General features: G+C 43.3%; 3 protein-coding genes, 1 long non-coding RNA gene and 1 other non-coding gene across 6 annotated transcripts in view; 2 read left to right on the top strand and 3 right to left on the bottom strand.

Moving 5' to 3' along the window:
- Positions 1 to 1,052: 1,052 nt before the first annotated feature.
- TRIM4 (tripartite motif containing 4) lies at positions 1,053 to 30,043 on the bottom strand. Of its 2 annotated transcripts, XM_032756004.2 has the most exons (7): positions 29,478 to 30,043; positions 27,176 to 27,253; positions 19,721 to 19,816; positions 18,758 to 18,988; positions 13,865 to 13,887; positions 13,507 to 13,604; positions 1,053 to 2,926 (listed from the first exon to the last, which is right to left on the bottom strand). In XM_032756004.2, the coding sequence occupies exons 1-7, from the start codon at positions 29,868 to 29,870 to the stop codon at positions 2,343 to 2,345; spliced, it is 1,503 nt and encodes a 500-aa protein (XP_032611895.1). In that variant the 5' UTR covers positions 29,871 to 30,043; the 3' UTR covers positions 1,053 to 2,342. The 2 variants fall into 2 exon arrangements, with proteins under 2 accessions (XP_032611895.1, XP_032611893.1); XM_032756002.2 differs by lacking the exon at positions 27,176 to 27,253.
- A 117-nt stretch (positions 30,044 to 30,160) lies between these two features.
- LOC131381787 (uncharacterized) lies at positions 30,161 to 59,963 on the top strand. The gene is made up of 5 exons (XR_009210726.1): positions 30,161 to 30,296; positions 31,654 to 31,881; positions 47,804 to 47,918; positions 55,051 to 55,220; positions 59,799 to 59,963. It is a non-coding gene; the product is annotated as an uncharacterized LOC131381787 (long non-coding RNA).
- GJC3 (gap junction protein gamma 3) lies at positions 33,734 to 40,416 on the bottom strand. Its single transcript, XM_032753401.2, has 2 exons — positions 39,636 to 40,416; positions 33,734 to 34,072 (listed from the first exon to the last, which is right to left on the bottom strand). The coding sequence occupies exons 1-2, from the start codon at positions 40,414 to 40,416 to the stop codon at positions 34,014 to 34,016; spliced, it is 840 nt and encodes a 279-aa protein (XP_032609292.1). The 3' UTR covers positions 33,734 to 34,013.
- Positions 59,964 to 63,333: 3,370 nt separating the features above from the next.
- Positions 63,334 to 63,459, top strand: LOC116809924 (small nucleolar RNA SNORA40). Its single transcript, XR_004370088.1, has one exon. It is a non-coding gene; the product is annotated as a small nucleolar RNA SNORA40 (small nucleolar RNA).
- A 6,775-nt stretch (positions 63,460 to 70,234) lies between these two features.
- Positions 70,235 to 71,558, bottom strand: part of AZGP1 (alpha-2-glycoprotein 1, zinc-binding) — a 9,860-nt gene continuing 8,536 nt past the window's right edge. The window contains exon 4 of the mRNA XM_032756007.2: positions 70,235 to 70,791. Within this exon, the coding sequence (XP_032611898.1) occupies positions 70,508 to 70,791 (284 nt within the window). The 3' untranslated portion in view covers positions 70,235 to 70,507. The remainder of the gene's footprint in view (positions 70,792 to 71,558) is intronic.

The following is a 71,558-nucleotide window of genomic DNA, read 5'->3' on the forward strand; positions in this document are numbered from 1 at the left end:
GGGAAGGTTCTTCCTGGCCTCCCCCAGCTTCTGGTAGCCCCAGGTTTCTTGGCTTGTGACAGCATAACTCCAATCCAATCTCTGCCTCCATCTTCCAGAGGCTATTTCACGTTGTTTCCATCTGGCATTTTTCTGTGTATGTGTGGGCATGAGTGTGTGAACATATGCGTAAGTTTCCTTCTTTTTATAAGGACACCAATCATATTGGGTTAGAGCCCACCCAAATGACCTCATCTTGTTTACATCTGCAAATATCCTATTTCCAAATAAGGTCATATTCACAGGTAGCTTTTCAACATATGTTTTTGGGAACATAATTCAACCTATAACAGCAAATATCCTGGGAAGTTGAGAACTCAGTAGAAACTGTTGAATGAGGGGGCTGCTCAGGCTGAATAGGAAGACAAGCCAAGATGGCTGATGTATAAGAAGCGGAGGAGGGGAGGAGGAGTTAGGGAAGATGCTGTTAAGTTGTGTAAGAATCCTCACTACCACCATTCAACCCAGCAATCCCATTATTCAGTATATGCCCAATACTCAAAGACATCATTCAACCATAGAGACATATGCATGTATATATTCTTTGCAGCACTATTCACAATAGCAAAGACATGGAATCAACCTAAATGCCCATCAACAGTAGACTGGATAAAGAAAATGTAGTACATATACACCACAGAATACTATGCAGCCATAAAAAAAGAATAAGATCATGTCTTTGCAGCAACATGGATGGAGCTGGAGGCCGTTATCCTAAGCAAACTAACACATGAACAGAAAATCAAACATCACGTTCTCACTTATAAGGGGGAGCTAAACATCGAGTACCCAAGGACACAAAAAAGGGAACAACAGACACCAGGGACTACTTGAGGGTAGAGGGTGGAGGAGGGTGGGGTATCAAAAAAGTACCTATTGGGTACTATGCTTATTACCTGGGTAATGAAATAATATGTACACCAAACCCCTGTGACATGTAATTGATCTATAGAACAAACCTGCACGTGTTCCCCTTAAACTAAAATATAAGTTAAAATAAAATCCTCGTTAAATCACTGCCTGAAAGTCTTTATTGAAAATCTGGGAGAAAATATATTAAAATGTTAGTAGTGCATAACTTTAATTTTTATACTTTTTGCATCTTACAAACTTTCTACAATAAGTACACATGACTTATATAAACAGAGAAAAGCAATCATTATCTTAAAAATAACTATCCGGTAACTGCCACAATCTCCTGAGTCCAGACAGTCTAGAGCAGAAGGGTAGACTGAGGAAAATATACACAGTATAAAAAAAGTAACAAAATTAAAACCTGAAACAAAGATCAACATCCAATAAATGCTTCCAAATAAAGGGAGAGTAGATAAGAGCATGGGCTTTCATCTCAGACAAATCTGGATTTTAATCCCAACACTGCCATTTACCAGCTAGCCAATACTGAGCTAGTTATTCTAAAGAGCTCGGTTTTCTCATTTGTACAAATAGGATTTCACTTTCCATCTCACTGAGTTGTGATGAGAGTCATATGCAACAGCATATGAAGAGGCTAGCAAAAGGTATTTAACAAGCGTTCCAACATTCTCATGATGACATGAATAACCCTGTACATACAATATAGGAACTTGATAAATACACAGCACAGTTAATAGCTGAGGGCAGAATCATGGTTGGGAAGAGAGAGAGTGCAACATGGGCAGAGTGAGGGGGGATTCCCGCAATTTTCTAAGACAGAAAAGTGGGGGAATCAGTAGTTACTGGAAAGAATAGGCAATGCCTGACTGGATAGAAAAAGATTCTATGCCTTTGTCAAATTTCACAAAAGTGACATAAGCCTATGCTGTGGGATGCTCACACTACATCCCTTTAGTGCCAGTTAGGATACTTCAGGCTGCAAGTAACCAAATACAACTAAAATTGTCTTATACAATAAGGGCGTAATTATCTCATATAACAAGAAGCTTGGCATGAAGGAAATTTCAACAATTTCACAACGGCAACAAAAACTGTGTTTCTTCTACCTTTCCACCATTCCTGTGTTCTTAGTTCCAATATGGCTGCTAACATCCATATGTCTTCCCCGCACATCTCTTTAAAAGCTACAAAAAGATTTCCCAAAAGCACCTTGGAAAATTTCCTGTCCCATCTCCATTGGCCAGAACCACCTCCCATGGGACTGCCTCTTGTGAAGCATACAAAGGGCAGATACCAAACGGTTCCATTAGGGGGACCCAGAAGATGGACCATCCAGGATAGAGACATGAAGGGCAGAAGAGGGCCCAAGGATGTGTGTCCCTGAGCTGGACTACAGGGAAGGAGTTTTGATCAGGGGAAGAAAAGACTCATTTCCTATCAGTCACTGGTAGAATGACTAAAGATGCTAATGGACTCAACCAAAAAAATGGCCGGAGGCGTGAGACAGAAGAACAAGAAAAGGTGTGCAGGTGCACTCCATCCACGGCGCTGTAGAAGGAGACATTCTCAGTCCCACGATCCAGGTAAACCCCCACTCGGTGGAGAGCTGGCTCTTGCTGGGTGGGAGTTCCAGGGAAGCCTGTCAAGGGCCAATAGCCAGCAGCACTCCAATAAATCGCCCAGATGCCCACATCTGGGGACATTTTTGAACGATCAGTAATTCCCATGACGTCCTCCCGACACACCCCAACGGCAACCTCCAGACTATCTCTACTCTCAACTTCCCAGTAATGTTTCCCTGAGGTGAAAGCGTTTTTTCCCAGAACACAGGGTAAGTGCTGAAATCTCTCTGCATAAGCAGTCTTCTGAGGATTCCTCCATCCAGCAAAGTAGTTCCATGCTGAAGAAAACACTGGCCAAGAACTGGCTGATGCTGTATTTTTCACGTATCTCCCTTCCTGGGAGAAGACGAGTTTGGGATGAGCTGTGTCTTCAGCTAGGTTTACAGCCACTGTGGAGAAAATGAGAGCTGAGATAAGTAGTGGGGCAGTTTATCATCAACCCTTCCCCAGAAATGCCCATCTTTTCCAGCATCAGTTTCATCTTTCTCCTCCTAACAAACATTCATGACTCTATGCTGCCCAACTGATCTTCAGCCAGGCCTAGCAGGCCACAGCATGGCCTTTAGCAACCTGAAGTCCTCATTTCCCTTCTGCTCTAAAAGACTAAGCCCTAGACCAGGTGCAGTGACTCATGCCTGTAATCCCAGCACTTTGGGAGGCTGAGGCGCAGAGATCACTTGAGGTCACGAGAGAGAGACCAGCCTGGCCAACATGGTGAAACTCCATCTCTACTGAAAATACCAAAAAAAAAAAAAAAAAAAAAAAACTGGCCCGGCATGATGGTGGGCACCTGTAATCCCAGCTACTCGGGAGGCTGAGGCAGAAGAATCACTTGAACCCAGGAGGCGGAGGTTGCAGTGACCCAAGATCATGCCACTGCACTCCAGCCTGGGTGACAGAGCAAGATTCTATCTTAAAAAAAAAAAAAAAAAAAAGACTAACCTCTAGAAACTGGGGTCTAATTATTTCATGCCCCAAGTTTTCACGAAAATCAGCCTAAAATTTGGAGAGATATTAACAAATTCTCACATGTTGAATCAAAACTAGAACCAAGGCTGCCAACTAGCTGGTTCTTTGGCTAGATACACGCAGATGTCACATAGGACAGAATAATGAGGTCTCTTTTCACCGGTTCCGGTTGTTTATGGGGCATCTCCACAAATCTCCCCACAGATCATTCAAAACTGAACTAATTATCTTACTTACACCCCCTTCTATACTCTCGGGACTAATCCACTTCATATGCAGACATCTTGCCTTCTATGTCTCTAAGGTGTCAGAGTCACCTCCACCTGAACACTCATGCTCTGAAATCTTTATTTTCGACTCTTTTTCCTCTAACCTTCAATAGCTAGTCACCAAGTCCTACCAATTCTACCTCTGAAATTTGTCACTCAGGTTCTTTTCGTCCCCTCCACTCCCACTGCCACTGCCTTTACTCCAATCTCCAGCATTACTCAATGTGTTAATAATGTCCTCCCTGGCCTCCCTGACTCCAAATTCCCTTCCCTCTAACTCTCCATGTCTCTTGAGTTTGAGGACTTTTTTTAAAAAATCAGGAATGTATGCTAGAGTTTGACAAATGCTTTTCCTGCATCAATTGAGACAATCACATGGTTTTCCTTCTTTTTTTTTTTTTTTTACTTTAATGATATAAATTACATCGATTTTCAAATATTAAATCAACTATGCTCTTCTGGGATAAATCTCATATATTGTGATTATTATACATTATCCTTTTTGTATATCAAAGGATATACAAATTGTTATTACGTTATCCTTTTAATATATTGTTGGATTCAATTTGCCAAAGCTTTCTGAGAATTTAGGTATCTATGTTCATGAGAGACATTGATATATAATTCTTTTCTCTTGTGACGTCTTTGTCTGATTTTTGGTATCATGGTAATAAAGGCCTCACAGAAAGAATTGGGAAATATTCCCTCTTCATCAATTTTCAATATGAGTTCTTGAAGAATTGGCATTTATTTCTTAAATGTCTGGTGAAATGTTTCACCAAGAAAGTCATCTGGGGGCCAGGCACGGTGGCTCACACCTGTAATCCCAATGCTTTGGGAGGCCAAGGCAGTGGATTACAAGGTCAGGAGTTCAAGACCAGCCTGACCAACATGGTGAAACCCCATCTCTACTAAAAAAATATATAAAAATTAGCCAGGCATGGTGGCGCGTGCCTGCAGTCCCAGCTACTCGGGAGGCTGAGGCAGGAGAATCACTTGAACCTGGGAGGTGGAGGTTGCAGTAAGCTGAGATTGCACCACTGCACCCCAGCCTAGGCGACAGACCAAGACTCTGTCCCCCGCCAAAAAAAAAGAAAAGAAAAACAAAACGAAAGCCACTTGGAAGGTTTCTAATAGCAATTTCTTTCATAGAAATAAGATTATTCCAGTTATCTCTATCTTCATGAGTCAGCTTTTGTAATTTGTGTCTTTTAAGGACTTCATCCATTTCATCTATATTGTCAAGTTTATTGGCAAAAAGTTGCTCTTAATATTCTATTATGCTTTTAATATCTGTAGAATCTGTAATGATGTCACCTTTCTCATTTCTGACATTAGTAATGTGTGTTTTCTTTTTTTCTGATCATTTTGATTAAAGGTATGTCAATTTTACTGAAATTCTCGAAGGACCAGCTTTTGGTTTCATTGGTTTCTGTTGGCTTTCTGTATTTTATTGCAATGACTTCTGCTCTGCTTTTTATTATTTCCATTCTTCTGTTTACTTTGGGCTTTACTTGCTCCTCTTTCTCTAGTGTCTTAAGATGGAAGCTGAGGTCAGTGATTTAAGAAGTTTCTTCTTTCCAGTATAGCACTATACACTTTTCTTCACTTCAAGTACTGCTTTAGGTGCATCCCACAAATTCTGGTATGTTGTCTTTTCCTTTTCATTCCATTCAAACTACTTCCTAATTTGCCTTTTGATTTCTTCTTTAATTCAAGGGTTACTAAAAAGTCTATTATTTAGATTCCTGACATTTATGGGGCTTTCCAAGGATATTTTGATACTGATTTCTATCAATTCCATTGTGATCAGAGAACATACTCTGAATGATCTGAATCCTTTGAATTTGACACTTGCTTTACAGCCAGCTTAGTCTATCTTGGAAAATGTTTCACGTACACTGAAAAAAATATGTAGTATATAGCTGTTGGGTAGACTGTTCTATAAATAATGGGATCAAGTTGATTGATGTCATTCAAGTCTACTATATCCCTGCTGATTTATTGCCTAATTATCCTAAAAATTATTAAAAGAAGGTACTGAAAACCCCAAACGTAACTGTGAACTTGTCTATTTCTTCTTGCAGCTCTATTAGTTTTTCCTTAACACGTTTTAAGCACTGTTAAGTGCAGAAATGTTTAGAACTTACATTCTCTTGACGAACTAACCACTTTATCATTAGGATAACATTCTTTATCTCTGGTAATATCCTTTGCTCAGAAATCTACTTTGATACTAATATACCCACTCCAGATCTATTAACATATCTTTTTCCATTCTTTTGCTTTAAACATATATGGTTCTTCATATTTAATGTGCTTTTCCAGTAAAAAATCGGGTCTTGTTTTTTTTTTAGCCAATCCAACCAACTTCTGCCTTTTGATTAGCGCATTCAGACCATTTATAGTTAATGTGATTATTAGTATGATTAAATTTGTGTTTATTATTTTGCTGTTTTCTATTTGTCCTATGTTCTTTTTTCTGCCTTATTTTTTATTAATCTTTTTTTATAATTCCACTTTATTTCCTTTTTTTATTGATTAGCTACAACTCTTTTATTTTAGTGGTTTAAGGTTTATAGTATCGTATGGCAGATGCACCTGATAGCAATAACTCAAGCATACCCTAAGAATGACCCATGGTCCAAGTAGAATGTGTGTTCAGACTTCCAAGCTAAGAAATGTGGGAATGGCCAACCCAGAGATCTGCTCCTTATCTAGGAAGGACATCTGAACATCTGAACCTCTGGCCCATTCTTGGAATGCAGGCTGTATAGAGGATCAAGGCCCTTTGATTCAGGTTAAATGGAAGTTGTTAGGAGGATGCTAAGTGAAAATGCTATATAATCTGCATGCTTTTTACAAACAGTGGCAACTGGTTTTCGTGTCCAGCCCACTGCTCCTGGACCACCCAGCATGTAAGTCCTCAATAAACCCTATGTCTCATTCACTGGCTCCAGGTTTCTTCCACCTCTCACAGTGCCACCCATACTGAAATCAATCGGAGTCTAGCACAACAATTAGCCCAGCAGGAGGTTGGAGAAAATTCCGCAAGTGCCAAGACAATGAGATCAGGGGAGAATCCACGGGGGAAATCCTGGGCTGGCTGTCCACATGTATGTGGGGCCCGATAGCCACTATCCTTGATGGGTGGGGCCCACCAAAAGGTCTGGAAGAACTGCTGCAGGGGGTGGATCCAACTAAGGGAAAGTCAAATGCCCAAGCTGTGGCAGCTGCAGTTGGCTGGCCACTCCTGACTGTGCTTAGAGCAGCCCCCAAGGCTGAGCTTGTGGCACAGGCAAGGGTGTACCAGTTACAAGACGAGTTGCAACTAGGGAGATATTAGCTCAGGCTGAAGTGTTGGAGAACTTACTGTCCCACCTGTGGGAACAGGATGACAAAATGGAGACACTGGTTTGTTGAGTAGCCTGTTTGAAGGGTCACTGACTGCCACATGGAGTTAGGACTACCATGACTAAATTGTCCTGGAACCCTAAGTCCTGGGACCCCGTGAAGAGATCTAGTGGCGAGGAGGATGAGGACTGGGATGAGTCCACAGAGTTTCCCATCCTCCCAGCATGTCTGATGGTCACCACCAAGATAAAAGAAGACCAACCACACCCACAGAGGGTAGCCCTACAAGACTTGCCTTCACCTGAAAGCAGACAGACCACCACAATGCAGGATTATACCGCTGTGGAACTGGTGAAGCTGGGAAGTAAGTTCAGACAGAGTGGGAGAGAGTCGATCCCACCCTCCCTGGGATTTTACACTCTTCCAGGTAGTAGAAACGGATTTTGAATGTTCCCGACGACGATAATGATAAATGTTTGAGGTGATGAATATGCTAATTATCCTGATTTTATCATTACGCATTGTATACATGTATTGAAACATCACACTGTACCTCATAAATATGTACAATTATTATGTAGCAACTAAAAAAAAGAACAAAAGATTTCTCAAGTCGGTTCTTGCACTCCATGGGGGAAGGGCCTAGAAAAGAATATACAGGTCACACCTATTTTACATCCTACTCCCCAATCCCCTGTATTTCTAAAATAACGAATCCCAGCCTTCCTTGTGCAAGGGGACAATCATCCTCTTATAGAACATTATAATACCCCCCACTGTCTTACTCTGGCCACTTGCAAAGCATTGCAGAGGGCCCAATCCACTTTGTATTATAAACCAAGCACCAGGCCACTGCCAGGGGTGGTGCTCTCAGAATGACACAACTTCCTGTGTCTTACTAAATGGCTTCCCCTTTCTTGTACCCACTAAACATCTCACCTGTTGCCCACAGATGGGGTGCAGCAAACCGCTTCACCAACTGGGTGCACATGGTGACCTCTTTCCAGAACACAACAGACTATTGGGTCTGCAGAGAGTTGTCCCTCTCCTCCACAATGGGCCTGCCATGGGGCATCCACGCTGCTAACTTGAGTACCTGGAGCCATGTCTATACTTGGCATGATGAGCCTCACCCACTTCCCTTCAGCACCACCACCACATTATGCAGTGAGTTTCCTACCATCAGTGAGACAAGATGACATATTTTCCACCTAGTATGGGAGCAGATTAGTGCTACCCCAGCTGTAGGGTATTCTGTACACGATGGACAAGGGTGAGTGACAAGAGTGCAGATACAGGTAGTAAGTCATGCACCCTTATGTACTGAAAGGCATGATAATAGCATGTCACAAGCTAAACCCATAATATGGGGTGGCTACCCCCACAGCAATGCAACCAATCCCTTCAAATAGCCAATAATATGTGGCTAGGGTGGCACAGTGACTGTCTCCACGTGGGGGCCCATGCCCTCCCCTTGGGGATGGCTACAAGTAGACGGCAACCACAGCTGGCCTTACTTACCGTATAATTGGGCTGATAGATGCACCTGGGGTCGTCCTCACCTGCCAGACACATTCTGTCCCATTGAGACACCATTCCTACTAACTGGGAGAGTGTAAAAGCCAGGCACATCCAGAAGTGTGCATTCTGGTGGTTCTACCCCTTGGCCATTTTTGCCCCCAAGTGGCAACAATAGACACAGAGCTGCAAGTTGGAGACCTCGCTAAACATATGGCTGCAGCCTTCAAGGATACCTGTGCCATGCCATCACTCTTCTCACTGGGCAACTGTGTAAAATCGCATGGCCCTGGATATCTTAACTGCTGCCCTGGGTGGAAGTTGCACATTAATTAAAACCAAATGTTGTGTATATATCCCTATTACTCTCACATTATAACCAGGGCTATGTGAACCCTAGAAACCCATATTTCAGCTAAAAATTCTCTACCTTATCAACTTCCAAGTGCTTGGAAAAGCTTTCTGTAGAGTATGATTGCTACTATGCTTGTCATTGTCTTTTGTTGCTGTAGTTTCTAATGCTGCTGCAGCATCTGGCAGCAATGCTCCTGCACATACCTTGCCCCAGGGAAGTTGCAGAGAATGACGTGATAAGAATGTGGGGGCCATTCGAGGGTATGCTGGACTGCAGTGTACGGCAGACACTACTGACAGCAATAACTCCAGCACACCCTGAGAATAACCCTATGGTCTAAGAAGACTGTGTATTCAGAGTTCTGAGCTAAGGAATCCAGGAGTGGCCAACCCAAAAATGCACTCCTTACCTATAAAGGCCATGTGAACTCCTGGTCCATTCCTTGGAATGCAGGCAATACAGGGAATCGAGGCCCTTTCTTTTGGGTTAAATGGAAGGTCCCAGGTGGACATTGCTAAATGAAAATGCTGTATATAACCTGCATGCTTTTTACAAATAGCAGTGGTTTGTTTTCCTGTCCAGCCGGCCATTCCTGGACTGCCCAGCATGTAGGTCTTCAATAAACCCCAAGTCTCATTCACTATTCCAGATCTCCTCTTTGGCCTTTCAGACATGGTGCCATCCTTAATGAAGTCAGTAGGGGACTGGCACAAGTATACACCTTTTTATTAGTCTCCCTTCAAGTGATATTATACCACTTCACACATGAAAACTGTATCATAATATACTTTCATCTCTCCTCTCCCAATCTTCACACTACTGTCACGCATTTTACTTTTAAATATGTTACAAACTCCAAAATACACCATATTTTGTCTGTTGAAATAGTCAATTATTATTAGTCAGGGTTCTCCAAAGGAACAGAACCAAAAGGATATGTCTGTGTGTATCTGTGTATGGTGGGTGGGTGTGTGTGTGCACGTGTGCATGCGTGCACCTGTGAGTTTTCTGGGTTTTGAGATGAGGTCTCGCTGTTGCCCAGGCTGGAGTGCAGTGGTGCAATCACAGCTCACTGCGGCCTCAACCTCCTGGGCTTAAGCCATCCTCCCACTGTGGCCTCCCAAGTAACTGGGACTACAGGCACACACCAGCACACTATTTTTTGTAGAGACAGGGTCTCACTATGTTGCTCGGGCTGGCCTCGACCTCCTGGCCTCAAGCAATCCTCCTTAATCAGCCTCCCAAAGCACTGGGATTACAGATGTGAGCCACCGCACCCAGCCAGTGTATGAGATTTAATATAAGGAACTGGCTTGTGTGATTGTTGCTACTGACAAGTCCAAATCTGCTGTGTGAGTTGGCAGGCTCAAGACCCAGATAGAGCCAGTGTTCTAGTTTGAAGGCCATTAGGCAGGAAGAGCCAATGCTGCAGTGAAGGCCAAGGCAGTATGCTGTAGAAATCCATCAGAAAGCCCAAGCCTTTTTTTTTCTATTCAAGCCTTCAACTGATTAAATGAGGCCCACCCACATTATGAAGGCAGTCTACACAGGCCTACTGACTTAAATGTTAATCTTATCCAAAATCACCCTCACAAAAACACCCAAAATAATTTTTGACCAATATCTGGGCACTCTGTGGCCCAGTCAAGTTGATGTATAAACTTACCATTGCAATTCCTTTTTAAAGGAATAAATAATGACAATAATATATATTTATTCATGTCATTACCATTTCTGGTGCTCTTTTATTCCTTTGTGTAGAGAGATTTCCATTTGGCATTTTCCTTCTGTCTGAAGGACTTCCTTTAACATTTCTTGAAGTGTCAGTCTGCTGTAAACTCTTTCTTTTAAGCTTTAGTTTACCTCCAAACTTATTTATTTCACCTTTGTTTTTGAAGGATATTTTTTGCCAGTTCTAGAAATCTAGGTTAACAGTTTTTTTCTTTCAGGGCTTTAAAGAGTTTGCTCACTTGCATTGTTTCCAATGAGAAGTGTAATGTCAACTTTGTCTTTGTTCCACTGCAAGTAACTGTCCTCTCTCCTGGTTGCATTTAAGATTTTCTTTTTATCACTGGTTTCAAGCAAGTTATGATGAGCCTTGGCGTATTTTTCTTCATATTTCTCATACTTAGGGTTTGTTGAGCATCTTGGATCTGTGGACTTAGTTTTTATTATATTCAGAAAATCTTTGGCCATTATGTCTTCCAGTATTTTTCCTATTCCATCCCCATCCCCACTCCTCTCTTTCAGGGTCGCCAATCACCATAGAAAATAAGGCTGCATAAAGTTGTCCCACAGGTCACTGATGCTCTCTGTGTTTTTGTAAATTGTTTCATTCTGTGTATGTTTCATTTTTTTGTAGTTTCCATTGCTCTGTCTTCAAGTTCACCAATTTTTTCTTTTGTAATATTTAATCAACTATTAATCCCATCCAGTGCATCCTTCACCTTAATCACCACATTTTTCATCTTTAAAACTTTGATCTGGTCTCTATATACCTCTTTACAGAATACACTCATAATAAATGTTTTAAAGTCCTTCCATGCTTATTCTAACATCTGTGTCAATTCTAGGTCAGTTTCAGTTGATTATTTTCCTCCATTATGGGTCACTGCTTTCCTATCTTTTTGCATGCATGATATTTGACTGGATGCCAGACATTGTGAATTTATATTGTTAGGTGCTCTTTTTTTATTTCTTTTTTTTTTTTTATACTTTAGGTTTTAGGGTACATGTGCACAATATGCAGGTTTGTTACATACGTATCCATGTGCCGTGTTGGTTTGCTGCACCCATTAACTCCGATTTTCTAGGGCTTTATCCTGGGATGCAGTTAAGTTACCTCGAAAGAGTTTGACCCCTTTGGGTCTTGCTTTCATGATTTGTAAGGTGGGTGTGGAGCAGTACCCGGTCAAGGGCTAAATATTTTCTGCTAATGAGGCAAGATTTCCTGAGTACACTACTCAGTGCCCATGAACTACGAGTTTTCTGGTGTGGCTGATAGGAACTGGCACTGTTCTGGCCCTGTGTGAGCACCAGGAACCACTCCCTCTAATCGTTTTAGAAGCTTCTATCTCCAGCCTTGAGATTTTCACAGGCATGTGCTGATCAGAACTCTGCCAACTAGGAAGTTCCTCCATAGATGGCGAGGGTTCTCTCTCTGTCCGGCTCTCTCCCCTCCAGGACACTGCCCAGTACTTTGCAAACTCTCACTACTTTGTTCTCCATGAACTCCCAGCTCTATTCCTCAACTCAGCAAGTCTCCCTGGCTCTACCTCAGTTACCTCAGCCTTACATGGTCTGGAAACTCCCTCAGGCAGAGGGTAGGGCAATCACAGGTTGACCTCATTTGTTTCACATTTTTCAGGAATCACCATCCTTCACTGCCTGACATCTGGTGCTTTGAAAACTGTTGTTTCACATATTGTGCCTGTTTCGTTTTTGTATTTTTATTTTAGTTGCTGCAGACAAGAAAACAACTCCTATTTATTTACTCCATTTTGGCTAGAAGTGAACATCTACAACATGGTTCTTTTTTGTTTGTTTGTTTTTTAAGACAGAGTCTCACTCTATTGCCCAAGCTGGAGTGCAGTGGATACAATCTCAGCTCACTGCAACCTCCACCTCCCAGGTTCAAGCGATTCTCCTGCCTCAGCCTCCCGAGTAGCTGGGATTACAGGTGCACACCACCATGCTCAGCTAATTTTTGTATTTTAGTAGAGACAGGATTTCACCATGTTGGTCAGGCTGGTCTCGAACTCCTGACCTCAAATGATCCACCTGCCTCGACCTCCCAAAGTGCTGGGATTACAGACATGAGCCATCGTGCCCGGCCTACAACATGGTTCTTAATCAAACATGTGCACATGAGAATCGCCAGCACAGCATCTAGAGCACGTACATGCCTTGGTGCCTCCCTGGAGATCCAATGACTTTATTTTCAGTCTGTCCTACACTCTTCTTCTCAACCTCAACCTCTACCTTTCCTCAAAATACACCTTGTTCTTTAGCCTCTTTGGATACCCACCCCTCCATTTTCTCCCCTTAGCTCATGCTGCTGCCTCTGCTTGAAAAAGTCATCCCCATTTTCCACCTGCCAAACTCCTACTAATCCCTCAAATCTCAAAACTGTCACCTCTGCTGTGCAAACTTTCCCATCTCGCCCCCAACAGAGCCCTTCCTCTGGATTTCTGTAACATTTTATTCCTACCGCCAGCAAACACTGGCTCCTACTATATCACAGTGAGTGCTGTGTGTCTGTCTCTCCAATGTGCTTACGAACTCATGAAGAAGTGAACAGGTCCCTTTCTTTTTGTATCACTAGCACCTTGTAACAGTGTGTTAAATAAATGTTTCTTGAATGCAGTGTATACCCATTTACTAACCATCTTTCCTGACACTCTATTAGCTGCATGCTGTTTCCTCTTTCCTCTTCAGACTTCTCTCTTTATTCTCTTATTTGAAAGATTTCTAAGGAGCCCCAAGTCCTAGAAATTCTGCTCACCTTGGAATCGCTTTAGCATTTCCTTCATCAATGGTATCTGGCACACTGTCTTCACCTTTACAGCTTCAAGGGAATAGTTCATATCCTGGATCTCACTCCTAAGAAGGTAGAGAAGACTGCTCTTAGGGGACAGCTAGGGTAGCCAAGACCCCCACTCCCGGTCAAAGGTTCTTAGCCCAAAGTTCAGATGGCTTTTGTTCCCATTCCTCCTCACAGAAGCAATCAGGAGAATTTTTCCTCAGACCCCGCTTAGGGTGTGCCCAGACTGACCTATGGAGCCTAGGCCTTGTTTCCCCTCTGCTCAGCCTGTATCTTTACCATGCCACCCAGGTCCCCATAAGAGAACAGGAGCGCATACCTGGTCAACACTTCTTTTGGATTCTGTGAAAAGAAGGAAGACATAAGCAAGTTACGAACCTTCTCCTGGAGACCTGGAATACAACCGTGTGAGCAGGTATTTTGACGGTTGCTTTTGCTCATGTCACATATGATCTCCTGCTGCCAAAGCCAACAGATTGACAGAATCTGGTTCTTTCTTTCAAGTGGCCCCTCTGCACTATTCGACAATGCTGCCTGCGCCCCTACTCTTTCTCCTTTGACACCATGACATGAACTGGCTCCTGGCTTCCTGCCGGCCTCCCCAACTAGTCTCAATCACAGAGCCTGCTCCTTTGCGTGCCTTTTGGTGGGTCCTCAGCAGCTCCAGCTTTGAGCTTCCACTCTTCTCCTTCCTGTTGTTTTACAAGATTGCTTTTAAATTATAATCGCAAAGGGATATTTTATCATGCCCAAGTCCAAAGAGTTTTTTCTACAGGCGAATTTTACTAAACTTTATGGAACTGAAAATACCCTAAGTTATAATACAAAAGAGAAAAACAGAAATTTTCCCAACTGATTTTTCAGAGACTATTATAACCTTGTTCCTTAAGTCATGAAATGAAATAGTAGAAAAAAGTATAGACCCATTTTACTTAAAGACATAGATGTGAAAATCCTACGTAACATATCAGGTAACCAATGGCAATGTGTATTTAAAAAATACAGCTCCTCCAAAAACCTGTAACTCAAGAAAAAAACAGACAAATTCCAATCGGGGAGCATCCTACAAAATACCTGACCAGCACTCCTCAAAACTGTCAAGATCATCAAAAACCAGAAAAGTCTCAGAAAATGTCACAGCCAAGAGGCACCTAAGGAGAGGCAATGACAACCAAATGAAATCTGGTATCCTGGGTGCAGTTCTAGAAAATAAAATGGTAACACTAGGTAAAAACTGAGGAAATGGAAATAAACTACAAACTCTAGTTAGTAAACTGTATCACTGGTTCATTAATTGTAACAAAAGAACCATATTAACACTAGATGTTGACAATAGGGGAAACTGGGTGAAGGGGTATGTGGGAACTCTGTCCCATCTTCTCAACTTTCTGGTAAACCTAAATTGTTCATTTTTTTAAAAAAAAACTGGTTAATTACCACATGAAAAGTGCTCAATCTCACTAGTTATCAGGAAAATAGCTTTATCTGGATGGGTACAGTGGCTCATGCCTTTACGTAATCTCAGCACTTTGGGAGGCTTAGGTGGGTGGATCACTTGAGGTCAGGAGTTCAAGACCAGCCTGGCCAACATGATGAAACCCCATCTCTACTAAAACTACAAAAATTAGACAGTGGTGGGTGTCTGTAATCCCAGCTACTCGGGAGGCTGAGGAACGAGAAATGCTTGAACCTGGGGGGTGAAGTTGCAGTAAGCCAAGATGGTGCCACTGCACTCCAGCCTGGGTTACAGAGCGAGACTCTGTCTAAAAAATAAAAAATTAAAATTAAAAAAAAAAAAGAAAATAGCTTTATCAAGGAAAAGTGTATATATATATATATATATATCTCCATATACCTTTAGGAAGAGGGAAGGGGTGCTGACTGAGGGCAGGAGATGACATTTTGCACCTTTCAGGATGGCTAAAATTAAAGAACTGACAGATCTAAGTATTGGTGAGGATACAGAGCAACTGGAACTCTTAACTTTACACACTGGTAACAATAGTGTAAACCGCAACAATCACTTTGTACCAGTGTGAAAATGGTTTGGAATCATCTACTAAAGCTGAACACACATGTATGTCTTATGACCAATTGTTCTCACAGGTATACAACGGATAGAAATGTATATAAATGTGCACCCAAAAAGATATGTTCACACATATTCCTGTTTTTAATAACAATAGAAACAGAAATCATCCAAATTTCCCTCAAAAGAAAAATGAAGCAGGCATGTCCTGTGCATTACAGAATGTTGGCAGCATCCTACACACAAGAGATGCTGGTAGTAACCACCCTTCAGTTGTGACAACCAAAAATGTCTCTATATAATATCAGATTTTGCCCTCGGAGGGAGGAAAGTCACCCTGATTCAAAACACTGGTGTACAGCAATGAAAACAAATACCTACTGCAGGATTCATCTCACAAACGTAATGTGAGCAAAAGAAGCCAGTATAAAAGAGTGCATCCTGAAAGATACTCACTCAAAAATAAGCGCAACGAGTGCCGGGCGTGGTGGCTCACGCCTGTAATCGCAACACTTTGCGAAGCCAAGGCAGGCAGATCACTCGAGGTCAGGAGTTCGAGACCAGCCTGGCCAACATGGCAAAACCCCGTCTCTACCAAAAATACAAAAATTAGCCGGGTGTGGCGGCACACGCCTGTAATCCCAGCTACTTGGGAGGCTGAGCCCAGAGAATCGCTTGTACCCGGGAGGCAGAGCTTGCAGTGAGCTGAGATCACTCCACTGCACTCCAGCCTCAGCAACACAGCAAGACTCCATCTCAAAAAAAAAAAAACAGTAAAAAAAAATAAGAGTGTGGGAAGTCCAGAGGGAGGTTACCCTTTGAGGAGAAGGGAAGAGGTACTGATTGGTGACATGAGGAAGCTTCTAGGATGCTATGTTCTATTTTTTTGACTTGGATAGTAGTTACATGAATGGTCAGTTTGTGATAATCTGTCAAGCTTATGATTTATACATTTTTCTCCATGAGTGTCATACTTTTTTTTTTTAAATAGAGACAAGATCTTGCTAAGTTGCGCAGGCTAGCGCAAACTCCTGAGCTCAAGAGATCCTCCCATCTCAGTTTCCCAAAGTGCTGGAATTACAGGCGTGAGCCACTGTACCCGGCCTTAAAATGTGTTTTAATGTTTATTTTATTATGACAATAAATATAACAATTTGTCAAAATCTGTGGAATACAGAGCAATAAAGGTAAAAGTATAACTTAAATTTACCAGCAAACAAAAGGGTAAACATAAAGGAGCCAAGTATTCCAACTCAAGAAGTTGAGAAAAGAGTTAAAGAAGAAACCCAAGGACCAATTAAAAAAAAAACAGCTGGGGGGCAGTGGCTCACACCTGTAATCCCCCAACACTTTGGGAGATCAAGGCAGGAAAATTTCTTGAGCCCAGCAGCTTGAGGGTGCAGTGAGCTATGAGCACACCACTCCACTCCAGTCTGGGTGACAAAGCAAGACCCTGTCTCAAAACCTAAATAAAATAAAAATAAAGATAAACAATAAAGAGCAGATATTAATGGTTTCACTGCAGCATTATTTGTAGTGGTAATGGTGTTAGAGGCAACCTAGGTAGCCATTACTGGAAAAAGAAACAGGTAAAATGTGGAAGATGTACATTAGAAGTGGGTCATGGGGTAAAAGTAAAGGAAATCAATTTTTAAAATGGGTAGGTAGGTAGATAAGTACAGTAAGTTCTCTCAGGCTCTGAGATTCTATGTTCTAGTTTCATCTGTTTGTTTTGTTTTTTGGTATGGAGTCTCGCTCTGTCGTCAGGCTGGAGTGCAGTGGCACAATCTGGGCTCACTGCAATCTCTGTCTCCCAGGTTCAAGCGATTCTCCTGCCTCAGCCTCCCAAGTAGCTGAGATTACAGGCATGTGCCACCACCCCCAGCTAATTTTTAGTAGAGATGGGGTTTCGCCATGTTGGCCAGTCTGGTCTCAAACTCCTGACCTCAGGTGATCCGCCCACCTCAACCTCCCAAAGTGTTGGGATTACAGGCGTGAGCCACTGCACCCGGCCCCAGTTTCATCTTTTTTAATCGTTTCCCTAACTTTGCATTTCCGTTTGCTGATATAATTTTTTGCAAACATTCTGCTGGCTCACATGTATCTTAGAGGTTTCAGATTCTAATCAGATGTTAAGCCTGTATTTTAAATGTGTTATTTCAGAGATTCTTTTATGACACACATTTGGATATGTACTTGCAACTGCATTGCTTAAGCATGTTGTAAAACTTTTACATAATTCTTGAAAGTCATTACATTTAATTTAAATGTTAGGTTGTATCTATCATATAAAACCTAGCTAGCAATTTCTTATTGACAATAACTACCGGGTGGGTCCAGGTTTCTGACTTTCTTAAGAGTAGAACAGAATATTGTCTCTTGCTTATGAAAAAAAAATGGTAATGGTAGACAGAAAATGTTCTTGACAACACCTTTTAGAGATCCTTCCATCTTCATTTACGTGATATGGAGGAAAGAGAGGTTCTGAGGCATCCAAGACTCAACATGAATTATTTCAGCAAAAAGAAAAAACAAAGACAGTCACAAATGTGGGACCCTATCCAAAAACTAAAAGAAGCTATAAGGACACTTTACCTACAGAGGATATAAAGGTAAAGATTAACTCAAAGGAGGGGCTTTTGATAACAAACTGGCCTAAAGACCCAAACTTACGTGCTGAGTTAGAATTATAATCTTTTAAAGGTTGCTAGACATTGGAAATTATTTAAATGAAAGTACCACTCAAAATATGGGGATAAGAACAAAGTTTTATCAAGCTGTGATTGTAATGATTAAAAATAAGCGAGAAAGATAAGTGTCTCTTAATTGTTGATACAATTATGTACTTGGGAGTTTTATGCTTACTTTATTGTTTAATAATTATAAATGTACACATAAGATGAATGAAAAAAATCTTATATGTGCTAAGCCTCAGATCCTAGATGAACTATGAGACCATGTGAATCAACTTATCTCCTATGACCTGAGCTCAGCATACCTACATTTCACATTAATTTCCTTTGAATGGTGAATCTTTGGCTTTTTAGTTGTGTGACAGCACAGAACTAGCAAGAGATAAGACATGTCTATGAAACCCACTCACCAGGAAGGACATTCAGCTCTAAAGACAAGAGGGAGTTCAGTTAGTGAAGACGAGATCATCCCCGCCCGTAACTGTCTCACCTGAAGCAGCTCCAGGGTAGGGGCCTGGCTCTTCTCCCCCACCTCTAAGATGAGCCTCTTCAATGAAGCGATCGTTTGATTGAGTTTTAACGTGTTCTCATTCAGCTTCTTCTTTGTCTCTTCTTCTTCTTTGTTCAATCTCTGAAGAAACAGGTCCTCTTCTTCAACCAGGAAGTTGTGCAGCTTTGAAAACTCCGTGCTGATTCTCATTCGCTGACTCTTTATCTTATCCTAAGGCCACATGAGATTTGCTCACTCCTTTTTCTGCCTGACCCCAGCTACTAAATTCCTTACACAATTCCCCAGTAATCCACAGTCAATCCTAATCAAACCCTCTTGAAAAGCTCCTGCCCACCCCCGCTAAAATTTCCATTACTCCTTTATTTATACCTACTTGATAGCTCTGTACTAGTCATTATAGTATTCATTCATTCTTCCTAACATTTCAGTCTCTACTACTGACAAGTTTTAAACTAAAACAAACTTTCACATCTACTACTTAGTTTGTTCCTCAGAACACTTGTTTAGTTTTGCTAAATCTTTAGGAGTGTGAGTGTGTTTGTGTGTGCATCCATTCATCTGTTTCTTTCCACAATGCCATGGGCCCAAACCGACTCTAACCTAGGGAGTATATTTAGGAAAAAGTAGGAAGGAGAGGGGCTCTACCTTAAAGTAGAGACATGGGGATGAAGTATGTGGAACTCATTATCACCCAAAGCCACTAGCAGCAGGGACAGGTACTTCCTGTCCTATCCCTGTATCTACAAGGGGCCTGACAACTGAACTGACACCCAGAAAGCTCTTCTTTCAGTCACATGATATGGAGGAAACAGAGGTTCTGAGGCATCCAAGACTCTACGTGAACTGCAAAAACCCCACGACCAAAAGGACCTCAGAAGCAAGAAATGTCCCAGACCAAAAGGACCTCAGGAGCAAGAAATATCCAACCACTTCTGCTATTACCTTCCACTGTGTAGCGTTCTTCACTTCTACATCCTGTAAACGCATGACTTTCTTCATCTTGGCCACGAGATTACGCTGAGACTTAAGAAGTTTCTCCTGCCAGCAGAAACACACACAGCTAAGAAAACATATCTCCAACCATCATCATCTTCTTTTTTCTTTTTGTTTTTTGGTTGTTTTTTTTTTTGAGACAAAGTCTCACTTTGTCACCCAGGTTAGACTGCAGTGGCCTGATCATGGCTCACTGCAGCCTCAGCCTCCCAAGCTCAGGTTATCCTCCCACCTCAGCCTCCCAAGTACCTGGGACTACAGGCATGCTCCATCAGGCCCAACTAACTTTTTTATGTTTCGTAGAGACAAAGTCTCCCTATGTTGCCCAGGCTGGTCTTGAACTCCTGGGCTCCCAGATCCTCCCACCTCAGCCTCCCAAAGTGTTGGGATTACAGGCATGAGCCACCACACCTGGCAACTTCATTTTTTAAGAGCTAAAAGTCACCTAATCAAAACAGAGAATGAGATTGAGAAAATACTGAAGACGGTCACAGGCCTATGATAAGAACTATTCTGGTCTGAAATCATCACAACACTATACTGAGTTTTCCTGGTATGTTAGCAAAAACTAAAAACTGTTAGAAGATTAGCAAATATCTACTACTGGCAGGGAGAAGGCCACAGGAGATTAAAAAGGTGCCATTTTTTGATGGACAACTGGCAGGATTTAACAAAATTTTAAATGTGTATAATGCTACTTCTAATAATCTATGCAACAAAACACTAGCAAAAATAACCAATATGTAAAGAAATGGTCACTATAGCATTATTCATTATCCACTAATTAGGAATTATTAAATAAATTATGTTATATTGATACTTTGCATCAATTTCAGGTAGCTGTCTATGTATTGACATGAAATACACAGTAAGTTGAAAGCAAGCCATAAGACAATATGTATTGTATAATTCTGTTTTGAAAAGAATAAACGTGTCTATGCGCATACATGTTTATCTGTGTGTGTGTATTTGTATGTGAAGGCAAGGGAAATCTGGAAGGATGTATACCCAAGTATTAACACTGGTGACTTCCAAGGAAAAAGAATCGCTTACAAATTTGGAGGTGGGGTACTAGAAATTTTATGCCTTTTTGCTTTAATTTCTACAAGTGGCATATGCCATTTTTGTAATTTAAAAACCCAAGTAAGTTATTAAAAAATAAAGCAAGTCAATCAACATTAACAAATTGGGCTGAGGGGCAGCACCCGATAGTAGAATGTCAGCTGCGAGTGCAGAGATGGAAGCAGAAATGTTAGAGAAACACACAAGAGAAAAACCCACAGGAACTGGTGATCAAATGGCTGCAGGAGGAAAGGCTCCAGATTTAGCCCCCTCGGTTCTGGTTTAAGTAACTGGATGGACTGCAGGTTATTTATCAAATTAGAAAATATAGGAAGATGAGCAGTGTGTAAATGGGAGGAGGGAAAATAAATTTCACCTAAATAAATCGAGTCTGAGATGCCTGTGGGACATCCAAGTGGATATGTTAGCAGTTAGAGTTGGGAAGGAGATCTGTGCTGCAGAAGCAGATTTCGGGATTAAAGTGCAGGTGGCAGTTGGAGCCTTGGGTGTGCGTAAAATCACCCAGTAAGATTCTATAAAGTAAGAGGATCAAGGCTAGAACTGGCAACAACTACATTTAAGCAGTATGTAGAGAATCAAAATCCTGCAAAGAAGCTAAGGTGAGCAGTTGGTGAAAAACCAAGAGAGAACGGTTTCTCCTATGCCAAAGGAAGAGACCATTTAAATTACAAAACTAGTGAATAGTGTCAAATGCTGGAGGGTGGCCTGGGACAACTTTCTGTAAGTCTCACAATATGTCAAAATAAAAAAATTTTTTTAATTAAAAATAAATTTAAAAAACTAAAAGAAAAAAAAGAAATGATTAGAACTAAAAAATAATCTGTACAACTTTTTAAATTCTTCCCCAGAAAACTAACAATTACTAATAGGTATAACTTTTCATCCAATCATTTACAAGTGACAATGGTTAAAATCAAGTTAAATAACTGACAAGGCTGATAACATCAAAGTTGGCAAGGGTATGGAGCAACTGGAACTCTTACACAACATCAGCAGGCAAATGAAATGCTATCACCATTTTGGAAGAAGGTTTGGTGTAAAACTAAACATACAGTAATCCTAGGGTACAGCAATTCTACTCCTAGACCCAGGAAAAATGAAAACATGTACCCATAAATAGACCTGTACAAGAATATTCATCGCAGCTTTATTCACAATAGCTAGAAGCTGGAAACAGTCCAGGTATTCATTGATAGGAAGGTGGATAAATAATGGCAAAAACCACAATTACATTTGCACCAACCTATACAAAATGGATGAATCTGAAAATCAATATGCTGAGCAAAAGGATCTTACATAAGAATACAGACGGCCAGGCGCGGTGGCTCACGCCTGTAATCCCAGCACTTTGGGAGGCCGAGGCGGGTGGATCACAAGGTCAGGAGATCGAGACCATCCTGGCTAACACGGTGAAACCCCGTCTCTACTAAAAATACAAAAAATTAGCCGGGCGCAGTGGCGGGCGCCTGTAGTCCCAGCTACGTGGGAGGCTGAGGCAGGAGAATGGTGTGAACCCGGGAGGTGGAGCTTGCAGTGAGCCGAGATCATGCCACTGCACTCCAGCCTGGGCGACAGAGCTAGACCCCATCTCAAAAAAAAAAAAAAAAAAAAAGAATACAGACAATAGAATTCCATTTATATGAAGTTCTGGAACAGGCAAAACCAAATTTGTGTTTGAAGAAAAATCACAACGGTGGTTGCCCTGGTAGGGGAAGGGTGCAGAGAATAACTGGGAAAGGGCATGAAGGAATTCTCTGAATGGTAATATCCTTTATCTTGAGAAGGGCATTTGTCAAAGCTCAGCAAATGTACAACTAAGATTTGTGTTTTTTATTGTATTAAATTTTACCTCAAAAAATACCATACGCCAGGCACAGTGGCTCACACCTGTAACCCCAGCATTTTGGGAGGCTGAGGCAGGTGGATAGCTTGAGGCCAAGAGTTCAAGACCAGCCTGGCCAACATGGTGAAACACTGTCTCCACTAAAATACAAAAGAAATAGCCAGGTGTGGTGGCACAAGCCTGTAATCCAGCTACTTGGGAGGCTGAGGCATGAGAATCGCTTGAACCCAGAGGCAAAGGTTTCAGTGAGCCGAGATCACACCACTGCACTCCAGCCTGGGTAACAGAATGAGACTCTACATATTTAAAAAAAAAAAATACCATAAACAAATGTTAAATCTGGTTAATGATATACATGCTAAAGTATTTTGTTTGCAATTGAATTTTAAAAGCATCAAAAGGAAATAACAATTGATGTATTCAGAGAGATACAGACAAATGGACAGCTATGTGATAAAAGAGTCAAATGTTAATGGTAGAATCTACATGTGGGTACACTGGTGTTATTACAAAATTCTTCCAACTTTGATGTACGCTTGAAATTTTCATGGTAAAATGAAATAGGAAAACAAAATTAAATTATAAAAGGGATTCATACAGTTCTGTTAAATGGCACAATACCATCTGTGCTATTTTGTTACTACCATGATGTTTCCTAACATTATATCATCTATTTACTATCTCTAGTAGTTAACTTTAATAGGCATATAACCCTGCTACTCTCTCATGTAATTTCACTTCTTTATTCAATTATAACTGCCGCTCTGTGGTCACTGTCAAATTTGATGTATATGAGGTTTGTAATGAGATATATATTAGTTCCTTCAAATAGGACCAAGTTTTTTGAAAGTTTTCACTTTGCTTGATAATGAAAAAAACAATAATCTACTAAATAGAGATTTTCTATGTCTTAAAAAGCCTTAACAAGTCAGTATGCATGAATTCTCTCATATGGTTCTATTATTCAAGACTCTACCTAAGTCTTTTTCAATCTGGCCACAGTTGGAATCTAAACTGGGAGGTGAGTTAACTTGACAGCCTTGGGGAAAGTTAGAAAACACCTTCCCTGCAACAACAGAAACTGCCAGGAGGTGGCAGGAGCGCAACACCAAACATTTCAATCTGGGTTAGAAATACCAGAAATTTTAAAAATCACTCTCTCAGCTAGGCGCAGTACCTCACGCCTGTAATCCCAGCACTTTGGGAGGCCAAGAAGGGCAGATTACGAGGTCAGGAGTTCCAGAGCAGCCTGACTAACATGGTGAAACCCCGTCTCTACTAAAAATACAAAAAAAAATTAGCCGGGCATGGTGGCGCATGCCTGTAATCCCAGCTACTCAGGAAGCTGAGGCAGGAAAATCGCTTGAACCCGGGAGGGGGAGGTTGCAGTGAGCTGGGATCGCGCCACTGCACTCTAGCCTGGGCAACAGTGTGAGACTCCATCTCAAAAAAATAAATAAATAAATAAAAATAATAATTTTTTAAAAAATCACTTTCTCTTAATTTAGCACCAGAAAATTGTACGTATATGAAAACACAAGTATAATAAAAGAGCATACTTTTATAGAATGAAGACATTTACTGACTTGTGATCATGTAGCTCAAACAACACTAAACTTCCAAAGATCTTAGTTTCACTCTAGACCTTCAAACCAGCTGTGCATCTGTGAGCAAGTCAGCCTTGCTTATTTCCTGGATCAAAGCTTCCTTAACTATAAAATGAAGACAACTGGACTAAATGTCTCTTAAATACCATCCCAGCTCTTGAGTTCTATGAATTTCAGTCACTGTAACTTTTGCAATTGATCCAAGCTGGTAGGTGTACTTTGGAAATATACCTCAAATCTACCTACATGCCAACCCCACTGCCACCGCTAGTTGAAGCCACCATCATCTTTTGTCTGAACAACTACAATAACCTCCCGACTGCTCTCCCTACTTACAGTCATGTCCTTCTCTCATACAATATCCACAAGGCAGCCATAGTGGCACGATCATAGCTCACTGTAGCCTCGAACTCCCGAGTGCAAGCGATACTCTAGTCTCGGCCTCCCGAGTAGCTGGGACTACAGATGTGCATCACCACATCCAGCTAATTTTTGTATTTTTTGTAGAGATGGCATCTCACAGTTGCCTAGGCTGGTCTTGAACTCCTGGACTCAAGTGATCCTCCTGCCTCACCCTCCCAAAGTGCTGGGATTATAGGCATGAGCCACCACACCTGCCCTTGGAATAACTTTTCTAAAAACTAATCAGATATTGTCACTCTCCTGCTCAAGATTCTTCACTGGCTTTCCTCTTCACCAAGAAAATTCGAACACTTCATTGTAGCTCAACATAAGCTGACCACTGCCTACACCTCGTGTCACATCTCATGCCACCTTTCCCCTTGCTCTTGGTCCTCCAGGTGCAGAGACCTTCCTCCTACCCCATAAACATATCTAGCTCTCCCCAGCCTCAGGGCCTCTTCCCACAGTTCCTCAGATGGCAGACTCTGCATCCAGCAAGTTTCAGCTGCAATGTCACCTCCTAAGAGAAGACTGCTCACCCGATTGAAGCCCCTGCTCCTTCTCTGGCACAGCACTTTTTTTTTTTTTTTTTTTTTTTGAGATGGAGTCTTGCTCTGTCACCCAGGCTGAAGTGCAGTGACATGATCTCAGCTCACTGCAAACTCCACCTCCCGGATTCAAGCAATTCTCCTGCCTCTGCCTCCCAACTAGCTGAGATTACAGGTGTCCACTGCCGCACCTAGCTGATTTTTGTATTTTTAGTAAAAACAGGGTTTCACCATGTTGGCCAGGCTGGTCTCAAACTCCTGACCTCAAGTGATCCTCACACCTCAGCCTCCCAAAGTGCTGGGATTACAGGCATGAGCCACTGCGCCTGGCCTAGGATAGCACTTTCTTTTTCTTTCCCAGCATGCCATCACCATCTGTGATTATTGCATTTATTTGTCTGTCTGTCGTCTACCTCCTACCCTCAGCCCAACTGGACTGTGAGCTCCATGGAAAGCCTTTACCTGTCTTGCTCACCACTGGATTCCCAGTGCTGCATCTGGTGCCGTGCCACAGCATCTGACACAAAACCAGTGTTCAATAAACATCTTAAATTAATTAACAGAATGGAGGGATTAGCTCCTAGAGTCAGGCATGAAGGAAAAAAGAGCTGCGCTTGGAGGCCTTTTCCATGCAAACAATTTGCATCCGGAGATTTATGAAGCTATTTCTCTTTCTCTTTTCCTCCCCTCACCATAACAGGTATAGGATGGGGATATTTTCCATGGATTTAGGGAACTTCCAGCTGTCCAACTTTTAAAACATAGTCCATCCATCTGAGCATATGCTGAGAACGGGATGCTTGGAAACGGAGCAGCTTCACCCAGGGGCAGTTTATGTTTTTCTAACTAACTTGGGGTGGGGATGGAATGAAAGGTGGTTGAATAGGGCAGTGACTAAGCAGAGGAGGATGGAGAGATGGGCGGGTATCAGGGAATTCCACCCAGTGACCTGGCTCCTGAACACCTACGCAGTCAACCTTGTGACATTCAGCCCATCCCAGTGTAATCCTTACCCATCCACTCCTGTCCTGTTGGGCCATTGTGTTTAATCCTGAAATCCCACCTCTTCTAAGAAGTCTTCTCAGATTAGTTGTGGCAGAGTGAAAAGTGTAAAGGATTAGGGGTTAGAAGACCTCAGTTCAAGCATAGCCAGTTCTTAGCTCTGTGACCTTGGGGGCATGTAACCTCTCATCTCTGTGGCACGGCTGCCTCATCTTCAAAAAGGGAATAACAGAATCCACCTAATAGGATGTCTATGAGGATTAAAGAATTACAATATGAAAAATGCTTAGAACTGTGGGTGGTACATAAGAAGTAATGAACAATTGATAGCTATTATTGCTGAAGATGGAAGATTTAAGGGCTATGTTCCCCTTTCATACCCACCCACTTACATTTCCCTCGGCCCCCACCCACAAGTATATTTTCCCTTCCATTTATCTGATGGGTCCTCTCCATGTCTTTTGCTGGCTACCAACCATTGGTGTTTCCCAAGCTTCTCTTTGTGCCTTTTTTTACTCTTTATGTGGTCCCTCTAGGAGAATCTCATCTTCTTACTTCTTCCATGACTTCAAGAATAGACTGAGGATTCTAAAATATTATCTCTAGCCTCCATGGCACCCCACCTCCTGTCCCTCTTCCTTGAACTTCCTGTCACAATTACTTCACACTCAGTACATTCCACAACAAGCATGGGATCTTCTGTCCTAAGACTATGCTTCCTCCTGTGTACCTTACGTCAGTTAACCTGACAGTCATCTACCTGCCATCTGAAGCAGAAATCTGAACTACCATCCAAGATTCCTCTCTGTCTCTCACCCACCAAGTCTAATTGATCACCAAGTCATTCAACTCCAGCTCATTATCACTCCATCCCTCCCTCTCCATCATCCCTGCCCTGAACTAATTCAGGTCCTATTACCTCCTGCTTAAAATGGTAGAACAGCAGCCTAGTCAGTCTTCTCTTCCATTCATCCATGTGGATGTCAAAGTTACCTGTCTAAAACAAAAAAAACTGATCATATCATTCCCTGCCTTAAAACCCTTTAATAACTCCCCACTGCCTGAAAGAGAAAGTTCAATCTTTTTACTATGGCAAACAAGATCCTTCATGATAAGGCCCTGCCTTTTTCTTCAAGCTCATGGCCCACCATCCTCCTTCCCATGCTCCATGCTCCAGAAGTACCGAGCAACCTCCAGTCCTCTCGCACATCACATGCTATCCCACTCCACCACATTTAGAATATGCTGTTCCTTTGGCCTGAAATACCTTCTTTCCTACCTCTACTCACCCTTGAAGAGCTAACACATTTAACTCCTCAATGGATCACTTCTCCAGTGATCACTCTGACCTCAGACCTTCTGTACACTTGGTAAATACTTCAGCTACTCTCACACACACTAAAATTAATGTTCTACACGCTTAAGGTCCTTACAAGACAAAGCCCATGTCTTTCTCATCCACTTATGTCCAGATTCTAAAACAATGTTTGGCAAATAGTAAGCATCCATAAAGGTTACTGAGTGAAGGAATGAACGTACACTTCCTAGTCCACCTTTGCATCTGTTTCCTGTTCATAGTCAGCTGGTACAACTGTACAGTATTCTACAGTTTCCAAACATTTTCACTGTGTCGTTAAATTCATGTGTTTGGCCAGGAAAGGTTGCCCACGCCTGTAATCCCAGCACTTCAGGAGGCCAAGGTGCATGGATCACCTGAGGTCAGGAGTTCGAGACCAGTCTGACCAACATAGTGAAACCCTGTCTTCACTAAAAATACAAAATTAGCTGGGCATGCTGGCAGGTGCCTGTAATCCCAGCTACGCGGTAGGCTGAGGCAGGAGAATCACTTGAACCCGGGAGGTGGAGGTTGCAGTGAGTTGAGATCTCACCACTGCATTCCAGCCTGGGCAACAAGAACGAAACTCCGTCTCAAAAACGATAATAATAAAATAAATAAATAAATTCATGTGTTCATGTACTTACTGCATATCAATTCTGCTGGAGACCACTGGAGTTACACCATCAGTAATGGGAGGGGGTGGGGCTACTCTGGAAAGGATGATCAGGGAAAGTCTTCAAGCTAAAAGCTAAAAGGATCTAAAGGATAGATGTGGGTAGAGAAAGAGAACAGACTTGAAACAAAAGCAAGAAAGCCAGTATGGCTGAAGCAGAGTAAGGTAAAGTGATTTATTCAACTGAAGCTTCTTAATCCATGAGATAGGACAGATAATCCCCAAATTCAAATGTTACATGATTTTCCCAACTGATGAAGGAAGCTAGTAACAAAACCCAGCCTCATCATTACAAGCCAGGCTTTTCCCAAATCATCAGTTGTCAATGACATTTACAGATACAGACAGGCACTGTCCAATACGGTATCCATTTAGCCATACAAGCACCTGAAATGTGGATATTCCAAACCGCTATGTGTTGTAAACATAAAATACACACCAATTTCAGACCTATTATGAAAAAGGAGTATAAAATATCTCATTGAGGCCGGGCGCGGTGACTCACACCTGTAATCCCAGCACTATGGGAGGCCCAGCGGGGCGGATCATTTGAGGTCAGGAGTTCGAGACCAGCCTGGCCAACACGGTGAAACCCCTCTCTACTAAAAAACAAAAATTAACCGGGTGTGGTGGCATGTGCCTGTAATCCCAGCTACTCGGGAGGCTGAGGCAGGAGAACTGCTTGAACCCCGGAGGAGGAGGTTGCAGTGAGCCAAGATCGTGCCAATGTGCTCCAGCCTGGGCAATAAAGTGAGACTCCGTCTCAAAAAAAAAAAAAAAAACTCATTGATAATTTTCATCTCAGCTTTGAATATTTGGGGTAATCAGATTAAATAAAATATACTATTTAAATTAACGTCACCTCGTTTCCTTATCTTACCAGAAAGATTTTAAATTACATATGTGGTTTCTATTGGACAGCAGCGGCACACACCCTCTCAGTATGTTTTTCTTTATTATGAGCTCCCCAAGGGCCAGTTTACTGAAAATTCTGCACAATGATTGCTGAGGTTTGCACCTCCCCTCCTCTCATTCCAGTTTTAACCCCAGCTCTGAAATTCGTGTTTTGCTTAACTTCTTTGAGTTTCAGGGGCTTTTCATGCTTCCAGTAGGAATGAGAGCCACTTCGTGGCTCTTTTAGGAGCATTAAGTAAACTTTATCGGGCAACTCTGACAGCCCCGTCATAGTCACCGCGACGGCCAGCTCACCCGGTAGCTGTCGAAGGCCTCGTCGATGGGTGCCATGGCGTGAGCCCGATGCTCCTGGGACTCCCTGCACACCAGGCACACGGGCCGCTGGTCGTCCTCGCAGAAGAGCCGCAGCGGCTCCCAGTGGAGGCCGCACAGGCCCGGGGGCACGGGGCCCAGGCGCCGGCGCCGCGTCTTCTCCGTCAGCCTGGCCAGGGCCCAGTTGGGTCGCAGCGCAGCGGGCGCCGATGGGTGCCGACATTCGGGGCAAGGGAACGGGCCGCCGCCCGGCGCCCAGGTGCGGTGCAGGCAGCCGCGGCAGAAGTTGTGGCCGCACTCGATGGACACCGGGTCCTGGAAATAGTCCAGGCAGATGGCGCAGGTCAACTCCTCCTGGAGGTCCTCAGCTTCCATGCTGCTTCCCTGCCGCGGAGACGGAGTCCGACGTGAGGCGCGGGAGAGGCCCGCAAGCTGCGAGCGGCCGCGGGGAGGCCAGACGACTTCTGAACCGACGCCACTGCCTCACGTAAAACGGGACTGCGCAGTTTCTCTTCCGGGGTTCAGGACCCAAAAAGAACGCGCGGCCGTTGCCCGACCTGAGCGCGCAAGACCGGAAGCTGCTGGGTATCCGCGCCGGAAGCGCGAGGGGGTTGGTCCAGGCCTAGGCGCGGGGCAGGACGGGACCGGTGGGCGGCTCCTCCTAACAGCTATAGAGACCCAGAAATCCCTGTGGAAAGCTACAGAGGACTTGGGCAAGGCATTAGAGCTGGACGTTGTGGTCCCTGGGGGAGCAAACCGGGGAGGTGCCTCTGATCGTTCTTTCCAAGTTTGAGGGTTCAGGTCTGTGTTCGCCTGCTGGTTAGACCTATTTAAGTTCTAGAGTCCCAGGAGTTCTGGGCGAGCTGCAGCCTAGGGGCCTGGAAGGCCAGGAAGACTTGAAGGATCTGTGTTGGTAGGCCTGGAGTTTGGCTAACGTGGGGATGATTTGGATTCAGAGATGCAGATACGTTGCCTTTTTGGTAAACAATTTGAAAAGTAGCAACCATTTTGCTATCCCAAAGAACATCCATGGAGGCTTTCAACAAATAATATGCTTACCTGTTTCAGGGAATTATCTATATCTCTTAAGTGGATTTTCCATCTTGTGTTTCTGAGGTGCTTTGCTTTTTATTCTTCCCACTTTCTTCCTTTTCTTGTGAATATTTATTTAAAAAAAAAAACTCTGGACTGACAAATTTAATAGAAGTTATTTGCACAAAGAACAGTTCATGAATTGGGCAGCACTCAGAACCAAAAGAGGTTCAGAGAGCTCTGTCCGGCAGTATGAACTGCTAGCTTTTATAGGAAGCAAAGTAGAGAAATCACCTGATTAGCTAACATCTAGGTGTCTGCCTTATTTGACAATGATATGATGAGGCATTTGCCTTATTGAGGCATGGTCTGATCAGTTGGCTGTCTGTTATTGGCTGAAGCTCGGCCATGATTGGCTGAAACCCAGCTATTTGTAATAAAATATAGTAAGTTAGGCTTCAGTTCATTTACATACTAAGTCAGGTTGTATTTTGTTATGTAGGAACTCAAATACCAAGACAGCTTCAGGCTAATGGGCTTTTGCTTATTTAACAGATTTTTCATTCTTTTTATGTCCCAATATCAAATACTGCTTTTCCTATAATAATTTTTCTCAGTAAGTAGTATGATTAAATGATTAGAAAAAGGGGTTCTTGAGATATCTGTTTGGGGGTTATTGATGAAAGTTCCATGGAATATTTCTAAAAGATTTAAATTAGACAACTAATGAATGGATTTCCTTTGCAAATTGGAATACTCTATGAAGAAGGGATCTGGTTCTTTAATAGGTACCAAGCAGGAAGGAATGCTCTTAACAGTTAACTGATATTTACCATGAGTGTTTGTGGCATCTGTGTGTCTGTATGTCTACCTAAGTATTGGATGAGAAGTTTCAGCATTCCTGCAAAGTATTTATTCCCCTTACAGTAGTCATTTAAATCTTTTCAGGTAAATCCCTTAAAATCCTTATGTCTTTATTCCTGCCATAACAGAGATGACCTTCCTTCTTTACTAAGTGAGGCTCCCTAATTCACAATTTTTCTCCATCACAAAATGTCTATAAGTCCATGTACCAGCCAAGGTTCATTCAGAGAAGTGGAATCATTACGTTTCTTTATGTTCGCAGGGCAAGCAGTTAGGAAGGGAAGATGAACATAAAGTAGGGAAGAGCAAGAATGAATTGGAACCTAAGACACCAGCTGGTCATTCTTTCACTGTCTCCAACTTTAAAGATATGAGTATCCTTGCTAGAGGAGCTGACACTCTTTGCCACAGGACTAGACACACACACGGCTCAGGAATCAAAAAAGCTGAAGGAAGACTCAGGGAAAAGCTTCTGCCCCATCCCAACGAGGTGAACTAGCTGATTGGTGACAAAGTAGATGAGCCTCAGTAGCACCTAGTGTCCCTGCACCACCATTTCAAGTATAAAACTGGAGGGATGCTTCATTTCTCCCCTTCAAGACTGACACAACCATGTCTTTTTTGGGCTATTCTAACCAGAAACAAAAGGAAAGGAAATTCTGGGAAACATAGTTTAGCTTAGCAAAGTTGATATATTACAAAATTACCACTGTCCACTCTGTGTCGAGTTGACATCCATACAGACCTCTTTAAAACATACTTTCAAAATAAAGCCCACACCCTACACATAAGCTATCTCTAGGGAAATTTGAAGTCTGTTGTGCACTGAGGATAACCACAACAACAAATTGTAAACCTAGCCCAATCTCTGACTAGACTGATACCACCGAACCACCGCTATGCACTCAAGAGCACTAAAGGCCTAGCAGAAGGAAAGACATACTCATCTCCAAGCATAAAAACAGTCTTTACTTCATACTATGAAGAGGGAATTGAAAAAAAATAATTTAAGCAAAAAGACCAACTGTTAACAGAAAGAAAAAAGATGCATACAGAAAGGCAAGAAAAAACAGTCCGAAGAGATAAAACAATCATTAGAACCAGACTTATAAGACATAGACATTAGAAATATCAGAGAATTTTAAATAACTATGATTAATGTGATGAAGGCCCTAAGGGGAAAGGTGAACAAAATGCAAGCTCAGATGGGTGATTTTAGCAAATAGATGGAAACTATAAGGAAAAATAAAATGGAAACTATAAAAATAAAAAACTATAATAATAGAGATGAAGAATGCCCTCCATGGGCCCATTAGGAGACTCAACACAGTTGAGGAAAAAATCAAACTTGAAGGTAGGTAAATAAAAGTTACTGAAACACACACACACACACACACACACAAAAAGAATGACAGAAACAGAACACAGCATCCAAGACTGGTGAGAAAATATCAATATCAAATCAAGAAATAGCCGGGCGCAGTGGCTCATGCCTGTAATCCCAGCACTTGGGGAGGCTGAGGCAGGCGGATCATGAGGTCAGGAGATCAAGACCATCCTGGCTAACGAAGTGAAACCCCGTCTCTACTAAAAATACGAAAAAATTAGCCAGGCATGGTAGCGGGTGCGTGTAGTCCCAGCTACTCGGGAGGCTGAGGTAGGAGAATTGCATGAACCCAGGAGGCGGAGCTTGCAGTGACTGAGATCGCACCACTGCACTCCAGCCTGGGCGACAGGGCAAGACTCTATCTCAAAAAAAAAAAAAAATCAAGAAATAATGGCTGAGAATTTCCAAAATTTGTGAGACACCAAACCAATCCAAGGAGCTCAGGGAACACTGAGCAGGATAAATTCATTAAAAAGAAACTAAGCTTATTGTATTCAAACTAAGCTTATTGTATTGATACCTGGTAGTTATAACTTACCAAATACACTGCCCAACATCTCCAGATGATCTATTATTTCTGAAAGTTTCCTTTATTACATTTCTTACTTCCGGGAGATATAGCCTTGGCTTCATGTTATGGTCAATGGTGCAGTCAGTATTCTCTGAAAGAAAGAACTGGTTCTATTTTACCTCCATCTTTTGTTTCCTGTCAGAAAACCTACCATACTACCAAGTACTCCTTCTCTACACTGCCTCTGATATTTAAGTAATTTTAGAATTCTGTTGAGACTATCTCCCTTGTTTGGTATGATGAATCTGGTCCTAAATTGCATGCCAAAGACTTTGAGAACTAAACAATAAACCCAGATCTCATGTCCCGGATTGGCCTTTTGTTACCCACACAACGAATGGGTTAAATTGCTTGGCAGGTGACAGTCCAACGACCACAACCAAGGAGGACTTCCCAGGGGGATTTTATTATTTGCGATAAGCAAGGAGGACACTGGGAATAATTCCCCAAAGCAGTGCCTCCCTGAGCAATGGTGCAAACATGGCTTTTATTAGTCTGGTTAGCTGAGTCATTTTTATGTAGAGGTGGAGTCAAGGCAGCACAGTCCCAGTTGTCGGTCATGCTGCTGCATATGTCACATGTATAGAAAATGGTGAATAAGCTCCTCTTTGGGCAGGATTTTAAGTATGGCGATGAGGAAAGTTGGCCAAAGTTCATCTCCAACTCAGGCATCTCTGGGTCCAACTGGTCTTTGTTTTTCCTGGGCTGAGCTTCTTCCTGGAACTTTTTAAAACAAAAATTCAAGATATAACAGTTACAAGTGGTAACTTTTTCACAGTGCATACCCAAAAACCCAAGGACCCTGGGTTACACTTTAGGTGCCACCCATGTGGGACCTGTCAGAAGAGTACTACAAAGGCTTTGAAAACTGAACTGACATTGGGACCACAACCCTCAGAAGGCTGGTCAAAACTTATGACTTGAACCCAAATGGGTTAATTACCTTTTAAAACATAAATATCAACATCCTCCACCAAATTTAACCAAGACCCAGAGCATCCTAATGACATTGAAAATGTCCAGGATACAATCGAAATTAATTGGCAGGTGAAGAACCAGGAAAATCTCAACTCATGTTGGAAAAAAATGTAACAGATGCAGAATGTAAGTTGCCACACATGTTGGAATTATCAAGACTATAAAGCAGCTATTCAAATGGAAAGTTTAAAAGTTTCAGAGAAGTAATAGAAAATATAAAGAATAGCCCCATGGAAATTTTAGAACGGGAAAATACAAAAACCATCATCACATCATATCCAGCGTACATGCTGTCAACATTACTTATCACTGTTGTTAACCTTGATCACCCGGCTGAGGTAGTATTTGACGGGTTTCTCCCCTGTAAAGTTATTCTTCCCCCTTTCCCCCTATTTTACTGTATAGTGGGAAGTCACTATATGCAGCCCATGCCTAAAAAGAGTGTAGCTGGTGGACATGGTGGCTCACACCTGTAATCCCAGCACTTTGGGAGGCTGAGGTGGGTGGATCACCTAAGGTCAGGAGTTCGAGACTAGCCTGGCAAACATGGTGAAACTCCGTCTCTACTAAAAATACAAAAATTAGGCCTCGCACAGTGGCTCACGCCTGTAATGCCAGCACTTTGGGAGGCCAAGGCAGGCGGATCACGAGGTCAGGAGATCAAGACCATCCTGGCTAACACAGTGAAACCCCATCTCTACTAAAAATACAAAAAAGTAGCCGGGCATGGTGGATGGCGCCTGTAGTCCCAGCTACTCGGGAGGCTGAGGCAGGAGAATGGCGTGAACCCAGGAGGCAGAGCTTGCAGTGAGCCGAGATTGCACCATTGCACTCCAGCCTGGGCGACAGAGTGAGACTCCATCTCAAAAAAAAAAAAAAAAAAAAAAAAATACAAAAATTAGCCAAGCATGGTGGTGCATGCCTGTAATCCCAGCTACTCAGGAGGCTGAGGCAGGAGAACTGCTTGAACCTGGGAGGCAGAGATTGCAGTGATCCTGCCATTGCACTCCAGCCTGGGCGACGAGCAAAACTCCATCTCAAAAGAAAAAAAAAGTGAGTAGTTATATTTCACCTCTTTGCGGTGGAGTATCTACATTCTTCTGCATGAGAAATTTGTCAGTTATCTCCTATTTATTCAGTTATTTATATTATGAACTCAGGGATTATTATTTTATACTTTGGGTTATAATCTAATACTATGTTGTTTATTTTACTGCTCAGATTATTCCTGTGTTGGCCATTGGGAGCTTTTTCAGTTGACACCTGTGTCCCTTTGACAAACTCCTGTCATTTTGTGGCGAAGAGGGAGTAGCACTTTGTTACTTTCTACTGCTACAAAATCCTCCAGTCTTATCTTGTATTTCTCTTCCCTAACCCTAAAGTCAATCATTTGCATTTCTGTAATGATAAATGATGTTAAACATCTTTTCATATGCTTTCTTATTATCTGTATATCTTCTTTGATGATTACCAAGGATGGGAAGCATAGTAGGGGTAAAGTGGAGATGGTTAATGGGTACAAAAAATAGAAAGAATGAATAAGAATTAGTAGTTGATAGCACAACAGGGTGATTATAGTCAAAAATAATTGTACATTATAAAATAACTAGTATAATTGGATTGTTTATAACAAAGGCTGAAGACTTGAGGTGACAAATACCCCATTTACCCTGATGTGATAATTACACATTGCATACCTGTATCAAAATACCTTGTACACCCCATAAATATATAACCTACTATGTACCCATTTAAATAAAAAAGTTTTTAAAAAAGAAATAGTGCTGAGACAACTGAATATCGACATGCAAAAGATAAAGTTTAACATTTATCTTACACCATACACAAAAATTAACTCAAAACCAACCAGTGACCTAAATGTAAAAGCTGAAACTATAAAACTCTTATGGAAACATAGTCATAAATCTTTATGGCTGTGAATTAGGCAATAGTTTCTTAGGTAGTACACAAAAATCATAAGCAACAAAAGAAAAAAATGGATGTTAGACTTCATCAAAATTTAAAACTTTTGTGCATCACTATCAAGAAAGTGAAAGACAATCATAGAATGGGAGAAGATATTTGGAAATCATACATACAATAAGTATCTAATACCCACGATATATAAAGAGCTCTTACAATGCAACAACAAAAATACAAAAAACTGTATTTATAAATGGGAAAAGGATTTGAATAGACATTTCTCCAAAGAAGATATACAAATAACCACTAAGCACATGGAAAATGTTCAATGTCATTAGCCATTAGGCAAGTGCAAATCAAAACTACAATGAGATACCACTTCACATCCACTAGGATGGCTAGAATTTAATAGATAAATAAAAAGTGTTCCCACATTACTGATAGGAATGTAAAAATAGTACAGCTGCTGTGGAAAACAGTTTGGCAGTTCCTCAAAAGTTGAAACGTGGAGTTTCATTATGACCCAGATATTCTATTCCTGAGTATTTACCCAAGAGGACTGAAAATGTGTTCACACAATACTAAAACTGGGGCCAGGTGTGGTGGCTCAGGACTGTTGTGCCAGCGCTTTGGGAAGCTGAGGCAGGCAGATCACCTGAGGTCAGGAGTTTGAGACCAGCCTGGCCAACATGGCAAAACCCCGTTTCTACAAGAAATGCAAAAATTAGCTGGGTGTGGTGATGCACACCTGTAGTCCCAGGTACTTGGGAGGCTGAAGCAGGAGAATCGCTTGAACCCAGGAAGTGGAGGTTGCAGTGAGCCAAGATCACACCACTGCACTCCAGTCTGGGTGACAGAGTGAGACTCCATCCCAAAAAAAAAAAAAAGTGGTACACATATGTTCATAGCAGTAGTGGTCATAAGAGCCAAAAAAAAGGAAACAACCCAAATGTCCAGAAACTGAAGAATGTATAAACAAAATGTGGTATATCCTTAAACAAAATGTGGTATATCCTAATAGTGAAATAACACTCAACCATATAAAGGAATGTAATACTGAAACATGCCACAACATGAATGAACCTCAAGTTATGCTCAGTGAAAGAAGCCAGACATGAAAGACCACATATTGCATGATTCCATTTGTATGAAAGAGTAGGAAAACCAATAGAGACAAAACCATATGATGGTTGCATGTTTTGGGTGCTAATAAGAGGTTGAGAGTAACATGAGGGGGTAGGGTTTTTTTAAGTTGATGAAAATGTTATTAAATTGGTAGTGTTGATGGATATACAACTCTGAATATACTAAAGGCTATTTAATTGTATACTTTTCTCACTGGTAGAGGATCATGACTGCAAGTTGTCCTGGTTCTTGGCATTTTGAACAAGGAATTGGACAAAATTCCTAGCAAAGCAAAGAAAGGATGAAGCAACAAAAGAACGAAAGCAGGGATTTATTGAAAACCAAAGTACACTCCACAGTGTGGGGGCAATCCGAGCAGCAGCTCAAGGGCCCGGATACAGAATCTTCTTGGGTCCCAATACCCACTAGAAGTTTCCCTTTGGCCAGTTCATGCTTTGCAGAAAGCAACCAATCAGAGGCTAGGGTGAAGTTACGAAGTTGCAAAGGAAGACTCATCTGCAAACAGCCTGATTTGTTGGGGACAGGCAATTTCCCATCTGCTGCGCAGAAAAGGTGGGGGTGTTGCAAAGAGAGTAGCCTCTGGTCCTTGTGTTACTTAGGCAAGGAAAGTTAGAGTTTTCCTTTCAATTTAGTCCTAGGAAGTTGGCGTGAAACAGCCTTAGGTTCCCTTCCTCCAGAACCTATTCTCCTGCCTCACTTTAAGTGGATAAATTATATGGTGTATGAATTATATCTCAATAAAGCTGTTTTAAAAGGGGGTGGTATAAGGAAGAATTCCAAATGATGCCATTTGCGTTTTTCCTTGGTCACTTTGGCTGGGCTCTGTCTACAGTGGATGAGAGATTCTTATGAAGCACTTGTGTAGCAGGAAGAAAAAAAAAATTTCCTAGCTATTGCCAAAGCATCCCTTGGGATCCCCTAACTTACTTGGGGATAACTTGGGATTCGGAAAGAGAAAAAAAATAGATAACTGCTTTTGTTGAGAATTTCAGGGCAAGAGAAAACTAAGAAAAGGGGGCAGCATTCTGTTAAAAAAAAAAAAAAAGGAAAAGGATAGAACAACACTGTCCAACAGAAATGACTAAGAGACTCGAGAAGACTGATATTCAGATTGCAATTATCCGCCGAATCACACTGTGATGTCAGCCTCCCTTGCTGTTACTCCCAAATCAGCAAATCAGCAGTAGAACTCTACTGCCTTTTCTGGGTGGTATTGAGGGTTATGAACTTAAAGAGTAGGAACTTGGTCCAGCATGAGTTGCTGCTGTGCTGGAGACAATTGTAACAGCTGCAACAAGAACTGCAGAAATGAAGAATGAGAACTGAGCAGAAATCAGAGCTATCAGTGATCAAGGGGGCCTAAGCCCCTGAATTCACAGTAATCTTCCTTAAGGATATGGCCGGGCATTTGAATAAGTCTATAAATATTAAAGGACACTGACTTATATATACTTGAAGCCCGGAGTTTCTGGCTTATGACATGTGCTGCAGGTCTGAGGGGCATTCATTTACCAAACTTTGATGATAAGGGGAGCAGAGAATGTGGAAAAACAGAAAAGAGGTAAATGAAGCCACCGAGACAGGAAGGGGCATTATCTTCAGCAACAGGAATGCCAACAGCAGTCATCAATATTTATTGAGCAGGGCAGGGGAGAGGCACAGTTTAGGGAGGCTTCTGCTGGCTGACTCTTGAACCAAGCCCATAAAAATTGTGATGCTGACACCAGAAAATTCCAGTGAAAAGGCACAGTCAGGAAATGCTTTAGACTACATGGCCCATGGGGCCCTTAGAGATCCTTCAACAGCCTCTAATTTGTCACAGACATGAATCCCCACTCACTGGATGTTGGGAGGAAGATTCAATCACAGGGTTTCCTTCAGGCAAGCCAGGTGTCTTTATAACTCTGCAAAGTAGAGAATCAAGAAGAAGCTGAGATTTTTCCTAAGTGGAGAGAGACCTAAATGGAAGTTCAGGAGGGACAACGGACTAGCACTCTTGTCCTTGTTCGCTGGAAGGAACCATCAAGTTGATGGGGATGGACATTGGGATAGATTTTGAGAGCAAGAGAGAACAAAGAAAAGGGTTGGGAGTGGCGGTCAGAACACATCTGCCTAGAACTTGGTTACCTACTTTGTAACATGCAGAAGTTGTACTTCCCAGAAAGGTGAGGGACCTGCCCCGGGAGGAGATCATCAGGACACAGACATCAGTGACAGGAAGAGGGGGTGTCCTTCTCACCTGCTTCTTGAAATTGCTCTTTGGTTTCCACCACTGGGAGGCTATCGGTTGCTTTCTTGTGTCTTCTGGTGCTCTCTGAAGTTGGGAAGTATTTAGAAGAGGAAGATTTGTGCTTCCAGGTCGTCCACCATCTCCCCAAACACAGAAGCACAAGCTCCAGAAAAGTAAACAAGAGACAGAACCCGCTGACTCCAAACATGGTCTTTAGGAAAATGGTCTTCTCAGAGGGGCGGGACAGATTGCAGGTTATACTACCAAGGCAAGGTTCTTGGCGACATGCAAAGGAGCTGGGCATCTGGAACCTATACAGGTGGTACTGCAACCCCAGGGCTGCCCCCTCCAGGACAAGCCGAGCCCCCAGCTGAGCCACATAAGCCCAGAGCAGCCTGAAGCTTCCAGCCCCTGGGACATCTGTGTTGCCCTCCCCTCCCTGGATCAGGGTCTCCTCCTCCTTCCCCTCTCCTGATAATTCCCAGTGCCAGATCACGTGATACAGAGTGAAACCCATATAGAGGGCACTGGGTACAGCCACCAAGATGACCTGGAAGACCCAGAAACGCAGCGGGGAGAGGGGGTGGAAGGCATCAAAGCAGGCAGCCTTGCAGCCCGGCTGCTGGGTGTGACACACGAATTCACTCTGCTCATCGCCATAGACTCCAGGCCCACTGGCAGCCAGCAGCACAAGGCGGAATCCCAGGAGCACGGGAAGCAAGAGGCGCCCCACGGGGGTGGAGTGCCGGCTCTCCTCTGCCAGCAGCCGCCGCAGGAACCTGCCACACATCCTGTTTTGGAGCAGAGGACAAGAGATCAGTGTTGTTCACTGTCCTTCAGAGGGAGCTCCAGTCCACCTTGTCACTCCTAATCCAAGGATCACTGAAGGCAAGCTTTTTTATTCCTCTCCAAGTATCTGACTGATTAAATACCAAGACTCTGATTGCACCTCTTTACTACTTAATGAAATCATCTATGTAAAATAATAACAGTGAGTGTGTGTGGTGTGGCTGTCTCTTCTGTCCTCCCCTTCTGTACTGCTGGAGTGAAGAGGAACTCTCAGGTTGGAGAGACCAGGGTACATCTTCATCTCTCTCTTTCCCTCCTTGCCTCCGTCTCTTTCTTTCCCAAAGGCTAAACGTAAGAGAGTAGTCTGGGATGTTTCGTTAATTTTCCTTTGAAAGCTACTGCTTCCCCAGCTGATGGCTGCCAGGCCTGGTGCTGCTTCAGCATCATCTTAAGCAAATCAGTGCTGATGCTGAGAGGGAATGTGCATTCTCTTGCTGTCTTCTTTTCTCTGCCTCCATGCCCTTGGATGATCACAGGTGTGTCTGGATGTCCTCTTCTCTCATCACAGTGGTAAAGTTGAGAGGTAGTTAGTTTATGGGGCTAGATGTGATGGATGAAATGAACAGAGCAAGCATCGAGGCTTGCTTTAGTCTGATGCTCTTAGGCCTTACAAGCTGAGGAAGAAGAGAATATTTGGAAGGTAACCCAGCAGAATTTACCAGAATTACATACTATAGGATTTGGGGCCAGAGCCAGAACTGACTAGATAGAAATTCAGATTTTGACCCCCGCTTGCCATTGTTCCTTGGGCATATATCTCCCTCATGGTGACAGGTGACCATGATCAAGGATAGGTTTCAGAAATCCCTCTGTTCCCCAGCCCCAATGCTACAAGCCCAAGTTCACCATCTCTATATTTGTCCTAATCAGCTGCCTTCCCCAGTGCCCAGCAGCTGTTTCAAACCATCCCCATTTAGCCTAAATTCTCACTCATCTGGTTACCCTCACACTCAGAAGACCATGTGGTATGGTCTGAATGATGATCAAGAGTCATATGTTAGAACCTAATACAGTAGTCCCCCCTCTTATCTGTGGTTTCACTTTCTGCAGTTTCAGTTACCCGCAGTCAACCGAGGTCCAAAAATATTAAATGGAAAATTCCAGAAATACAAAATTAATGTTTTAAATTGTGTGCTGTTCTGAGTAGCACTATGAAATCTCACACCATCCCACCCAGGATGTGAATCTTCCCTTTGTCCAGGGTATCCACGCTGTAGACGCTCCTTGCCAGTTTGTGACTTAATTGCCATTTTGGTTATCAGATCAACTATCAGTACTCGTTCAAGTAACCCTTATTTTACTTAAGAATAGCCCCAAAAAGCAAGAGTGATGCCAGCATATTGTTACAATTGTTCCAGTTGTTCTTTTTTTTTTTTTTTTTTTGAGACGGAGTCTCGCTCTGTCACCAGGCTGGAGTGCACTGGCACCATCTCGGCTCACTGCAATCTCTGCCTCCCGGGTTCAAGCGATTCCCCTGCCTCAGCCTGCTGAGTAGCTGGGACTATAGGGGCACACCACCACACCGGGCTGATTTTTTGTATTTTAGTAGAAACAGGGTCACCATGTTGGCCGGGATGGTCTCAATCTCCTGACCTTGTGATCCACCTGCCTCGGCCTCCCAAAGTGCTGGGATTACAGGGGTGAGCCACCACGCCCAGCCACAATTGTTCTATTTTCTTAGTCGTTATTGTTGTTGATCTCTTACCGTGCTAATTTGTAATTAAACTTTATCATAGGGATGTACATATGGGAAAAAAAAACATAGTATATATGGAGTTTGGTACTATCCACAATTTCAGGCATCCACTGGAGGTCTTGGAACATATCTCCCACAGATAAGGTGGAAGTGCCGTACTCAGTGTGATAGTATTAAGAGGTGGAAAGGTGGAAGTGCTGTACTCAGTGTGATAGTATTAAGAGGTGGAGCCTTTACCAGATGTCTTAGTCCATTTTGTGTTGCCACAAAGGAGTACCTGAGGCTAGGTGATTTATAAAGAGGTTTATTTGGCTCACAGTTCTGCAGCCTGCGCATCTGCTTAGCTTCTGTTGAGGGTTTCCATACTGTGTCAAAACATGGCAGGGAAGGTCAAAGGGGAAGAGGGACCAAACCCAAGGAGCATCCTGGCTTTACAACAACCCACTCTTGAGGGAACTAATCCTAATCCATTCCCTCGAGAACGAATCCAGTTTCACAGAAGTGATAACCCACTCACTGCCACAAGATTGGCACCAAGTTATTCATGAGGAATCTGCCCCCAGGACCCAAACACCTCCCCCTAGACCCCACCTCCCAACACGATCCAACTATAGGGATTAAATTTCAACATGAGATTTGGTGGGAACAAACAAACCATATCAAACCAGAGGTGATTAAGCCTTGAGGAAAGAACCTTCATGAATGAGATTAGTGCTCTTATAAAAGATGCTCCAGGGAGCCCCTCCACCCCTTCCCACTGTGTGAGGATACGCAGGAGGTGCCATCTAAGAGGAACAAGCCCTTGCCAGACACTGAATCTGCTGGTGCCTGGATCGTGGACTTCTCAGCCTCCAGAACTTTGAGAAATAAATATCTCTTATTTATGAATTACCCCCTCTAAGGTATTTTGTTATAGCAGCCCAAACAGACTAAGACACCATGAAAACCTCTTACTCCAAAGAGAAAATAGAGACACTGATGTGAAACCCCACAGATACTACTTTCTCTTATCTTAATATTTACTTCCTTTTCTAACATTGTAAAGAAAGAAGTGGACCTACAGTTACCCAAGTCTACTCTCCCTTCCAAATCTGTGTCCTTGGGTCTCACCTTTCCTGCTTCTTCAAGGATTTGTTCCCCAAATTATCTTCCCTGTAATTCGGACTTCCACTGTGGTCTCAGTCAGAAAGATGTGTTGAGATGAGTCCCAGGGACCATTCTAAGAGTCTCAATTGACCAGAGAAATATGTCATCATCCACCAACTGCAAGACACTATATTTTGAGCCATTAAGAGTCAGAGTTTGAGTTCATCTAGGTTGGTCACGCATCCTCCCTCAACCAGCCCCATCTGTGAGGATACCTGCAGCTGCCCCACCTTGTAAGTCTAGGGGGGTCCCTGGATTTATAAGAAGCATCCCCAGGGCTCTGAGGGTTTCTGTCCTTCCTCTCTTGAGAGTTATCAGACTAGATGATCATTAGGTAAGTTCTCAAGTCTTGCTGTCAGCCTTGTTTTATTTCAAAGTGCAGGTCCAGCACCCTCTAAACACATTTCCAGCAGATGTGGAATTTCACACAGGGTAGGTCTGACATATTTCAAGGGTCAGGGGTTCAAATCATTTCCAGAGGCCCTATCAAGTGTCCCCTTTCTTTCTGTCTCTCCCATTCCCACCCAGGCCCATGAAGAGACACCTAAATCCTCTCAGAGGCTCTCAGAACCAAGCTGAGGTTTCCAGAGCTCACCACAGAGCTGTGGGGTTTTGGAAAGGAGAGAGGGGCAACAGTAGAACAAAAGTACCTGTCTAGGGCCCCTTGGTTTGGAGCTCTCATCTCTAACCCTAAGCACCCTTCCTTGTCATTCACCTGCCTTCACCTGCAGCTGTTATCGCCAACACAATGCTTATGTCCCATGCTTTCAGGGCCTCCTGGAGGGTTCAGACAAAACTGTGCTTTCTCTCCCAAAGTCTGCATACCAAAGGGACCTCCCTATATGATAGCCTCCTACCCCCTTACCCCTTGCTTTTCTGGGACCCTGTGGTCCCTCCGATCTGGTCCAGCTGTCCCCAGCTCACCGTTCTCTTTCCCTAAGACCTACATCCTCCTCTCACCAACAAGTCTGTAGTTTTGCCCCACAGTGGACAGGGCCCCCTGGTCAAACTTCAGGGCCTAGAGAGCTGAGGCTGAGAAGGAGGGGGAGATGTACCAAAGCCTCCAGCTCAGCATTGTTGGAAACGCTCGGCTGAAGGGACACCCCTGTTTCTAAGAGTAGAGAAACAGCTTGCAAATAAAGTTGTCTGGGAGGTAGCAGAATCGGAGCTCTGTCAGGATTTTAGTCAGCGAAGCAACACCTGTGAGCTCAAGAGTTAGGAGAGGAAGGAAAAGCCAGGGTTTGGAGAAATTTTCTAATATCCGAACAGATTTTTGAAATTCCTTCATGATTTTGGTATGAATTTTTCTTATCATCTCTTGGGAGAAAATGTCCAGGATTCTGTTAGTGGCAGAATCCATGTCGGAGAGTTAAGGTGTGAGGGAGGGAATGCCCACCCTATCTGGCCTGAAATACCTTCTAGATGCTTTTATCCAGTGTGGCAGCAGAGCAGCAACACTGGCATCACCAGGCATGCAGAATCTCGGGCCATATCCCAGGCCTCCTAAGTCATATCTGAATTTTGATAATATCCCCAGGTATGATCATGTCAGAGTTGGAGAAGCCTCTCAAGAACCCAGAGCAGCCCCCCTATCACCACCACCACCACCACCACCACCAGGCCCTGAGCCAACCCAGCAGCTCTCTGTCTCCGCACTCACCCAGCGGCTTTCAGCAGAAGCATTCACAACAGGGGAGAGAGGCCGAGAGAGGAGTCCTCAGGCTGGAGCCTGCGGGGTCCCACTCTTCCCTGGCCCAGCCTCCTGCCACCACCCACTTCTTTTCCCTCCCCTTTTCATTCCTGGCAGCCTTCATGAAGGGGAGAAGAATTGCAACTGGAGCAGCAGCGGGCCTGCTGTTAAAGAATGAGTTCTGCAGAATAACCAACCCTCTGTTGTTGAGAGTGAGGGGTGTTTTCAAAGTGAACTGAAACAGGGATTTACAGATCATCTGAAGGGGGAGCAATGGCTTCAGTGTTTCCAGCATTGGGGCGTGAAGGCAATGACAGATAGAATAAAACCCCTCTGCTCTCCTGCCCAAAGTACCTGAAGCACAACCTTACCCATAGAAGAATGTGTGTGTGCATGTATGTATAAGTGTGTGTGTGTATTTGTATGTCTTTGTGTATTTGTGTTTGCTTCATTTCCTCAGGCAGCCTTCATCCCAGAATTTGTGGTGATCTCGGGATGTCCTCTCCTCTTGGCTGGGAGAATAGCACAGGCTCCCTGCCACAGCATGATGGGAATCTGCTCCATGTCCCTTCAGGAATCCAGAGAACCCAGACCCCTCTCCGTCAGGCCCAGGGAGAACTGTGAGGCTTGTCCCCATGGCCATTCGTAGCCCCATTGCTAGAGCCAGGAGTCTCTCCAGAGATACCGCCAAGAATGGGAAGCAGCAAAGTGAGGAGAGTAACTCACAGGGCTGAGGGAGTGTGCAGGGATGGACTGGTCTCCTGTGTTTGAAGTGACAGCGCTCAGGGTCAATGCTGGACTCTTCACAGAGGAGACGCCAGAGGCAACCTCATGTATTAGTCCGTTTTCACGCTGCTAATGAAGACATACCTGAAACTGGCCAATTTACAAAAGAAAGACATTCAGCGGACTTACAGTTCCACGTGGCTGAGGAAGACTCACAATCACGGTGAAGTCAAGGAGGAGCAAGTCATGTCTCACATGGATGGCAGCAGGCAAAGAGAGAGCTTGCGCAGGAAAATAACCCCTTATGAAACCATCAGATCTCATGAGACTTATTCACTATCATGAGAACAAGACCTGCCCGCATGATTTAATTACTTCCCACCAGGTCCCTCCCACAACATGTGGAAATTCATGATGAGATTCGGGTGGGGACACAACCAAACCATGTCACCTCGGTTCCAGATACTGCCCCTCACTAAGGCTTGAGGCTCAGTCACAATAGTCCTTTCTGTTCATGAGAACAACCACTTCCTGGGTGCAAAACATCCTCATAACCCAGGACTGAAACAGATGCTCACCACCCAAAATCCTATTCCCAGATGGCCTTCCTTTCCTCAGACCCTCTCCAGGACTCTAGTACCTTCTTGTCCAAAATATCTGCTGCCAGCAATTGGCTCTGCAGGACTGTGGTCCCTGCAGCAGCTGAGATGTCCTAATTCTCTGGTGCTCTCCATGGATTCAAGGAGGGGGTCTTGAGAACATTCTCCAGCCAGTGAAGCTTCTTGACTGAAAGGGGACTATCCTAAGTGCCTCTGGGAAGCCTTGCAACCTTCCTATGATTCCCAGAATGGAGCAGCCTGCAGAGCATCCTAAGAGAAACTAAGGTCCAAAGAGAAATCTTCTTGGCACCTCTCTCTAAAGCAAAGGAAAAAGAAGCACAAAATAGCATATCAAAAAAGCATCTTACTAAAATTATATTGAGAGCTTATACAAATTGTAAGATAATTCTAAGTGCACCAATATGTAAACTTAGCAAAGACATGAAAAGACCATTCATCGAAAAGGTCATTCAAAGCCTGTAAATGTTTAGTCCAGGTAGGAATCAAAGAAATAGTAAAATAGCAATGAAATACTATTTTTATCCACTTGTCACAGACTAGTTTGGTGTAAAGTGATCATATCACACTTTTTTTTTTTTTTTTGAGACGGAATCTCACTCTGTCGCCCAAGCTGGAGTGCAATGGTGCAATCTCAGCTCACTGCAACCTCCACCTCCCAGGTTCAAGTGATTCTCCTGCCTCAGCCTCCCTGGGACTATAGGCGAATGCCACCATGCCCGGCTAATTCTTGTATTTTTAGTAGAGACAGGGTTTCACCATGTTGGCCAGGCTGGTCTCAAACTCTTGGCCTCAAGTGACCTACCCACCTCAGCGTCCCAAAGGGCTGGGATTACAGGCTGAGCCACTACGCCCAGCCGTATCACACTTTATAACCTGGGCATGCAGGCCAGTTCCAACGTCTTCCATTCATCTGCTGATGGTCTTAAGATTCCAAGGGCAGCACCCTCAGCCCTTGCTCTTGGGGAAAAGAACTCACAGCACATCTCTCTCTAAAAAGATCTTCTCTCTTGATTGGTCAAAGTGCAGTGGTGTTTTCAACCAATTTATCACAACCAGTTACAAATGTCTTTGTTCCTTCTCTAGCCCCACTGCTTCACTCAACTAGCCTAAAAAAAAGAAAATAAATTAAAAAAAAAAAAACAAAGATATCTTCTCTCCAAAGTTAATTCTCTCTCCCTGTAATTTCCAACAACTCTGCCATTTTATACAACTTTGATGTGGGTGTAGGTTTTAAGAGTAGCTTAACCATTATTCATTTATTTATTTATTTACTTTTCCTTTGAAATGTTGCATCTCAGACCAGCAAATCACTTTGGAATGTGATATGTGTTATATTTCCTAAACATTGCATCTCAAAATCCCAATCAAAATTTCCAGTTTAACAACTTGTTTGACTAACATTATTCAGTGCTTCATAAATGATGGATTTTTTTTTTTTTTTTTGAGACAGGGTCACTTTGTCACCCAGCTGGAGAGCAGTGGTATGAACACAGCTCACTGCAGCTTCGATTTCCCAGGCTCAAGTGATCCTCCCACCTCGGCGCCTCAAACAGCTGAGACTACAGGTGTGCACCATCATGCCCAGCTAAGTTTTGTAGTTTTTGTAGAGACAGGGTTTCTCCACATTGCCCAGTCTTGTCTGTAACTCCTGGCCTCAAGCGATCTGCCCACCTTGACCTCCCAAAGTGCTGGGCTTACAAGTGTGAGCCACCATGCCCAGCCTCAAGTTAATTTCTGTGTATGTTGTGAGGTAATCTCATTCTTTTGCATATGCATATCCAGTTGTCCCAGTACAATTTGTTGAAATGACTGTTCTTTCCCAACTGAATTGTCTTGACACTCTTATCACAAATAAATTGGCCATAAATTTAAGAATTTGCTTCCCAGCTTTCAATTCTATTCCACTGATTGAATTTACGTATATTGTTCTTATTTTTTAATATTTTTTAGCTACTTTGGGTCTTTTGTAATTCTGTTTGAATTTTAGGATCCATTTGTTGATTTCTTCAAAAAAGGAAGCTGGAATTTTTATAAGGATTGCAATGAATTTTTTATCAATTTGAGAGCACCACCATGTTAACAACATTAAATCTTCTAATCTATAAACATGGAATATCTATTATTTAGGTTTTCTTTAATTTCTTTCAACAATGTCTTGAAGTTTTCCATGTAGAAGCCTGGCACTTCCTTGATTACATTTATTTCTAAGTATTTTGTTCTTCTTTATGCTATTGTAAATTGAATTGTTTTCTTAATCTCCTTTTTGTATTGTTTATTGCTAGTGTATAGAAATAGAACGTCATCTTGTATCCTGTGATGTGGCTGAACTAATTTATTAATTATAGTAAGTTACTGTGGGTTCCTTAGGATTTTCCCTACACAAGATTATGTCATTTTCAAACAAAATTTTATTTCTTCCTTTCTAATCTAGACATCTTTTTTCTTGCCTAATTGCCCTAAATAGAACCGCCAGTACTAGCTAGAAGTGTTTTTGAATAGGCGTGATAAGATCACACATCCTTCTCTTGTTCTTTCTTTTAGGAGGAAAGCTTTCAGTTTTGTATATGTCTTTTATGTTTACCTATGTCATTACCTTTGCAACTGTTCTTTATTTCTTCATATGGACTCTTACTAGCCTTCTTTCATTTCAGTCTGTAAGACTTCTCTTAGTATTTTCTGTAGGGCAGTTATGCTAACAATAAATTCTCTCAGTTTTTATTATCTACACTTGTCTCAATTCCTCCTTCATTTTTGAAGGATACTTTTGCTGGATGTAGAATCCTTGACTGACAGCCCTTTTCTTTCTGCATTTTGAGTATATCGTTCCACTGTCTTCTGACCTCCATGGTTTTGAGGAGATATCAGCTGTTAAACTTATTGAGGATCCTTTGTCCTTAATGAGTTGCTTTTCTCTTGCTACATTCAAGATTCTCTCTTAAGTTGTTGTTGTTGTTGTTTTATCTGGTCTTTGGCTTTTGACAGTTTGATCATCATGTACCTAAGTGTGGATGTCTTTGAGTTTATCCTACTTGGAGTTTGTTGATATTCTTAAATATATTGATTAATCATTTCAGCAAATGTGAAGCATTTGCAACTGTATATATTCTCCATGGAAACAATATTTTCTATTAGCCATCTCCACAGATCCCTGAAGATCAAGGCCCTTTGGCCATAATTTCAACCTTCCTGATTATTATAATAATTATAACTACTTTGCTTCTGATTATTAAGTGCTGCCAAATAGCTTCTGCTGATTCAGGATCCTATCTTTCCTATTGCTATTAGGGAACCAGTATATCCAGTATATAAGAGCATCTGCTGTCAGCCTCCGTCTACAGAGGATGAACACTACTGAGATTCTTATAGCTACTAAACTCCTCATCACCAGCACATTCATTATTGCTTTGGTGAAAAGGAGTATTATCCAGGACTTCCCAAGGAATAGAGTCTGGTGGTGGATTTTCCAATATTTTGTTATAGATCTATTCTCCCACATCCATTTCTCTGAGAACTGTGAACACTTTACTCACAATTTTCCATATGAGGTCTGACATCTCAACTTTATTAATAGAAGCTCTTGTTTTTTTCCAGCTTTCCAAAAGCCACCCCAGTATCATTTCATATCAACCTCCTAAGAATAAACTTGCTAGGGTGTTAAATCCTGTGTCCCATAAGAATGCCCTATATTGACAAACTCCTACATCCAGCTTTCTATTTTTAGTCCCCTCCCTTTGATCCAGGATCTTCAGAATCTTCTCTCTGATTTATTTTCCTTGCTCCTGATGACACATGTTGTCCAAGTCTTGAAGCTCCTTTAGTATCTAATCCATCCCTCTCCTTAGTAAGTCAAGTACTTCCCCAGTTGGGCCATGCTAAGATTTGATTTTTGTTATGGGTCTAGTGGCTAAAGGGGGAGGTGCAACATATCCTGAGGGGAGCCAGCATTTTCTTACAATGAATTTGTCTAGTATAAGACTTTTGCAAGGTTTTCAAGCAAGAGTGGGCCTCTATCTTCCAATAAAAAGTGTAAGCCACTTCTGCAGGTCCAAATGGTCCAGAATAATCTGATGATCCAAGGACCTCAAAGGACATCTACCTAATATCACCATCCCAAGTCTCAGGGTCTTATTCTTTCCTATTGGGGTCCTGGTTTTGGTACTAGAAACTTCCCTAGGCTGAAAAATTTGAACTTCTCTGTAGTTATGCCACTCTTAAAGTTAAATATTCAGCCTGGTCTCTCTGCCTTCAGGCAATGAGAGATAAGGTTCTCTTTAAATGCTGCCAAGGAGGCATTGTAACTCTTATATTTTGCTTTAAATTGATTACTTATTGTCCTGAGCCTTTCATTTTTTTCTCTTTAAGGCATCACTGAAGCTCAGTAATAGCCACCTAATTCCATAGTCCTTTATTTTATTTTATTTTATTTTATTATTTTATTTTTGAGACAGAGTCTCGCTCTTGTCACCCAGGCTGGAGTGCAATGGCATGATCTCAGCTCACTGCAACCTCCGCCTCCTGGGTCCAAGTGATTCTCCTGCCCCAGCCTCCCGAGTAGCTGGGATTCCAGGCGCCTGCCACCATGCCCAGCTAATTTTTGACTTTTTAGTAGAGACAGGGTTTCACCATGTTGGCCAGGCTGGTCTTGAACTCCTGACCTCAGGTGATCTGCCCGCCTCAGCCTCCCAAAGTGCTGGGATTACAGGCATGAGCCACCACGCCCGGCTCCATAGTCCTTATACTTGCAATTTGTCTTATATCTCTTAAATGCCAGACACATTGCATCAGCCAGTGAATCTAATTCCACCTGTGTCCTAGCCAGGTTATTCTGAGTAAAAGTCTTAACAGTTGCACTGCTAAAGCAAGTCAGAAACTATGCCTGCTGTTAACATGGCTGTCCTCATTGCCAGAGGACTGACAAGTAAGCCAGCCCTAGAATTCCATTCATATATTGTGCTTCCTAGGACCATTCCTAGTACCCACTGTCTTAGGTTTGATTCCTTAGAAGCAGAACTTAAAAGAGATTTGAATACATGTCATTTTTTAGGTTAGACTCACAGTAAAAATCTCTAAGGAAATAGAGGAAGCAGAAAAGGTAATGTAAAAAAAAAAACCTGCAAAGATGTGATCTCAGGTAAGGTTTGAACTTGATCTTATCCACAGGGGGCCCTGAAGCATAAATCATACCACAGATTTTATCCACTTGAGGTAAAAGGGCTGGTCTTTTATACTCCAATAACATTCAGTCATTGGCATTGGGATGCCACGGGGGAGAGGAAGAAATCATATTATCCCAGGTGACGCCATCTCTTTTTTTTTTTTTTTTTGAGATGGAGTCTCACTCTGTCACCCAGGCTGGAGTGCAGTGGCGCGATCTTGGCTCACTGCAAGCTCCGCCTCCCAGGTTCACGCCATTCTCCTGCCTCAGCCTCCCGAGTAGCTGGGACTACAGGTGCCCACCACCACACCCGCCTAATTGTTTATATTTTTAGTAGAGACTGGGTTTCACCGTGTTAGTCAGGATGGTCTCCATCTCCTGACCTCGTGATCTGCCTGCCTTGGCTCCCAAAGTGCTGGGATTACAGGCATGAGCCACTGTGCCCGGCCAAGCCATCTGTTTAGAAAAGGAGAGAGTTCAGGAGCCAATAATGGCCAACATTAACAACAGCTTGTGAGTGGGCAAGCCAGCCCAGAAAAGGACATCTAGACAGGGCACCAACAGTAGATAAGAATGACAGTAGCTTTCTTGTTGGAAACAATATAAGCTAGAAGACAGTGGAAAAACATGTTTAAAGTAATCAAAGGAATAAATTGCCAATGTAGAATTATATACCCAGCAAAAATATTTTTCAGGCCAGGCACGGTGGCTTACAACTGTAATCCTAGCACTTTGGGAGGCTGAGGTGGGCAGATTGCTTGAACTTGGGAATTCAAGACCAGCCTGGGCAACATGGTGAAACCCTGTCTCTACAAACAAAAAAAATACAAAAATTATCCAGATGTGGTGGCACATGCCTGTAGTCCAGCAACTTGGGAGGCTGAGGTGGGAGGACAGCTTGAGGCTGGGAGGTGGAGGTTGCAGTGAGCTATGATCACACCACTGCACTCCAGCCTGGGTGACAGAGGGAGACCCTATCTCAAAAATATTTTTTTTCAAAAGCTGAGGCAAAATTAAAACTTTTTAAGATATATAACAGTTGGAAGAATTCATCTCCAGAGTGAATGAAAAAAATATATGCACCATGATAAATGGTAAAGGAAGTCCTTTGAGCTAGAAGAATCTGAAACCAGATAGAAACCTGGATATACGTTAGAGAATAAAGAACACCAGAAGTGGTAACTATGAGGGTAAATATAAAGATTATTTTTGTTATTATTTAAATCGTTTAAAAGATAATTGATAAAGATAATTAACAAGGGCAAACTTAAGAGAATATAGATGATAGTCATGAAAAGGCACTTCACAGAAGAAATCCAAATGGCCAATAGACAAATGAAATGTTTCCAGAGTCAACCCTTCTCTGCTTTATCTTTAAAGATAAAGACAAAGATAATCTTTCGCTTAAAGCAAAAAGATAACAATGTATTATGGGGTTTATAGCATATATTGAGGTAAGATATATGGTAACAATTATATAAAAGCCAGGAGGGAAGAAATTGGAGTATCCTGTAAGGTTCTTATAATGTGTGAAGAGTGGTATAATATCAATTGAAGTAGACTAATAACATGAAGATATAAACCATAAGCCCTAAAATAACCCAAAAAGGGTTATAGTTAATAACACAAACATGGAGATAAAAATGGAATTATATATAAATATACGCTCAATCCAACAGAAGGTAGAAAAAGAGGAAAGGGGGGCCGGGCGCGGTGGCTCACGCTTGTAATCCCAGCACTTTGGGAGGCCGAGGCGGGCGGATCACGAGGTCAGGAGATCGAGACCACGGTGAAACCCCGTCTCTACTAAAAATACAAAAAAAAAATAGCCGGGCGTGGTGGCGGGCGCCTGTAGTCCCAGCTACTTGGAGGCTGAGGCAGGAGAATGGCGTGAACCCGGGAGGCGGAGCTTGCAGTGAGCCGAGATTGCGCCACTGCACTCCAGCCTGGGCGACAGCGAGACTCCGTCTCAAAAAAAAAAAAAAAAAAAAAAAAAAAAAAAAAAAAAAAAGAAAAAGAGGAAAGGGGGAACAGATAAAGCAAATGGCACAAATAGAAAACAAATAGCAACATGAGAGGTTTAAACCTAACCATACAGATCATCACATTAAATATAAATGATCTAATAGGCAGAGTAACACATTCACTTACAAAGCAAGACCTAACTCTATGCTGCCCAAAGATAACTCACTTTAATTATAAAGGTACAAGGTTAAAAGTAAAATAATGGAAAAATATACCATGCTAACACTAATCAAAAGTAAACTATAGTGACTATATTAATATCAAAGTAGATTTCAGAGCAAAAAAATTACCAGAGATAAAGAAGATATTTGATTGTTACAAATGAGCCCATTTATCAAATCCTAAATGTTTACACATGTAATAACAGAGCTTCAAAATACGTACAGCAAAAATTAATAGAAATACACGGAGAAATAGACAAATTCACAAAATAGTTAAGGAGCCAACACCCATCTCTCAAAAATTGATAGGATAAGTAGACAGAAAATCAGTAAACAAATAGAAGGCTTGAACAATACTATAAGCCAAATTGACCTAATCAACAAAATTGACAATAGAACATTCTACCCAACAACACATTCTTGTCAAGAGCACACAGAACATCTACCAAGATAGATCATGTTCTACACCATAAAACAAGCCTGGATACATGTAAAAGGATTTAAGTGATACAAAGTATGTTCCTTGATCACAATGGAATTAATAGTGATGGTTTCAGTGCATATATATTATATATATACGTCAAAACATCACATTTTACATTTTACGTGCAGATTTTTGTATGTTACACTTCACTAAAGCTGCTTTTAAAATATATATATAAAGAGCATGAAAAAGCAAGCCTTGTTATCAGGGATATATGAAGAACTACAAATCAATAAAAAGGACAAACTTAAGAGAATATAGATGATAGTCATGAAAAGGCACTTCACAGAAGAAATCCTTTTCTTCTGTGGCCAATAGACAAATGAAACATTTCCAGAGTCGACACTTCCCTGCTCTGCAAAATCACTTCTCAAGAAGGAGCCACAGAGTCAGGTGTGTTCAGCACATTTTTGCTCACAACATGTGATTATATCCTTGGAAACCAAGAGTTGTGACCCCACCATTCTGGGTTACACAGATGGTCTAGCCAGAGTGACCAAAGTCCTTGTCTAAATGTCTGAAGTGGGGGTGGAAAGTGGGGAGCTGCCTAGGACCCAGGAAATAGGGGACATTTTTCAGTTGCATGAGTTTCTCCTGAGTCCTCAATGGCTCCATTTATAAATGTCCCTAACCCCGGGTCAGTGTGGGTATCGGGGGAGGAGACTAAAGTTGGTGATGGGGATTGGGGGGATGGAGATTCTGCCTAATTATTTCTAAGCTTCTGACAGCACCCTAAAGCACAAAGACAGACTTCTCTTTCACAATTATTTTCTGAGGATTAATGCCAGAAAAGAAGCCCCCAAGGGTAAAGGGAGCTCTCATTCCACTTCTTCTACCAACAATGCCCTCTTTGTCTCTCTCCTTCCCACCAGACAAGACCGGCCTCCTCCCACAGCCATACGTTGACAACACGTGCCAAGGCCTGGGGCAACAGGGTACCCAGGGTGAAGGGCTCACCCAAGAGTAGGGAGTGGAGAGAAATGTGGAAGCCCAGCACCTCTGTGCCCCAAGAACGATGATGAAGTGGCATCATTTGTCTAGGGTAATACCCAAGATTCGTTGCCTCACGCCAGAAAAATCAAGAAGGTGGAGACACACAAGGAGGAGTTTAAGATTGGAGGTTTAATAGGCAAAAGAAAGAGAAAAGAGAAAAGCTCTCTCTCCTGCAGAGAGAGAGGGACTCCCGAGTGGGTCTTCCAGTTTTGTGGTGAAATGCACGGCGCTTTTATAGACAATCTTGAGGAGGCAGTGTCTGATTTACGTAGGGCCCGAGAGATTAGTCGGACCAGGTATGCCATTTGCATAGCGCACCAACAAGTTGGCCATCTCACCTTAATATTTTATTATGCAGATGGAGTATTTACTTGGCCAGCGCCATGTTGTCTGCTTTTTTACTGCATGCGTGGCAACAAAGGAAAGGGAAGAGGGCACCTCTATGCTGAATATTGGCTTCCAGGTGTCCGTTTTCTATTGGCACAGCTGCTTGCATTTACCTAAGCAAGCTTTTAGCTTGCTTATCTATGCTTGCAGCTTGATTTTTCAGGCTTTTTGTTAGAAAAGAAATTATCTGGGGGCTGCTTTTTATTAAAGGGAAATCACACCACGGACCCTCTTACTCTCACTATCTGCCTAAATAATTTTTTTCTAGCTCCTGTATCAATGACAGAAGGGATCTTTCATCTCCCTCCCTCTTTTCCACACCTGGGTGCATCTACCTGGTTTGGGGGAGAGTGAGCGACACAAGGAACAAAGGTTGGGAAGGAATCAGCAGAAGAAAAGGCTCAGAACTAAAAACAAAGCATCTTCCACAGAGTCAGATATAACAGCACAGGGCCTGGGATACTGTGTGACCGAGAGAAAAGGGAGCAAAGCCAGCCTTGGGCCCATCATTGCACAGAAATCTAGAAGAGACAAAACTATAAACTGGTGAGGTCTTAAGAGTGCACAGGTTTTAAATCTGTAATATTGACCAACAGTCAGCAAATACATTTCTTTCTCACCAGTATGGCAATGATTCAACCGAGCAACAAGTTGAAATCAAAGAACTGGTGGTACGGAGGCAGCATCCTGGTTTTATTCCATGCTTATCCCTTCCTGTTCATGCCTGGATTTTTTTAATTCTTTTTCTTTTTCTTTTTTTTTTTTTTTTTTGAGACGGAGTCTCGCTCTGTCGCCCAGGCTGGAGTGCAGTGGCACAATCTCGGCTCACTGCAAGCTCCGCCTCCCAGGTTCATGCCATTCTCCTGCCTCAGCCTCTCCGAGTAGCTGGGACTACAGGCGCCCGCCACCACGCCCGGCTAATTTTTTGTATTTTTAATAGAGACAGGGTTTCACCGTGGTCTCGATCTCCTGACCTCGTGATCCGCCCGCCTCGGCCTCCCAAAGTGCTGGGATTACAAGCGTGAGCCACCGCGCCCGGCCAATTCTTTTTCTTTTTCTTTGTGAAACAGGGTCTCACTTTATCACCCAGGCTGGAGTGCAGTAGCATGATCTTAGGTCACTGCAACCTCAACCTCCGGGCTCAAGTGATCCTCCCACCTCAGCTTCCTGATTAGCTGGGACAACAGGTGCACACCACCATGCTTGGCTAATTTTTTTTTTTGGTGGTTTTTTTTTTTTTTTCAAGAAGAAGTCTAGCTCTGTCGCCCAGGCTGGAGTCCAGTGGCGTGATCTCGACTCACTGCAAGCTCCGCTCCCGGGTTGACGCCATTCTCCTGCCTCAGCCTCCCAAATAGCTGGGACTACAGGCACCCGCCACCATGCCTGGCTAATTTTTTTGTATTTGTAGTGGAGACGGGGTTTCAGCGTGTTAGCCAGGATGGTCTCGATCTTCTGACCTCGTGATCCACCCGCCTCAGCCTCCCCAAGTGCTGGAATTACAGGCTTGAGCCACTGCGCCCAGCCTTTTTTTTTGTATTCTTTTGTAGCACCGTGGTCTCAGTATGTTGCCCAGGCTGCCTGAATTTTCTAATAAATTCTCCTTCCCGTACTTTCTTTTTTTTTTTTTTTATTTTGGAGACAGAGTCTAGCTCTGTCACCCAGGCTGGAGTGCAGTGGTGCCATCTCAGCTCACTGCAACCTCTGCCTCCCAGGTTCAAGTGATTCTCCCGCCTCAGCCTCCCGAGTAGCTGGGATTACAGGTGCCTGCCACCATGCCCAGCTAATTTTTTGTATTTTAGTAGAGATGGAGTTTCACCATGTTGGCCAGGCTGGTCTCAAACTCCTGACCTCAGGTGATCCACCCACCTCAGCCTCCCGAAGTGCTGGGATTACAGGAGTGAGCCACCGTGCCCAGCCTCCACCATGGGCTTTCTAGCATATAAAGGCAAGTCTTTCTGCCCACTAGAAAGCTGACAGGAGAAAAAGGCTGGATGTGAAGAGCATGTGGGCAGCTCTTGACCCCAGTTGCCAGGTCCTCCTTCTTGACTCCTTGCTGCCCCACAGTAGGACGCTGCAGTTGATCCCCACCGCAAAGTCCTCTACATTTTCACAAGTCCTTACTTAGTGACTTTCTCTACACCAGAATGCTTAGGCCCAGTGAAGTCCTCCCCAGGTTTCAGGCCACTGCCCACCCCAACAATCAGGCCTTCTTCCACTATAGTTTTGAATGCCGGAAGGCTGAGTCTCTGGGACCCTGGAGCCTGGTGGTGGGGATGGAAGATAGGAGAAGATCCAAGTTCAGAAAGTCAGGAAAGAAATCTTGCGGGAATGTGAATTAATTCAACCATTGTGGAAGACAGTGTGGCGATTCCTCAAAGATTTAGAACCAGAAATTCCATTTGACCCAGCAATTCCATTACTGGGTATATACCTCAAAGGAATATAAATAATTCTGTTATAAAGATACATGCACATATACATTCATTGCAGCACTATTCACAATAGCAAAGACATGGAATCAACCCAATTGCCCATCAATGATAGGCTGAATAAAGAAAATATGCTACATATACACCATGGAATACTATGCAGTCATAAAAAAGAATGAGATCATGTCCTTTGCAGGGACATGGATGAAGCTGGAAACCATTATCCCCAGCAAACTAACGCAGGAATAGAAAACCAAACACTGCATGTTCTCACTTATAACTGGGAGCTGAACAATGAGAACACACGGACACAGGGAGGGGAACAACACACAAGGGGGCCTGTCAGGGGAGGGCATAGGTTAGGGGAGAGCATTAGGAAAAACAGCTAATGCATGCAGGGTTTAACACCTAGGTGATGGGTTGATAAGTGCAGCAAACCACCATGGCACACGTTTACCTATGTAACAAAACTGTACATCCTACACTTGTACCCAGGAACTTAAAAAATAAAATAAAGCCAGGCATGGTAGCTTACGCCTGTAATCCCAGCACTTTGGGAGGCCAAGGTGGGTGGCTTACCGGAGGTCAGAAGTTCAAGACCAGCCTGACGAACACGGAGAAACCCTGTCTTTACTAAAAATACAAAATTAGCCAGGCATGGTGGCACATGCCTGTAATCCCAGCTACTTGGGAGGCTGAAGCAGGAGAATCGCTTGAACCTGGGAGGCAGAGGTTGCAGTGAGCTGAGATTGTGCCATTGCACTCCAGCCTGAGCAACAAGAGCGAAACTTCATCTCAAAAAAAAAGTTAAATTAAAATTAAATAAAAAAGAAAGAAATCTTCATTGTAACCTTGAAAAACATCGTAGACTCTGCCAAGGAGAGAGAGGGCCAGTGCACTGAGGACTGTGGTTGGAAGGTAGAAACATGCTGTTTTCACAAGCTCACGGGTCAGCCCCAAGCAGGTGTGAAAAGGAGGATTAGCAGGAAGAAAATATCAAAGCCCTGAAGGAGAAATCAAAGGTAAAAGTAGAAATGCACAGACATTTCCTCATTTCCCATACCCACAACACATCTGCTTCCTCCTTCCCCATCATTCCCTCATCTTCTCTCCAGGCCTCAGCTCACACAGGAAGTGATAGCAGAGTCACTGCTTATCCAGGCACCCCTGACCCCTCACCTCCACACCCAACTCATCTGAGGATGATCCCTCTTAGAAGGTATCAGACTTAGGGCTGGACATGGTGGCTCATGCCTATAATTCCAGTGCTTTGGGAAGCCAAGGCAGGAGGACGCTTGAGGCCAGGAGTTCCAAAGCCAGCCTGGGCAACAGAGCAAGACTCCCACCTCTACAAAAATTTAAAAATTAGCTGGCATGGTGGTGTGCACCTGTAGTCCCTGCTGCTTAGGAGGCTGAGGCAGGAAGATCACTTGAGCCCAGGAGTGAGACTGCAGTGAGTTAAGATGGCACCACTGCACTCCAGACTGAGTGACAGAGCGAGACCCTATCTCAAAAAAAAAAAAAGAAAGTAAGAAAGAATCAGAATGGTGGCTCTGCTAGTCACTACCTGCTTGACAATGAGCAAGTAACTTAATTATCTAGGCTGCACTGCATCAATGAGTTGTGAGAATTCAGTGTAGCAAAACCAGCCTGTATGAGTTTCCTGAGGGCAGGGAAGATGCGCCTCTTGATCTGCCCTGAAACCCCTTTGCCAAAGACAATGTTCAGCATTTAGAACTTGCTTGGTAAATACAGTCCATAGTTTGCAGTCCATGCTAGCTACTCACAAATTGTTGTTTTCCTTGCCACAGACTGTGAGAGCTACACGGAACCCTAAGGAGCTACTAATCCAGCTGACACACGCGGAAACTGACTCAGACTAAGTGATACATACAGGCCATATGGACTGCCAGACACAGGGCAAAACCAGATGCTGGTTCCTCAGACCAGGTGAAGCGTTGATACCAAGGCATGCAATAAGGGGTAAAGGGTGGAATTAGAGAACAAAATGCTGAGAATCTGGCTCCAGGAAGAGAGATAAGAAGGCAGCCTGGGCTGTCTCCTAAGCAGGAGTGATTAAAGCATGGGGAACTGGGAAAGAAGAAGTTATGAGTTACAGGGATGATGGGCACTGGGTATTTACAGCAGATGGGATTTATTAAGTACTGTGTACCAGGTTCATGTTATCTCTTTTATGTTACCTTAATTGTTTTAGAAAGAGGGTCTCACTCTGTTGCCCAGGCTGGAATGTGATGATGCAGTACACCTCACTGTAATCTCAAACTCCTGGACTCAAGCAATCCTCCCACCTCACCCTGAGTATCTGGGACTACAGGCATGCACCACCACACCCGACTAATTATTTTTAATTATTTTTTGTAGAGTCAGGGTCATTAATCATAATGCTCACTATATTGGGTAAAATCCTTGTTAGGAGTTACTCTTTTAAATAATCAGATGGAAGAGGTTGAAGCCCTAAACCCGGGTTGCACTGATCTCAGAAAGTGGGATTCAAGGAGAGAAAAACAATGGACAATTATTACACATGGATGGTAGAGATGGGGACACCAGGAATTTGGGATGAGGATGCTAAAAGTAAGATAAAAGATGGCCAGGCGCAGTGGCTCACGCCTGTAATCCCAGCACTTTAGGAGGCCAAGGTGGGCAGATCACCTGAGGTCGGAAGTTCGAGACCAGCCTGACCAACATGGAGAAACCCCATCTCTACTAAAAATACAAAATTAGCCAGGCGTGGTGGCACATCCCTGAAATTGCAGCTGCTCAGGAGGCCAAGGCAGGAGAATGGCTTGAACCCAGGAGGCAGAGGTTGTGGTGAGCCAAGATAGCACCATTGCACTCCAGCCTGGGCAGCAAGAGCGAAACTCCATCTCAAAAAAAACCAAAAAAACAGGACTAGAAGTAAGCGTTCTACAATCATCAGACTGGGCAGATGAACTCTTAGATGGGAAGAAAAGTTGCAAAAAGTTAGAGCTTTAAGATAATTTTATTTGGTTTTGGAATACTTATGAATGTCATGTCTGGTTCTCTTACTATTTACAATGTATCCAAAGAAACTGTTTACTGACTTCAGTGGCTGCAAATCTGATTTTTCTCTTCCAGCCCACTCATAGGCTCCTTCTTGTGGCAAAACGTGATATTACTCCTAAGACTCAAACACCAACCTAAGCATAAATGTCTGGCAAGTGAAGACATTAAGAGTTTTGTTTTATTTGCAAATTATGCATCTGACAAAGGTCTAATAGCTAGCATCTATAAGGAACTTAAACAAATTTATAAGAGAAAAACAAACAACTCCATGAAAAAGTGGGTAAAGGACAGGAAAAGACACTTCTCGAAAGAAGACATACATGTGGCCAACAGACATATGAAAAAACTCAACATCACTGGTCATTAGGGAAATGCAAATCAAAACCACAATGAGATACTATCTCATACCAGTAAGAATGGCTATTATTAAAAAGTCAAAAAATGACAGATGCTGGCAAGGTGGCAGAGAAAAGGGAACATTTGCACATTGCTGCTGGGAGTGTAAATTAGTTCAATCATTGTGGGAAGCAGTATGGCGATTCCTCAAAGAGCTAAAAGCAGAACTACCATTTGACCCAGCAATCCCATTACTGAGTATATACCCAGAGGAATATAAAGCATTCTACCATAAAGACACATGCGGCCAGGCATGGTGGCTCATGCCTGTAATCTCAGCACTTTGGGAGGCCGAGGCAGGCAGATCACCTGAGGTCAGGAGTTCAAGACCAGCCTGGCCAACATGGTGAAACCCTGGTCTCTACTAAAAATACAAAAAGTAGCTGGGCATAGTGGCTCTTACCTGTAATCCCAGCTACTCGGGAGGCCCAGGCAGGAGAATCATTTAAACCCAGGAGGCAGAGGTTGTAGTGAGCCAAGATTGCACCACTGCACTCTAGCCTGGGTGTCAGAGCTAGACTCCATCTCCAAAAAAAAGACACATCCACAACATGAATGTTCATTGCAGCACTATTTACAATAGTGAAGTGCCAAGACCAGCTCAGCTGGGGAGACCCTAACCCAGCAGCGTTAGAGGAATTAAAGACACACACACACAGAAATATAGAGGTGTGAAGTGGGAAATCAGGGGTCTCACAGCCTTCAGAGCGAACAGCCCCAAACAGAGATTTACCCACATATTTATTAACAGCAAACCAGTCATTATCATTGTTTCTATAGATATTAAATTAACTAAAAGTATCCATTATGAGAAACAAAGGGATGGGCTGAATTAAAGGAATAGGTTGGACTAGTTAACTGCAGCAGGAACACGTCCTTAAGACACAGATCGCTCATGCTATTGTTTGTGGCTTAAGAATGCCTTTAAGTGGTTTTCCACCCTGGGCGGGCCAAGTGTTCCTTGCCCTCATTCCTATGAACCCACAACCTTCCAGCTTGGGCATTAGGGCCATTATGAACATGTTACAGTGCTGCAGAGATTTTGTTTATGGCCAGTCTTCGGCCAGTTTATGGCCAGATTTTGGGGGGCTTGCTCCCAACAGTGAAGACATGGAACCAACTTAAATGCCTATCGGTGACAGATTGGATAAAGAAAATGTGGTACATATACACCATGAAATATTAGGCAGCCATAAGAAAGAACGAGATCATGTCTTTTGAGGAAATATGGATGAAGCTGGAGTCTATAATCCTTAGCAAACCAATGCAGCAACAGAACACCAAATACCACATGTTCTCACTTATAAGTGGGAGCTAAATGGTGAGAACTTATCAACACAAAGGAAACAACAGACACTGGGGTCTGCTTGAGGGTGGGATGAGGGAGAGGAGCAGAAATGACAACTATTGGGTACTGGGCTTAATACCTGGGTGATGAAATAATATATACAACAAACCACCATGACACATGTTTACCTATGTAACAAATCTTCACACGTACCCCCAAACCTAAAATAAAAGTTTTAAAAAAGAGTTTTGTTTTCAAAATCCTTTCTTCCTAGTAGGTTGCAAGTTGTACTGAATAAGAATAACCAGGGATGCAGCCAGGCACAGCGGCTCACGCCTGTAATCCCAGCACTTTGGGAGGCTGAGGCAGGTGGGATCACCTGAGGTCAGGAGTTCATGACCAGCCTGACCAGCATGGAGAAACCCTGCCTCTACTGAAAATACAAATGGTAGCAGGCCATGGTTGTGCATGACTGTAATCCCATCTACTCAGGAGGCTGAGGCAGGAGAATAGCTTGAACCCAGGAGACGGAGGTTGCAGTGAGCCGAGATTGTGTCATTGCACTCCAGCCTGGGTGACAGAGCGAGACTCTATCTAAAAAAAAAAAAAAAAGTAGTTCCTTGGAAGTTAAAGGTTAAGCTTAAGGACTGATTCAAAGGCAGGTGCAAAAAATAAACCCTCTTTTGTAACCCAGAACTCATTTTTCAATATGAGTTTTGATACATATAAGAAGGAAGGCCAGGCACGGTGGCTCACGCCTGTAATCCTAGCACTTTGGGAGGCCGAGGCAGGTGGACCATGAGGCCAGGAGATCGAGACCATCCTGGTTAACATGGTGAAACCCCGGAACCACTAAAAATACAAAAAATTAGCTGGGGGTCGTGGCGGGTGCCTGTAGTCCCAGCTACTCGGGAGGCTGAGGCAGGAGAATGGCGTGAACCCAGGAGGTGGAGCTTGCAATGAGCCGAGATCATGCCACTGCACTCCAGCCTGGGCGACAGTGCAAGGCTCTGTCTCAAAAAAAAAAAAAAAAGAAGGAATGTGATACCTGAGATAGTTTAAAATAACGGAGGTATTGATAACCATAAAAGTTGGTTCCAGGACTGTAGGATTGATCATTTAAAAGCATAGGACATAAGGAAAATCTCAGCTATGTTGATTTAGTATTCCATTGTCATGCTTACATGATATATCAAGACAGCTTTTCTTAAAGGCTTTTATCTTGAGAACATGATTTCTAGAGTTGCAATGGCATATCCCACAGATTTGTACTATGCTTGAGTGTGATTCCTTAGGAACGAATATGATTTGAACTCATTCACGTTTAGAGAGGGTGTCAAGTTGAAAACCAGGCAGATTCATTTACTCTAAAAATGACTCTAAAGTAAAGTGATTGAAGAAATGAGATTCCAAAGATTCTGGGTGGGAATTTTGAAGTATATTTACATTCAAGAGGACATAAAAGAGGCCAAAATTCAAGAATTGTGGGCTGACAGGGGAGCTGTGGATTAAGCATCAGTTCTATTAAAAGGTGGGCTGGGCACAGTGGCTCACACTTTTAATCCCAGTGATTCAGGAAGCTGAGGTGGGAGGATGGCTTGAACACAGGAGCTCGAGACCAGCCTGGGCAACATAGCAAGGCCCCATTACAGGTATGAGCCACTGCACCTAGCCTCATCTTCTAATTAGCATAAAGCCCTTAGTTCCTACACCCTTGCTCCACAAGAGTGAAGTCAACACTGAGCCCCAGTGGGACATCTCTTCCCACTGTGGGCCCCGAAGCTCAGTGAAGCTAACTTGCTGGCCTCTGGAGAACAAAAGTCTGTGTCTAGAAATGGTTCCAGCAACTTCTTCACACCCCATGATGAAATAGATTACTGGGCTTTTTCCTGATGTGATGCAAGATCAAATACACTTTGCATAATTCAGATTTTAGACTACACACATGGACATTGTGCTACTGTCTTGAGTTGGTGACTCTCTTTTCATTCTACCTAATCACCCTGTGGCTCTGGGTAACAGCCAGCCTCTCTCTAGCCAAGAGATCATGACTACAGTTGTGTAATATTTGGTTCATAAAAGATCTGAACAGGAAATTCAGGCCATTCCAGGCTGGAGTGCAGTGGCGTGATCATAGCTCACTGCAGCCTCCAACTCCTGGGCTCCAGCAATCCTTCCTCCTTAGCCTACTGGGTAGCAAGGACTACAGGCATTCACCACCATGCCTGGCTCATTTTCTTTTTTTTTTTTTTTTTCTTTTTTCATTTTTGTAGAGACAAGGGTCTCACTATGTTGCCCAGGCTGGTCTCGAACTCCTGGACTCAAGTGATCCTCCCACTTCAGCCTTCCAAAGTACTGGCATTACAGGTATGAACGACCATGCCTAGCCCCATATTAGTATTTTCCCTTTTTTTCTTTTTTGTACTTTTAGTAGAGATGGGGTTTCACCATGTTAGCCAGGATGGTCTTGATCTCCTGACCTCATAATCTACCCGCCTTGGCCTCCCAAAGTGCTGGGATTACAGACGTGAGCCACCACGCCTGGCCCCATATTAGTATTTTTCCTATACAATATTGGATGAGCAATATGTAAAAATACTGATTTGAACAGGTTTATTCCATTTAGTCAGAGAAGATAAGCCAAATCGCTCAGGAAGAAATCGCCCAGCCAGTGACATTTCACAGTAATGTCGAATACTTTGAGCAAATAAAGACTAGCACATGACAGGAGGAACATTTCAAATTTTTTTTAAAAAGCAAAAGGCAACATGAACAGGCCAGGGCGAAGGAAGATTTGAATGTGAGCTCTGGCCTCACGACAGGAGAGATGGGTGGGAGTAGAAGAAGGGGAGGAAACCTCAGAAGATCCAAGTCTTGGCCAGATGTGGAGGGGGAGCAATGGGCACACAGCTACTTAGAATTCTGCAAACTCTTTTTATTTATTTATTTTTGAGATGGAGTCTTGCTCTGTCACCCAGGCTGGAGTGTGGTGGCACAATCTCGGCTCACTGCAACCTCCACCTCCCAGGTTCGAGCAATTCTCCTGCCTCAGCCTCCTGAGAAGCTGAGATTACAGGCGCCTGCCACCACACCCAGCTGATTTTTGTGTGTTTAGTAGAGATGGAGTTTCACCACGTTGGCCAGGCTGGTCTTGAACGCCTGACCTCAGGTGATCCACCCACCTCAGCCTCCCAAAGTGCTGGGATTACAGGCGTGAGCCACAGCACCCGGCCTGAAAACTCTTTTACACAAACCCAAGCCTCTTCTGTGCCTCAGTTTCCCCACACTCCTTGGCTGCCTGGGAGACCCGGCCCTCCACTCCAGCCGCTCCACATTTCCACACCACATTGGTCTTGGCCCACATAGCCAGAGCTTGTTTGAGAGCCCTCAGCTCTCCAGGGCACAGCTCAGGATACAGGAATTGGCCCTGGGGTTGTCAGATCCCCTCCAAGTCCCAGGGAGTGAGTTTCCTCAAATGAGTCACCAACTGCCATGCACAGGTTTCAACCCCAAAAGACACAGCAGAGCTCTCACCTTGACCTTCTCAGGAAGCCCCACCTGCCTGTGTCTGTGCTTTTCCTTCCCGTGCGACAAGAACTTTCTTTACATCCTGTCCTCAGCCTCCCACTCTGGATTATTCCAAAGTCCATCCTCCAAGCTGGGCTCCTTAAGGAAATCATTCCCAGCCTTCGGAATTCTAAGTCAAACATCTCATCTTTTTGGAAAGCCTAATTTGAAGGCTATCCTTCCCCACCACCCACTTTTTTTTTTTTTTTCTTAATGCTTTGGGTCCAACTTGGAAATCAAAGCTGAGAAATTACTTCTTTAGCCTAATGAAATCCACATTTCCTCTTCTGGGGCAAAAAGTTCTATCTGAACATAGAGAGCCCCAGGGAAGAAAGCTCAGTCAAGAGGGAAAAATACAGCAACTGTATTTTTCAATTCAAAATAGGATGACACCCTCAACAAATAAAAAGATAAAGAATTAACAGCTTAGGTCAATAAGGAAACCAAGAGCTCATGTGAGCAGGTCTGGGCTAAAGAACATTAAAACATGGGATCTGGACTCATCTGTAACAGGAGAGGAGTAGGGTGGACAAGGGGGAGGAAACCTCAGAAAACCGAAGTCCTGGACAGGTGTCAGGGTTGGGGAGAGGGGCACAGAGCCACTGAGACACCCAGAGAAAAACTCCTGCAGGAAATGACGTATCAGAGATGTGAAGACCTAAGAGCTTGCCAAGAGGCGGTCAAAAGAATGTTTCTGCCAGGGAAGGTGGGTCACTACTATAATCCCAGCAGTTTGGGAGGCTGAGGCTGGTGGATCACCTGAGGTCAGCAGTTTGAGACCAGCCTGGCCAACATGGTGAAACCCCATCTCTACTAAAAATACAAAAATTAGCTGGGTGTGGTGGCAGGCACCTGTAATCCCAGCTACTCACAAAGCTGAGGCAGGAGAATCACTTGAACCTAGAAGATGGAGGTTCCAGTGAGCCGAGATCATGCCACTGCACTCCAGCCTGGGTGACAGAGCAAGACTCCATCTCAAAAAAAAAAAAAAAAAAAAGAGTGTTTCTAACCAGGTCAGCATGAAACAGCAGGTGGGTGTGGGGGACACAGGAGCCTGACAAGGGAGGTAACCTGGGGGTAGGGCTGGGCCATGACATAGACTAGGCATCAGGGATGATAAAGGAGACCAGAGAACCAGATGTGGGTCCTTGGATGGTCACTCCTTGCTCCCCCAAAGGAGGACCACCGATAGATTCTCCCACAGGCAGGACCAAATCTAAGTGCAAATTGAAGAGGCCCCAACCCAAAGAGTCTCATTGCCAAAAATGATCTCTTTTAATAATTTCTCAGTCACCTTAGAATATCATGTCACTTTGTACACCTCATGTTATATTGTTCATAATATTCAACAGAAGAGAGGATGATATTACTCCCGAAATCACAGAAGGTGTACACTCCCTTGTGATATTGTTCCTAATCTCCAGGAGGGAAGAGGATGATACTACTTCCAATATCCCAGGGGGGTGTACAGCGCCCCTGTGATATTTTTCATAATATCCACTGGGAAAGAGGGTGATATTACTCCCAATATCGCAGGGGGTGTACACCCCCCCATGATATTTTTTGAAATATCCATGAGGGGAAACAATTTATATTACTCCCAATATTGCAGGGGGTGTTCACGCCCTTTTGATATGGTTCATAAAATTTAGGGAAAAAAAGAATATTATTCTCTCATCCCTGAATATTACAAACAATCACCCTTCTGTGATATTGTTCGTAATATCCACGGAGAAATAATATGATATTACTCCCCATATCGCAGAGGGTGTACATGGAAGTAATATCCTCTCCCCTTCTGGATATTACAAACTATCACACAGGGGCTTGTACACCCCCTGTGATATTTGCTGTAATATCATCCTCTTCCCCCTTGCATATTACGCACAGTATCACAGGAGGGTGTACATTCCCTGAAATATTGGGAGTAATAGCATCCTTTTTTCCCTGGATATTACAGACAATATCACAGGGAATTGTACACCTGCTGTGATATCGGGAATAATATTCCCCACTCCCCCTCTGGATACTGCAAACAATATCACAGCGGGGTGTACATCTCCTGCGGTATTGGGAGTAATATCATCCTCCCCTTGACTGGATACTACAAACAGTATCACAGTGGGGTACACACCCGCTGCGATATTGGGAGTAATTTCATCCTCTCCCACCCTGAATATTACGAACAATATTACAGGCAGGTGTACCCCCCCTGCGATATTGGGAGTAATATTATCCTCTCTTCCCCTGGATATTACGAACCATATCACAGAGGTGTGGACACCCCTTCGATTTTAAAAGTAATGTCATCGTCTCCTTTCCTGAATATTACAAACAATATCACAGGGGAATGAATACCCAAAGTGACATTGGGAGTAATATTATCCTCTCTTCCCCTGAATATTACAAAGAATGTCACAGAGGGGTGTACCCCCGCTGCAATATTGGGAGTAATTTCATCCTCTCCCCTCTTGGATATTTCGAACAATATCACAATACAGTGACCACCCCCTGTGATGTTTGCATTTATATCATCCTCTTCACCCCTAAATATTATGAAAAATATCACAGAAGGGTGTACAACCCTTGAGATATTGGGAGTAATATTATCCTCTCCCCTCCCTGGAAATTACAAACAATATTACGGTGGTGGTGTACACCCTTTGTGATATTGAGAATAATAGAACTTTCTCCCTCTTGGATATTAGGAACAATATCACAAGGGGGGCTGTACACCCCCTGCGATATTGGAAGTAATACTATTCTCTCTTCCTTTGGATGTTAGGAACAATATCACAAGGGGGTATGCACTTCCTGCGATATTGGAAGTAATATCATCCTCTCCCACCCTCGATATCAGGAACAATATGACAAAAGGAGTGTACACCTTCTGTGATATTGGGAGTAATTTCATCGTCTCCACCCCTGGATATTAGGAAAAATATCAAAAAAAAGTAATATCATCATCTCCCTCTCAAGATATTAGGAACACTATCACGGGGGGTGTACACCCCCGTACGCTATTGAAAGTAATATCTTCCTCTCTCCCCTGGATATCAGGAAAAATATCACAGAGACATGTACACTTCCTGTGATATTGGGAGTAATATCATCCAGTCCCACCCTGGATATTAGAAAAAAATATCATGGGGGGTGAACACCCCCTGTGATACTGGGAGTCGTATCATCCTCTCCCTTCCTGAATATTAAGAACAAGATTACAACGGGGGATGTAAATTCCCATGCTATTGGGAGTAATATCATTTTCTTCCCTCCTGGATATTAGGAACAATATCTCATAGGGGGTGTACACCCCCTATGGTATTGGGAATAATATCAGCTTCTCACCCTTTGGTTATTTAGAACAATGTCACGGCGGGGGGATGTAGACCCCCTGCGATGTTGGGAGTAATATCATCCTCTCTGCCCCTGGATATTAGGAACAATACCAAAGGGGGGGTGTACAATCCCTGCAATATTTGGGTAATATCATCCTCGTCCCCCCTGAATATTAGGAACAGTATCACAGAGAGTTTAAACACCCCTTGTATATTGGGAGAGATATTCTCCCCTCCCCAACTGGGTATTAGGAACAATATCACAATGGGGGTGTACACCTTCTGTGATATTAGGAGTAATATCATCTTTCTTCACTCTGGATATTATGAACAATATCACAGGGGGGTGTACACTGGCGAGTAATATCATCCTCTCCCTTCATGGGTATTAGGTACAATACCACAAGGCATCTAGGGACGCCTGAACAATCCCCAAGGGAAAGGGGGTTCAGGCCACACTTGGGATTGCCCAGGTCAGGGTGCCCAGGAACCATGGCCTCCAGGGGAAACCAAGAGTTTCAGATGAATTCAGTGCTTGAGAGCAGAACCAATGAGAAAATCTAGTCACATTTCTACGGCACATCACCATTAAAAAAAGGATTCTCTGTTATGCTAGGCAAAGAGGGATGATTATTTATTAGCTTCTACAGATTAGACAATGGGGTGGGGGTGGGCTCAAGGTGAGATGATTTTTTGGGTCCAAGTCTGCTCAAGACAGTCATGCCAGTCTTCGGTCTCCAAATCCACCTCCTGTCTGTCCCCCCACACTGCTCCTCCGGCCTTGTGGATCCATTGACGGTGATTTCTGTGGTTCAGCTCCCATATCAGGCAGGAAGGGCAGCTACTGGGGCTGAGATCCCACATGGCCTCCAGCCCTTGCATCCTATCTGGCCTCCCAGGGCACCACCAGGGGCTGGGCCAGGCTGCTGTGCTGCACGTGGCAGGAGTAGGGGGCTGTGTCCTGTGGGGGCACTGCCACCACCACCCAGGACTGGTAAGTGCCATTTCTATCGTGAAGAACATTTCCCTGTAACTCAGGCTCCTGCACCTCGCTGGCCCGAGTCCAGTGCATGTCAATTTTCCCTGGGTAGAAGTCATAGGCCAGGCACTTGAGTTTCTTCTTTCCTCCTGGGGCCTGGTAGCTGGTGACCACCACAGAGGGAGGATCTGTGGAGGGACAGAGTGTGACACTGCAGGCTTGAGGTCGACTTCTCCCGGCCCAGGTCTCTTCCCACCCCCACCCCTGTATGTCAGTGATCAGCAGAGCTCTAAGCTCTGTACCTGCTCACTCCTGGCCCCGGGAGACTTTCCAGAATATCGGGGAAGGCTGTCACTTTCCCTCTTGCCCAATCCCCACCCCACCCATGTATTGACTCTGACAGCAGTTAAGTGGTGAATGCTCCATGCACTTCTCCATGTTTTCCCACATCTCAGTGGGCTTTGGAGTTCTCCTCTCCCCGAGTCTCACTCTAGCTGCTCAGTTCAGCCCATGCCTCTATCCAGCAACCGCTTCCCTGCAGCACTGCACAATCCTGAGTCTCACTACGTCTCCAATCCAAGTCTCAGCTTGCAGCCATCAATTCCGCTCACACTGGCTCGCTCTTTTCCTTCTGAGGCTGACATTTTATACACCTCCCTTCTCTCCACCACCCAGATGGGAGGCATCATTGTAGAGAGAAACAACGATGGGATTTGGAATCTGAAATCTGGAATTTGAGTCCCAGCTCTGCCTCTTACAGACAGTGTTACCCTCACCTCTCTAACCTCAAGCTCCTTGTCTGTCAATTGGAGATGATATGGGGACACCTATCAAGAAAGAACGGCCTTCCTGGCCCATTCTGCCTGAAATTTTGATGATGTTCTTTTTGGCCCACAAATTATATCATCCCAGGGAAGGAGTGAATCCTAAAAGATGAAAGCTGGGGGTCTGAGGG

Source organism: Hylobates moloch, unplaced genomic scaffold (genome assembly GCF_009828535.3).
Source record: "Hylobates moloch isolate HMO894 unplaced genomic scaffold, HMol_V3 SCAFFOLD_1, whole genome shotgun sequence".
Classification (NCBI taxonomy): domain Eukaryota; kingdom Metazoa; phylum Chordata; class Mammalia; order Primates; family Hylobatidae; genus Hylobates; species Hylobates moloch.

What these genes read in the sequence shown, in the direction of transcription:
- TRIM4 (XM_032756004.2), bottom strand. Translation starts at nt 29,870, where the DNA reads ATGGAAGCTGAGGACCTCCAGGAGGAGTTGACCTGCGCCATCTGCCTG. An exon ending in AGAACGCTACACAGTGGAAG is followed by an intron (nt 18,989 to 19,720) that starts GTAATAGCAGAA and finishes ATGTGGCCTTAG; the next exon opens with GATAAGATAAAGAGTCAGCG. An exon ending in CTACCCTGGAGCTGCTTCAG is followed by an intron (nt 13,888 to 18,757) that starts GTGAGACAGTTA and finishes TTCTTTTCACAG; the next exon opens with AATCCAAAAGAAGTGTTGAC.
- GJC3 (XM_032753401.2), bottom strand. Translation starts at nt 40,416, where the DNA reads ATGTGTGGCAGGTTCCTGCGGCGGCTGCTGGCAGAGGAGAGCCGGCAC. An exon ending in AGAGCAATTTCAAGAAGCAG is followed by an intron (nt 34,073 to 39,635) that starts GTGAGAAGGACA and finishes TGTTTTAAAAAG; the next exon opens with TTCCAGGAAGAAGCTCAGCC.